This window comes from Symsagittifera roscoffensis, chromosome 7 (assembly GCF_963678635.1).
Source record: "Symsagittifera roscoffensis chromosome 7, txSymRosc1.1, whole genome shotgun sequence".
In the NCBI taxonomy this organism is placed as follows: domain Eukaryota; kingdom Metazoa; phylum Xenacoelomorpha; order Acoela; family Convolutidae; genus Symsagittifera; species Symsagittifera roscoffensis.
This window is the reverse complement of record NC_087068.1, coordinates 60,265,097-60,337,185: the sequence shown is the minus strand read 5'-3', so window position 1 is coordinate 60,337,185 and position 72,089 is coordinate 60,265,097.

The window sequence follows — 72,089 nt, the reverse complement described above, 5'->3', positions numbered from 1 at the left end:
AATTTTTTCATCATTTTTTGATGACCAGAAAGCTTCAAAAGAGGCAAATAGACCAAAAACGTTCCTTAAAATATTTGAAAACAGTTTTTAAGTTTTGTTTGAGTATTTTATGAAAAGCAATTTTTCAATGTATGATTCTGCATTTTTCTTCTACGGATATCAACCCGGGTACACTGATGTATTCTTTAATACACTTAGATCTACAGAGTTGATGCATATGATTCAGAAAAAAATTCATCAAAATTCAAGTTTACGGAGCGTTTTTCTCAAATTGAGATGTCGGAGATGCACAAAAAATGAAAACAAAACTTGCTTAGAATTTCAGCAAAATTAAAATAGTGCAACTGAGCAACTTGGTTTGAGAAGCTTGGGCCGAAACTTTTGCTCCGAAAACAGATCGTTTTTGTTTTTTTTTTATTCAATCAAAAGTTACACCAAGACTGAAATATTGACCATTGACATAACTAAATCAACATTGACCAGTTGAATAGCCCTACAAATTTAAGGAAAATGTACAAAATTATAAATAACGTTTTTATGTTAGAAAACAGGTTTTCCAAATAATGCACATTGCATTCCAAAAGTGAAATTTCGAAATTATATCACGAATCCGCAATTTGTTTTTGGATTACCTTTTGATATGTTTATATGTAGTAGCGTTTCAAATTGAATTTGTTAATTACTTGGTGAAAAAATGGAAGCCAGACTTGCTTAGCAAAAAATCAATTGAGCAAATAGCTATACAAAACGTGGGCCGAATCTTTTGCTCCAAAAATAGTTAAAAACTTGTTGCAACTGAAGTTCCAAATTTCTATGAGTGGAATCCGCATTTTGTTTGTGAATTTCTTTTACAGACATGTACATAAGTAGTCGTGTTTTAAATTATCTCTTTTTTTACCAGGTATTCGCCAGCAAATTCCATTTCAATTACTAGGTTGATCCGTTACCAGTTGAAATACCTCACAATCGACCTCAGTTTTTGCCCTTGGTTTCGATCTGATTTTCTGTCAAACACCCATGTTCAATTTCAATTCCTGTCACACACCCAACTTCCATCTCAGTTCCTGCCACCTGAACAAATTGATTTAATTATTGTTTTAATTTAGCCTTTTTGTTTTAATTTAGCCTTTTTCAAGTTTTTGCTCTTTTTGTTCAAGTTTCGCTAATTTTAGGTGTGTCTTTCTGAGTTTTGTTAATTTTCATCCTCAAGAAAATTCACTGTGGCAGTAATAGTTTATCTTAAATTCATCCGAGCTGCCCCGCTGTTTAACTATTCCCTTTGAACAGTTTGTGCGGGCAGACATAAATTTAAGACTATAACAAAACTCAAACAACGGGAAAAAGAAACACGCAAATTACAATGCGGCTAAGTTAGAAGGCTAAAGAAAAACAATAATATCAACTAACAGAAAAACAGTTCAAGTTGTTACTTCCCAGTCATACGAAACTCCTGGGTTGACTCGGCCACAATATGTGCAAAAACCTCTCGGAAATATTCAGGAGCAAATTTTTAGATAACTGTCTGATCAAGTTCACTATTTGTTCACGAAAAATTTCAGTTTGTAATCAATGAGGAATTATTGATTTAGTAGCACATACTCAATTTCTTTAGTTTTCACAAGCACTACTATATTCAAAAATTTTCGAAGTTTGTTATCCAAAATTGTTTGACCTCTAAAACCCCGTTGAAAATAAAGAGAAAGAGAAGTTTCTGGAGTTCAGGTTTTAGTTTTAGATCCAAACTAAATATGGGTATCAATGTTTCATCACATGATTTTAAATTTTACTAATGGATTTCGACAAAAGAAAACACTTTTCCCGTCTTTAATAGAGCTCTACAGTAAATTTGAAACTTTGATACTAAAAAAATAGGTAAAAGAAAAGATCTTCATCGAAAAGGGTTCTCCAAAAAATCTAATTCGTTCGAAACAAACGTCCAAAATTTATGAAACCAGTAAGAACTTACGTCCGTTTCATCAATGAGAAAATTTGTTGGAATGTTTTCTTTTTTTTTGAAGTAGCTCGAAAAAACTCATCGTTCAATCATATCCAATTTCCAAATAATGTTTCACATTTTCAAAGTCATGAATAACTTCACATATAGAAACTGTTGTATTCTGATTGGTTGATCTAGAAAAAAGATTGAAACTGAAAAAAAAAACTCGATAATGATTGGTTGAGTTTTCTGAAAGAACAGCAAAATAAATATATTTCTTTCTGAATTTCCATTACATAAAGAGCGATAGCTTTTACTTTGTATAATTGATTGAAATTGTTTACAATTTTTCTGAACACTTCTTTTTACGTTGGAAAACTCCTCTATACTATGTTTTGGGACATCTTAATTCTCCCATTTGCATAGGAACCAAGTATTATTAACCTCAGTTTGTTAGATGCTGAACATCCTTTTTTCAGATACCGTCATTGGACTGGAAAAAAATGAAATTAGAGGACTGCAGAATTATGTTCGTCAAACTGCTGCTCGGCTTGACATCGAAAAAGTTGTGTAAGGGGACTTATCTCTTGTCCAGAATGTAATTTCTTTACTTACAATCCGTAGGAAACACATTTTGATACAAGTAACAAGAGTCTACATCAAAGTCAAGAGAAAGAAATTACAGGCTCTTATTCACTGCAACAACATCGCAAAAAAGATTGCGGACTGGAAGCGAGGAAAACGAATGATTGTGTTTTTAATTTGGAAAAAGCAAGCCTGTCAGCGAGATGAGTTGCAAGCTTGTGAACAATTCTTATCGGATACCGAGATGGAAAGAAGGACGCAACGAGATATGCAAACTTCATCTTACAAAACAATATCCTAATCTGTTTAATGAAAAACTGGATCAAATCTGTGAAAAACATGATTGCGCAGAAACAAAACCATCATTACCTCGCAAATTGTTACACTAACTATTGAAATCGTTGAAAACGTTTCTCCTTCGCAGAAGAAAATAATACACTCTTTGATAATTCCATATACAAAGAATAACTACCTTTGATAACTACGCTCGCAGCTATGCAAAATTGATCGAAATTTATCAAGATAAGAAGATCAAAGTGCTAAACATCCGATGAACACTGTCGAATCTAGCGACGACTTGTCCATACATGTCAATCGACTATAAATTTTTAACAGTTCCTCTCGAGTGATAGTGAATTGTTTGATGGAAATAAGGGAAGCTATGAGCGATGTCCTTAAAAATGTTTTCATGTGAAAATTGAACAAGTTGTGAAATTCAATCTCTGCAACTTATACTAATCAGCACTATCGTTCTTCTTGTGTCATGACATGTCCAGAGATTTGAATCTAAGATAGGACTACAATAACGAAGAAAAGCGAACATTCAAGGCACTGAAAATTTGAGATCATAAATATGACTTTTTGGTCATGTCATTAGTTTTAAAACAATCAGACCCCACTACCAAAAAGAGCGCTGCTACAAGACAGAAACTGAAAAAAAAGATGGCTTCAAGGTTGATGGTTCATGCAATTTTTGTAGGACTGTTTGCGAAGCAAGATGGGACATATTTTCAGAGTAAAAGACGACGCATAAGTGAAAAATCAGGTTATAAATCAGGTTTTTTTGTGCAGTTTTTGTTGATGCTAAGAGAGCCGGTAATAAGAATCTCTTATCTAGTCTGGTAGTCGAGCAACGAAATTGCCAGGAAAAACTTCCTTTAGCTATCAAGTAAGAAACAAATCAAGTCGGCTCCAAAGATAGTGATTTGCTTCTAAAAAAAGACATGACTGGTGGCTTTGCAATTGTTTTCCATAGGAACTTGTGTAAGTCAGTCATTGGGTTTGATGCCAGCCAACTCTAATGTTTGTCGTTGTGTCAAGAAACCCTAAACTTTCAAAATAAGATGGGATTACAATGAAGGAAAGAACAAGTTCAAGGCGAGTCAAAATCGATTTCATACGTTTGAACTTTTGATCATGGCCTCAGCAATCTGACCCGAACGCATTATTGAAAGCTATTACAGGACAGGAACTCCGGATAATTTTATTTCTTATATCTTGATGGTTATTGAAGTTTTCGCAAAAGTCTTTCTAAAGCAATGGATTGCTATTGTCTTTAATTTCCTTCTCAAGAAGCTAGACATAAACGTTTTGATGAAAATATTAAAAAGAACCCAAAAAATCGAAAACGACAAGACTTATCCAGCATTGTTCAAAGAGCAGTTCAAATGTACCAAAATGTTGTGCCTTTGTAGTAAAACTTATTGCTGCTACGATGGTCGAAGTCAAATATATATAAATTTAACAGTAAAAGATTGAACAAATGTGTTTTTAGAAGAATCTGGAGTTGACCCGACGGCGAATTATCGACAAGTATTGGATGAGGCAGCAGTGAAGTTAAAGTCAACTAGCAGAGGATTTGAACCGATTAGCTATGCAGTTCTAATTCAAGAACAAACTAACAAAAGAGTGCGCTACTTTTACTTTAAACTTCGCTAACTCTAACCTTTAAACTAATGAAGGTTAAATTGGTACATTTTCTATGTATTTGTATTTGAACTTTTTACTCAAAAAGTGGTTCTTTTTAAGCGCTGCAATTGGTTATTAACACTATTGCTTCCGGTAATCCAACAAATGTTAGATTTCAGAACATCACTGTATTGGCAAAATCGGGCGTCAAAAAATGAAACTGACCAACTTAAACTTGCAATCTGAAACACTGAAACCTATAACCTATCTTAAAACAATAGCAAATATTTTCCCTCTGTTAAATTATAAGGTGAAGATTGGTTATTCTATCTCTATAGCCTATCTTAAAACACGAGTGTCTGCAAAGCACCCTCCCCCTCCTCGGCTGATAACTACTCAAAATATACTACTTTCGACGTTTTTTGCACTACAGCCCACCTGTGTTTCCATGCCTTCTAAATACATTTCGAAATGAGTCGATGTTTGTTTTATTATGCCCCACTTGTGTTTTCACTACCCTGAAAATGACTGTGCTCAAGGCAATACTCAACTATGTTTGATTTAACTACCTACTACCCTCAAACTATATTCCGACTCTGTCCGATGTTTATTTCCATCATTTTGATTCCTTGTCTCTAAGCCTATGAAATACATACCGACTTTGGTCGATGCAAAACTCCGCTATGATCTAAATAAATTTTCATTGTCCTCAAACTGCAATCCGACTCTGTATGATGTATATATTCAGTCGGGCTAACATCTGGTGATGCAAACTTGTGATCTTTTTCTCAGAATTTTTTTTTGCTTACGCCTAGTAACTCGCTTAAATAAACATACATAAAACCTGTTTTTTTCTAATTCCGTACTTCAGCGTTCTCAATCGTCGCGGAGGAGAGTATCTGTTATTGCATACTTGACATAATTATCAAAAAATTTGTCGCGCGCTAATTGTCCCAAACTGGTCATATAAGAACCCCGTTGAAACCCCGTTGAAAACCCCGTTGAAAATAAAGAGAAAGAGAAGTTTCTGGAGTTCAGGTTTTAGTTTTAGATCCAAACTAAATATGGGTATCAATGTTTCATCATTATGATTTTATATTTTACTAATGGATTTCGACAAAAAAAAACACTTTTCCCGTCTTTAATAGAGCTCTACAGCAAATTTGAAACTTTGATATTAAAAAAATAGGTAAAAGAAAAGATCTTCATCGAAAAGGGTTCTCCAAAAATCTAATTCGTTCGAAAAAAACGTCCAAAATTTATGAAACCAGTAAGAACTTACGTCCGTTTCATCAATGAGAAAATTTGTTGGAATGTTTTCTTTTTTTTTGAAGTAGCTCGAAAAAACTCATCGTTCAATCATATCCAATTTCCAAATAATGTTTCACATTTTCAAAGTCATGAATAACTTCACATATAGAAACTGTTGTATTCTGATTGGTTGATCTAGAAAAAAGATTGAAACTGAAAAAAAAACTCGATAATGATTGGTTGAGTTTTCTGAAAGAACAGCAAAATAAATATATTTCTTTCTGAATTTCCATTACATAAAGAGCGATAGCTTTTACTTTGTATAATTGATTGAAATTGTTTACAATTTTTCTGAACACTTCTTTTTACGTTGGAAAACTCCTCTATACTATGTTTTGGGACATCTTAATTCTCCCATTTGCATAGGAACCAAGTATTATTAACCTCAGTTTGTTAGATGCTGAACATACTTTTTTCAGATACCGTCATTGGACTGGAAAAAAATGAAATTAGAGGACTGCAGAATTATGTTCGTCAAACTGCTGCTCGGCTTGACATCGAAAAAGTTGTGTAAGGGGACTTATCTCTTGTCCAGAATGTAATTTCTTTACTTACAATCCGTAGGAAACACATTTTGATACAAGTAACAAGAGTCTACATCAAAGTCAAGAGAAAGAAATTACAGGCTCTTATTCACTGCAACAACATCGCAAAAAAGATTGCGGACTGGAAGCGAGGAAAACGAATGATGTTGTTTTTAATTTGGAAAAAGCAAGCCTGTCAGCGAGATGAGTTGCAAGCTTGTGAACAATTCTTATCGGATACCGAGATGGAAAGAAGGACGCAACGAGATATGCAAACTTCATCTTACAAAACAATATCCTAATCTGTTTAATGAAAAACTGGATCAAATCTGTGAAAAACATGATTGCGCAGAAACAAAACCATCATTACCTCGCAAATTGTTACACTAACTATTGAAATCGTTGAAAACGTTTCTCCTTCGCAGAAGAAAATAATACACTCTTTGATAATTCCATATACAAAGAATAACTACCTTTGATAACTACGCTCGCAGCTATGCAAAATTGATCGAAATTTATCAAGATAAGAAGATCAAAGTGCTAAACATCCGATGAACACTGTCGAATCTAGCGACGACTTGTCCATACATGTCAATCGACTATAAATTTTTAACAGTTCCTCTCGAGTGATAGTGAATTGTTTGATGGAAATAAGGGAAGCTATGAGCGATGTCCTTAAAAATGTTTTCATGTGAAAATTGAACAAGTTGTGAAATTCAATCTCTGCAACTTATACTAATCAGCACTATCGTTCTTCTTGTGTCATGACATGTCCAGAGATTTGAATCTAAGAAAGGATTACAATAACGAAGAAAAGCGAAAATTCAAGGCACTGAAAATTTGAGATCATAAATATGACTTTTTGGTCATGTCATTAGTTTTAAAACAATCAGACCCCACTACCTAAAAGAGCACTGCTACAAGACAGAAATTGAAGAAAAAAGATGGCTTCAAGGTTGATGGTTCATGCTATTTTTGTAGGACTGTTTGCGAAGCAAGATGGGACATATTTTCAGAGTAAAAGACGACGCATAAGTGAAAAATCAGGTTATAAATCAGGTTTTTTTGTGCAGTTTTTGTTGATGCTAAGAGAGCCGGTAATAAGAATCTATTATCTAGTCTGGTAGTCGAGCAACGAAATTGCCAGGAAAAATTTCCTTTAGCTATCAAGTAAGAAACAAATCAAGTCGGCTCCAAAGATAGTGATTTGCTTCTAAAAAAAGACATGACTGGTGGCTTTGCAATTGTTTTCCATAGGAACTTGTGTAAGTCAGTCATTGGATTTGATGCCAGCCAACTCTAATGTTTGTCGTTGTGTCAAGAAACCCTAAACTTTCAAAATAAGATGGGATTACAATGAAGGAAAGATAAAGTTCAAGGCGAGTCAAAATCGATTTCATACGTTTGAACATTTGATCATGGCCTCAGCAATCTGACCCGAACGCATTATTGAAAGCTATTACAGGACAGGAACTCCGGATAATTTTATTTCTTATATCTTGATGGTTATTGAAGTTTTCGCAAAAGTCTTTCTAAAGCAATGGATTGCTATTGTCTTTAATTTCCTTCTCAAGAAGCTAGACATAAACGTTTTGATGAAAATATTAAAAAGAACCCAAAAAATCGAAAACGACAAGACTTATCCAGCATTGTTCAAAGAGCAGTTCAAATGTACCAAAATGTTGTGCCTTTGTAGTAAAACTTATTGCTGCTACGATGGTCGAAGTCAAATATATATAAATTTAACAGTAAAAGATTGAACAAATGTGTTTTTAGAAAAATCTGGAGTTGATACGACGGCGAATTATCGACAAGTATTGGATGAGGCAGCAGTGAAGTTAAAGTCAACTAGCAGAGGATTTGAACCGATTAGCTATGCAGTTCTAATTCAAGAACAAACTAACAAAAGAGTGCGCTACTTTTACTTTAAACTTCGCTAACTCTAACCTTTAAACTAATGAAGGTTAAATTGGTACATTTTCTATGTATTTGTATTTGAACTTTTTACTCAAAAAGTGGTTCTTTTTAAGCGCTGCAATTGGTTATTAACACTATTGCTTCCGGTAATCCAACAAATGTTAGATTTCAGAACATCACTGTATTGGCAAAATCGGGCGCCAAAAAATGAAACTGACCAACTTAAACTTGCAATCTGAAACACTGAAACCTATAACCTATCTTAAAACAATAGCAAATCTTTTCCCTCTGTTAAATTATAAGGTGAAGATTGGTTATTCTATCTCTATAGCCTATCTTAAAACACGAGTGTCTGCAAAGCACCCTCCCCCTCCTCGGCTGATAACTACTCGAAATATACTACTTTCGACGTTTTTTGCACTACAGCCCACCTGTGTTTCCATGCCTTCTAAATACATTTCGAAAGGAGTCGATGTTTGTTTTATTATGCCCCACTTGTGTTTTCACTACCCTGAAAATGACTGTGCTCAAGGCAATACTCAACTATGTTTGATTTAACTACCTACCACCCTCAAACTATATTCCGACTCTGTCCGATGTTTATTTCCATCATTTTGATTCCTTGTCTCTAAGCCTATGAAATACATACCGACTTTGGTCGATGCAAAACTCCGCTATGATCTAAATAAATTTTCATTGTCCTCAAACTGCAATCCGACTCTGTATGATGTATATATTCAGTCGGGCTAACATCTGGTGATGCAAACTTGTGATCTTTTTCTCAGAATTTTTTTTTTACTTACGCCTAGTAACTCGCTTAAATAAACATACACAAATTCTGTTTTTTTAATTCCATACTTCAGCGTTCTCAATCGTCGCGGGGGAGAGTATCTGTTATTGCATACTTGACATAATTATCAAAAAATTTGTCGCGCGCTAATTGTCCCAAACTGGTCATATAAGAAATCTTTAAAATCCCATAAATTAAAAAAAAAATTGGCAGGTAAAAGTTTTTAATTTCAGTTCAAAAAACAGAAATTTTGAAACAAAACTTCTGTCAAAAACGGCTAGTTCAAACGTCGAAAGCTGTCTGGAGAAAAAAAACATCGTCGAGCAAAAAAATATTTGCTAATTGTCTTCAAAAAATGTTAAAACAAAGTTACCAAGCAGATCAGTTTTAACATTTTAAAAAGAATTGAAAAGATAATCTTTTTTTAGGAAGTTAAAACTGATCTGCTTCGAATTAAAAAGATAAAAAAGAAATATTATTTGATACGTGCATCAGGTTTGTTCACGCATAGACGGCAGTTTCCACGCTTAGTTATTTAACAGGTAATTGGAACGCAGGTAATATTATCTGACAAAAAGCATATAAAAAGGATTATAATTTAGCTGTTCTGCATGAAAACACAGTAAAACTAAAATTAATTTAAGTTTAAGCCATAAGCAGGGGCGGATCTAGGATTTTCTCGAGGGGAGCGGATTTTCTAAAAAAAAATGTTGCCTACATTTTTAGCTTGACTAAATTAATTCCAAGATCTCCTTAGGCATTGAGAAGACCCTGTGTTGTGTCACTTTTTCCGCGCTGCAAGCAAAATTTTGAGAAAATAGGCCAAGAAAAGCATTTTATACCCGAAATAGTGTAAAAAGGGGGCTTGAGGGGGAAAAGGCGTTCATTTTTTTATTGATTATTATCAATTCGTTTGAAGTTTATGGAGACTGACAATAAAAAGGTATTATATTTTATAGTTTTCATAAACCATCATAACTTTACGAAATTAAATCACAGGTGAAATATCGTTTCAAAACTAAGCTCAGGACAACAATACCTTTCGGATGATATTAAAAAAAAATCTGTCAAAAACGGCTAACTAAAAAGTCGAGATTCATCTGAAGAAAAAAACCACCACGAGTACAAAAATTTTGTTACTTTTGTTATGAAAGTCGAAACAATAAATCAGCAAACTATTAGCGGTTAGCTCTGCTTCTTTCAAAAGTCGTTTCCGCCATGTAATTAACTAGTATTGTATCGTGTCCCGGATCCTAAGGGGGGGTTTCCTTCCTAAGAGAGGGGGTCCTCACCTAAAGCAAAATCCTAGGAAAATGGTCCTTAATTTTTTTGAGTACCTTCATCCTAGGATTTTGTAAACGAAAGAAATTTTCCACTCCAAAAGCAGAAGACCCCCTACTTAGGATCTTGCTATGTTTAGCATAACAACAAGGGACTCGATAAAAACTCTTTCTAATTCCAATTTTTGGGGTCCTTATTATTGCTCCTGGTTAATTATATGAATCATATTATTTGTTATATTTGTTTCGGGCAAGTGAACTTTCGACCTAGTTGAAATTTGTTAGTGAACGGGAATTGACTTGTTAGTGAAACGGGGAGTAGTAAACTAATTGCTTAACTTGATCTATATTTTATGTTGAAGAAGCAGTAAATTGAAAGTACTCTCCAAAAGCGGCGGCCGCTTCTGGGCAAAATATACCAAACGATTAATTTGTCAAATTTTGAAATAAGAAAAATGAAATTACAAGGAGCTTGGCGCACTGAAGATATTGATAATAAACATTTTCAATTAAGAATGTTTTCAACCACAGAAAAGTATTCATTTTTCAAATTTTGTAATGAACGCTACGCCGTCTTCCTCGAAAGGGCAAAAGAAATTCCAAAGAAATATTACGAATTAATTTTTGAAGAACAATTTTATTTGATTGAGCTTCATCAAATCTCTTAGTGCATTTCTACAAAACAAAAGTATGGTAATGTGATCGATTTGAATATTGCTGATTATGAAAACGTATTCCACTACTCATTTGACTTTAACTCAATATGGGTTGACAACGACTTGGAGAGAAAAATCCGTCTATGTTTCAACAAGTTATCAAAATACAAAAAAAAATCAGGTGGTTTAATTAATTATTTACCACCGTTATCTTAATGAGTCTAAGTGGTATCTGCAAGGTCACTTATTTCCACTGGCGTGAAATTCAGCAGGTTGGAGATATGTTGGAAAAATAAACAATGAAATTGCAAAAAAGCAGAGTATTTCCTATTGATTTGAAAATAAATCACGACAATTATACGGCTTTCAAACAAACTTATCCTGATAATTATAGCTGAAAGTTCTCTGTTTTTTGTGCCAGTCGGTCATATTTGGAAGTTTGACCTTGAGAAACACGAGTTACGTGGTTTTGGAGTGGACTTTTTTTCAAAAATTCGAATGGAGCCTGTCATGCTCAGTTTTCTCGCGACAACTGAAAACATAATAAAATAAGATCAGAACGAGCGAATTTACAATTGCGGGAAAGTACCTAAAAAAGCAGCGTGAAACTGCTATTCGCAATTTCCAGAAACAAAATAGAACGCGAGTAGAGCCGTCTTTTCCTGAACTAGGAGAAGAGACAATTGCGAGAGAAGAGTACAATTATTGAGTACAGAGTGAAGTTTCAGTGGAAAGGTGGACAGCTGGGGTGTCCCAATGGTTCAGACTAAAACTTCAATTCTAGAGTCAAAACTTGTTTCCCTTATTAAAACTGATTAGCTTTGAACTCCTCAAGTTATCATATTTAATTCTCGAGTTGCTGATCAATTTAATTACCCCTAATTCTCGAGTGTGCCGACATGTGAGTTCTCAATTTAGTTTTCTTGAGTTTGTTTTATGGTTGTTATGTTGAGATAAGGCGAGTTTTAAGTTGATCCATCTGAAATGGATCAAAGTTTCAGTGTCCAACAAAAATTAACTTAATGGATTGTTCCGACCCGGTTTTTAACGGCGTTCCTGTATTTTGGTAATGTTGAGACCTAAATATGGGGACGTTCTTATTTCTAGAGTGGGGGATATTTTAGTAGTGGCCTTTCAAGCTGTAACGGGTTGTAGTCTCATGTCGCAAGGTAACCGAATTGGCTCCGACCGTTTTTGAGGTAGAAAAACACAAGAGATAGTGTCCCTGACTCTTGAGCCAATGGTTATAGGGCCTATTTTTCTTAAGCCTCATATGTGACCGAAGTAGACGAATGTTACATAGTGTTTTTATGGCGCTCCTGGGTGTTTTTACGACATCAAGACTACGTAGTCGAACCCACTTGACACAGCCCCGGCTGCATGCCCATTCTAGAGTACCGGTAGTACGGTTCGGCGGGAACATGCAAACCTTCCGGTTGTACCGCGATAGCTTTTTAAGAAAACTCGAGAAAACTTTCTGGTACGCTCTCCGAACAAGGCTTAGCTAACCGAGTGAAGGGGGGGGGGGCAACTAGGGGAACAAAAACACGAGCAAAAAAGACAAAAAGCGAAACAAAAACCAAAAAAGAACAGAAAAAGGAACAAAAAACCATAAAACGAAAAAAGACAGTGACTTTGACACCAGATTAGTTGGATTAAACCTTTTGTATGATTTAAATAGTATACCCATACTGTTTTATAAGTTCGACCGTTTCGATCGATCTAGCAATTTAATCCAGCAACCTCAATAAAGTGCCCGAGGGCGTTGTTAAGGGTTTTCAGATTGCTTGCAACTTAGCTGGACAACTAGGAGACTTGACTGGAAGAGGTGAGCAGCCGAGTGGGAAAGTGGTTCAGGAGGATTTGGGCTGAACCACTAGTAGACTTGACTGAAAGAGGTGACCAGCCGAGTGGGAAAGTGGTCCGGGAGGATTTGGCCGAACCACTAGGAGACTTGACTGGAAGAGGTGATCAGCCGAGTGGGAAAGTGGTCCCGGAGGATTTGGCTGTTCTCGAGTTCTCAAGTTAGTCAAAACGGGTGTCGTTAAAATCCACATTACATTATAGGAGATAAGTGTAAAATTGGATAAGCGAAATCCCCCGGTTTTGAGGAACGTTTTTGCACAAGCAGGCCTGGAGACAGTTCTACGGTTTTCTCTCAAGAGGTTTAGCACCCGGCGCTTAAGGTAATTTTCGGCTTGAGAGGGGGGCTAAAGAGTGGGGAGGTTAAAAGAGGGGCTGGTTAGGTTAGAAGTTGGCGGTAGTAAATTGTAAAAAGGGAGGAAATTAGAGTAACTAATTAATCGACATCGTTGATTTAGTTAGATTAGAATCCTAAACGCGTCAATCATAGGAAGCGGATATCCAAAAGTAAGATCGAATCAAGGTAGGTACCCCTGTCGGATCGGGTGGGGGGGGGGATTGGCACGGAACCCAACCCGGATAGAAAATACCCCCATAAGATCGTTAGCAGGGGGGAGGAAAACGCGTGGCAATCAGGTACCAGACATTTTTTCGATAGAAGGTTGACATATGTCACCTTTGAATTTTAGGTGGATACATCTCTCTGTTTTTTATTAATTTTTCTGTTTAAATTTTTACGTTTTGGTGAAGATTCGTTATTGGTTTTTGAACGAACAGGTGATCACAAGATACCTGCGAACAATTTTTGGTTTAAAATTGCTTGAAACATCGGAAAGGAGATAAATACAGGAGCGTCAGTATTTGAAGCCTTTGGCCATTAAGAGAGGGTTTTTGAATTTTTTTTTACTAGAGATCAAGTGGTGGTACAAGTTGCAGTGATTCAAGAAGTCCCTACAACGAAAAAGAAGAAATCCTACTGTCCAGACACTTGGTGACAAGTCTTGGGACAGTACCAAAGAAGTCTTGGGACAGTGCAGTCTGGGGACGGTCTTGGAACGGTGCAGTCTTGGGACAGTATAGTCTTGGGACAGTGCAGTCTGGGGACGGTCTTGGAACGGTGCAGTCTTGGGACAGTATAGTCTTGGGACAGTCTTGGGACAGTCTTGGGACGATGCAGTCTTGGGACAGTCTTGGGCCAGAGCAGTCTTGGTACAGACTTGGGACAGTGCAGCCTTGGGACGGTACGGTCTTGGGACAGTATAGTCTTGGGACTGTATAGTCTTGGGACAGTGGTCTTGGGACAGTGGTCTTGGGACACTAGTCTTGGGACAGTGGTCTAGGGACAGTGGTCTTGGGACAGTGTCCTTGGGACAGTGGTCATGGGACAGTGGTCTTGGGACAGTAGTCTTGGGACAGTGGTCTTGAGATAGTAGTCTTGGGACACTAGTCTTGGGACACTAGTCTTGGGATAGTAGTCTTGGGACAGTAGTCTTGGGACAGTAGTCTTGGGACAGCAGTCTTGGGACAGTAGTCTTGGGACAGTAGTCTTGGGACAGTAGTCTTGGGAACTAGTCTTGGGACAGTAGTCTTGGGACAGTAGTCTGGGGACAAAGGTCTTGGGACACTAGTCTTGGGACACTAGTCTTGGAACAGGGGTCTTGGGACAGGGGTCTTGGCACAGTACCGAGCAGTCTTGGGACAGTAGAGAGAAAGCTTGGGACAGTTCAAAGAACAGTACGGACAGTAACAGGAAGACTTGGAACAGTATAAAAAAGTGGGGTGACGGTACTATAAGAGTACTAAGACAGATTGAATTAACTAATCGCAAAATTAAATACAATAGGACTAGTCGGAACCCGGTACGGTTGTGATCACAAATAAAGAGGTTTTTTTGTTAGACTTGAAAGGGAACTAAAAGCGTTGTTTTTATTACATTGTAAATTTCATTTTACTAAAAGTTTTTTTTTCACAAAAGATTTTTTCTTAGAAAAGAATTGTGTATATAGTAATACTGTAAATAGGAACAATTGTAAATAAAAATGATGACACGGAGCAGGGTACCGGTGGCTGAAAAAAGATCAACTGAATCAAAGACAAAGTATAACTCGTCGCTACGTAAAACGACATCAGTGGGCCCAAAGATAACAAAGAGGATTTTTTCAGTTCGCATGGTCAACACGAAGAGTAATGCAGAAAACAAGACGAAAGACGGTGTTAAAGAGAAACAAACGGAGCCTGCCATTGAGATCGATCTAGAGACACCAGACCAGAGTGTGGATGAGGTGGTGAAGAAAACGACGGAGTCAACACCGATGCCGAAAGCGGAAGAACCAAATCCAAAGCCCATAGAGTTCTCGCCGATAGACGCTGTGGAAGAAACAACAGACAACACGCCGGAAACGTTGAAGGACGACTCTCAAGCAAAAAGAACGTTTTTTACGGAAAGAATGGCGATAGTAGTAGATGTTGGAGGTTAAGTGGGGGGGAGGTGGCGGACCCCCATGTATTAAGATAGGGAATAGAGCATCCGGCCCGCCAGCTATGTATTAAGATAGGTTATAGAGTCTACAATGTATAAGGATAGGGAAAGCCAATGGTAAGGTTTCAGTGTGATGGTAAGAGAAAGAAAAACCTAATTTTTTTGGTTTTTGTCTAATTTTTTCACAAAAATCTGGGCGCGCGTTACCTAATTGGGAACAATTAATTGTTAATTACGTGTGGATTGTAGAATAAAGGTTATGTATTTAGTTTTTTGGTGGATGGTAAGTCAATGGTAAGAGTTTTTGTGCAAAAACTTGGAATTTTTATGAAAATTTTTTCGAAAAAGTTCAAAACACGAAAACATTTTGTTTAATTTGATCTAATAAAAAATTATTAGATAATTTTACTTTCTATCTAGTTGAAACAATGCTGAAACCTACAGAGACTTCGAAAAAAGTCAAGTTTTTTGAGAAAAAAGTTTAAATTACAAAGAAAGTATATAAATCACTGCATTGTATAACAAGTTTACCGCAACATTTTACATTTTAATATCATAAACCCAATATAATACAACATAATGAATAAATCTACTTGACCAGATCAGTTCTTATAAGTTCAGTGGTTTTTTATGAATTCCATCATCTCGTACTTGTCTTTTTGGATAAAAATAGCTTAGTCCTTTCTTTGTCTGTTCATATGTGGCCACCATATGATTTATAGTTCTGAATCCTCTGTTAGTAGATGTAAGATTAATTGCTTCATCAAGCACTCTCCTATACTTTGCTAAAGGTCCATCTCCAGAGTCTTCTAGAACCCGCTTATTCAATCCTTTGCTCCCGCTTATCATGTTTTTTATGGATACTACAACAGGTTCGAGGAAAGAAATTGGATTTTGCATCCGCCTTGAAGGAATCTCTGCAATCACTCTCCCTCATTTTTTCCCAAGCAGCTCTCTTATCTGGTTGGATGCAATCGTACAAATTTTCTTCTGCAAGTGCCAAGTAAAGTGAGTCTGTGTCCATCTCCAACTCTTCAAATTTATTTACATCACAGAACTTGTCAAAAAAGATGTAGTAGAGTTCCAACATTCTCAACTTTGCATACTGAAGTATGAAAAAACCAACGATGATGGGTTCTCTGTGCTCAATGGTTGACTTCAATAACTCCACCTCATATAAGTTCTTCTCAAATGTGTTAAGTCTCTTAAACAGTGGTTCATTGATTGCCTTGTGAGTTTTTTCATCGTTCAGATACTTCGTGATTGTATGCCTGGATCTATCCATGATCTGATATCCATAGGAGGAATTGCCCAAGAGCTTCATTGTTTCTGCTACAACTCCTGATAGAGGGTTTTCATCTCCTTCTCTTCTTGCATCAACCACTGACTGAACGAAATTATTAAAGCATTTCCGAGGAGAATATTCAACAAAACGATAAATTTTGGTGCATTGCAAACCAAGTTCCAAATAAAAGTTGAAGAGAGGAGTTATAACTGTTCCATTTTCTAGCTTGAAGCTAGATATAAGCATTCTCTGTGGATGTTTCAACATTTCATTTTCAATAGCATAATTCTTCATATATTCACCAATATCGTTTCTTCCAACCTCAGTGTTTTTGAAAATTGGAGGAAATTTCGCAAATTTCGATTTCAGTTCATCTGGAACAACTAAGTCGCACTGAACGTAGCCAAAAAGAGATCCATCTTTTATTTTTGCTAGAAGTGAGTCTGTAGAAAGAGGTCTTTTATAAGGAAAGTGGGTTCTGACGTGATTTTTGATCTTTTCATCGGTTTTGAAACTTTCCCACCAGTCACACTTCCACATTTCTTCAACTTTGTATCCTTTCTCTTGAATGTAATCTCGTCGCATATCGTCCATTTCTCTCTTCTTGTTTCCTCGCTCAATATCCTGTTCTGTTAAGGAGGGACGAGTTTCTTGACAAGAACAAAAGTGATAGTAGCATCCCATTGCCTCGAATACTGTTTTACAGTGATCACAATAACCGTCCACATTAAAACAGTCAATTTTCTTCTGTTTTCCAGATGTAAAAAGCTCTCAATTTTACATTCTGGTCTTGATTCTTGAAAGAAAGACATGACCATATTCTCAAAGTTGCGAGTTCGATTATGTCTAGCCTTGAATTTCTGCATATCAGTGTCAAACTCCCATCTCGTATACAGTCCTGTTGGCATATCTTGACACATTGAATAGGGGTAAAGCTGGCTCGCATCAATTCCAACGATTGACTTACAAATATTTGATGAATCTCTGATAAAGGTTTCGTCTACAACAGCTTTTCGAGTGAACACAATCGAAGGCCCACCGGTCATGTCTTCTCGTATTTTTTCACACAAGTCTTTATCACTTTCGCAAAATGGATAAAACTTGTAATTTGTAGATTTGTGTAGACAAATGTTTGCTAGATTTGGAAGTGTACATCCAAGTTTCAACACATCTATCCCCTTGTTATGATAAAACTGAATCATTTTTTGCATTGCCTCCAGGGTTGGAACTACATCCTTGTTGTTGTACCACTTCAAAAAGTCTTTGAACACTGTCATTCCATTTTTCTTCCAATTCTCTTGTAAGTAATTGTAATTATCCAAACCAGATGAAGGAACAGTCTTGATTTGAAGTTTTGTCAGTGCTTCCTGTTCATCAAGTCCACTCTTCCTCAGTTTTTCATAATCAGTAAAGTCTTTGTCTAGAGGATTGTTGTTTCTAAGTTTACTGAAAAATGCGTCATATGGGGGCAGTCCTGGAAAATCAAGTTTGTCAGGGTTGTCAAACCACTCATAAGGAAAGAATCCTTTTGTTTCACTAGCTTTATAAGCTTTGAGAAATGAGTCCAGAGTTGTTGCTCCACCCAGAAATTTCATAATGTCAAGAAATTGTACATCTCCAAACTTGAAAGATATAAAATCATTTGCTTTTTTGATGACGGATGTTTCTTGTTCTTTATCGCGAATCAAATAGGGGATTAGGTAGGACTTGATCAAATTTAAATCATATCTACCGCTGTTAAATCCAAAAACAGGTAAAGTATTTATATATCTCTCCAGATGTTGTTTCAAATCGATGAGTTGATTTTTCTGAATTCGCAAAAATTGTGTTGACATATCTGCTTCTTCCGAATCTTCAATACATTCATCTTCGTACTCAAACTTGTTATTTGAAAAATTCTGGCCTCGCTCATTCAATTGATCAAAGATTTTTTTCATTCTTTCATTGACAGCTACTTCAATATCTTGAAATTTTTTTCTCATTCCTAGCTTACTTTGTTCAGCCAACAGCTCGAGGTTGGATACAAAATCAATTATCAAGTTCTGTGGATTCTTGTTGTACAAGAAGATGGGTTCATCAATCAGATTCGATGATATAGAGACTGAAATTGGAACGTGTTTCCCAATCCAGGTAGTAGTTTGTGTTTCTTTTAGTTCTTCTGTAGGAACACATATCGACTCAAAATCGAAAATTGCTAGATTACTGAAAAGTTTGTTGTCTTCAGAAACTGGAAGATTGAATCCTTCTAGCTTTTCAAACAAGGTTTTGCGAAGCTCATATACGTTCTTTGGGTAAATATGTTTCACACGATCCTTACATCTCAGAAGATGTTTGTTGAGAAACTCGGATCTTTTGAAGAAACTATCACAACTAGGGCAACGGAAACACTTAAAGAAGCTATCTATATCATTTGTATGAATGATATGATTGTTGAATCGCAGTAATTTGACTGTTTTATCAAATCTACCAAAACTTCTTCGTGCTAGTTCTCCCACATATTCTCCCTCTTGAATATCAAAATCGTAAATAAAGATGTTGCGTTCAATTATTTCCTCGACAACAGGTAAGTCTTCAACGGAAACTCCACGAAAATTTTTTGGATCATAACCAGATTTTGTTATGAATTCTGTAAAATATCTGGAGGTGTGAGTGTCGAGATCATTGTGTCCGTTCATGTACATGGCCAATGCGCGGAAAAGACACAAATGATCTTTGTAAGGTTCCTTGTCTTTGTTAGATAAAAGACAATTCACTTGCGTATGTCGTAATAAAGGTTCGGGTAAGACAGAGTCTGGACATACCATTGGGATGTTTTTCAGCAAAGCAGCAAAAATTGTAACGTTAGTAATCAACTTGAATCGCCACTTTGTGTTCTGGCGTTCTTGGGTACATTGCTCCACAATATCAAATTTTTCTACTTTTCCTTGGATTGTTATCAAATCCGCTTTCGTACAAAGTAAGTGGGATTTTTCAAACAGAGTATTGTTTTCATGGGCGTAGAAATATCGATATTCACCAGTCTCAATATTTCGAAGAACAAAACCTAGAGCAATATTGATTTTTGCGGCAGAGTCGAGCTTGTTGAAGACTTCTTCAAGTTTCTCGTTAATGATTTTAGTATCTAACTTGGACATTTGGAAGTTAAATACCTTGTGTCTCCCATTTTCCATCTCCGTATCCACCAGAAAATGTTGACATGCACCAAGTTCCTCCTTCAATTTTTCACCATCTTCCCCCTCATCCTCCACAATTTTGTTCAAGTCGGCTACCGTATCACTAGGCTTCCGTTGTTTCACTCCATGTTCTTTTCTCCGATGTTGCTGGAGAGAGTAGTAACTCGGGAACTCTTGCTCACAAGAAGAACACACCGTTGATTGCTTGGAACTTGCTGGAGCATGTTTCTTAGCAACATGATAGTTCATTTCTTGTTGATTGTAAGTGGAATACTTACATTCAACACAAGAAACAACTCCTTTAGCACATCTTTTTTGATGCCTCGCAGCATCAGCTCTCCTGTTTTCCTGACCACATTCCTCACATTTGACTTTCTCGTTTCGGTTAAGGGCAGGCATTATCTAAAAAAAAATGGGACTTTAGAAATGTTCCAAATTTAAAAACTTAAAGTACCAATTGAATGAAAATAATTACTTTTCGTGAAGTTACGAAATGTAAAATTTGAAGTAAAATTCAATTGACTGTTTCTGATTGGCAAACAAAATGAATGATTTAACCCAATAAAATAAGTGTATTTATACTATCAAAGACGCCTACGCAATAATCCTTTTACGGTAATGACGTCGTTCTTTGAATAGAAGTGACGTCACCGCCTACGCAATTTTCCTTTTATGGTAATGACGTCATTCTATATTTAGAAGTGACGTCACCACCCACGCAATGTTCCTTTTATGATAATGACGTTATTCTAGAAGTAGAAATGACGTCAACACCCACGCATTTTTCCTATTATGGTAATGACGTCATTCCTTTGAAAGTTCTAGAATTTTCCAGAAAAATTTTCAACCAATCAGAACAAAGCAGTTTCTAGTCATAACTTTGGATCCAAAATATTCATTTTTGAAGAATGTCAATCAAAAAGCATTTGAACTTCCTCGAATTACTCTACAAGAAAAAAGAAATTATTCCGTGTGATTTCCTTATTGATGAAATAGATGTAGATTCTTACTTTTTTCACAATTTTTTGGACGTTTATGTTGTCCAAAATAGAGTTCTCCGACTAAGTAAGGTTCTCTTTAGAGAAACTTACTCAATCAAAGAGTTTACTTTTGATTCACATATTGCTTATCAAAGCTATAAACTTACAGCTGAGTTACACTTGACTAGAAAAGAAATTTTATTTATTTTAGAAAATTTGAAGTTGATAAAAAAATCGTATGATAATATTTCAAAGACTCTTTTTATTCCATATCCAACTCCCAAATTTGTTAAAACTCCCCAGCAAAGTGCTTTATTCCTCCAATTTTTAAGGACTTTCAAAGTTCAAAATCTTGCATGATCAGGTTTGGTATCAGATTTCCAGAGATTTGCTTTGAAAAATTCATCAACTTTGAGTTATCATCTCAAATCTACATCAAAATTAAAGAACTTGAATATTTGCTGAAAAATCAGCAATTTCTCATCGATTATATACACAAAATTCAGTTAACTTGATGAGAAGACTAGGAGAGATGCTACTTTTATTAATTTTTCTTCTTTTGTTACTTATATCGGCAAAATTTCTTATTTTTACAGCAGACAACTTTTGGTCATTTATTTTTGCGATTGCTTTTGTGTATATTTTTACTTATTTGGAAGACTTAAGTCCTTGAAAGGTTCCTCTGATTGGATACAACAACTTAAACAAAAATGAACATTTTTGTGATTGGAAACGACAATATGTAAAATGGAGCTTTGTTTCCAATTGGACACGAGTTTTCTATAAGAATTCCATAAAAGGAAACTAAAATCTAATTGGACACGACTACAATCCAATTAAGGAAAATTCATTCTCATTGGTTAAACCCACACATTCCAGTTGAAGGTACCCCTCTCTCTTAACTAAAAATCATTTTATTTCCAACCTAACTACCGTCAACTACCTCCTCTCTCAGCTCTAAATACAATAATTTCAACATAACTACCGGCAAATTTCTCCCTCTCAACTGTAAATCTTGCTTTTAATCATTTACTCAACTTATTACTCAAAATGATCATCTCAGTACAAAACAACAACCTTATGTTCTCGGTGGAATTTTCGGCTGATTTAGTACAAATCCAAGTGCGAGAAACAGTTTGTGGAGTTTTTCTGGCACGAATGGACATCCCAATCCAAGTCTGGCATATGGTGGAAGTGGTGCGAAGGGATTTCAACGAACATCATATAACGCAAGTACCTCCTACAGAGAATCAACTTGGAGAAATGCAAATGATGGAGGAAGTGGCCGAGCATGTGGGAATGAACTACCCCGAAATTCCTGACTCTAGATATGTGGCTCAACCATTCGACGATTTCCTCTTTCCTTGGGAAGAGGGATCTGTGGACAACCCAATTACCATCGAAGAGGATGAGGGGTTCTCTGAGCCAAGAACTCCAGTCAGCGAACCACCAAGACAGCCACCAGTGATGGAGGCAAGACCAGCTTTGCGCTCCATTGAGAACTTGCAAAATTTTGAGAACTCAGCTGCTCGACAGCTCTTTGATTTGTAAATAAATTGGTTACTGTCTTGTGCTTTGTAATTTAATTTATCTAGTAAATTTTTTTTTCAAGAGATAGAAACAAGGAGATCATAGAAAAGTTTATTAAGAAATTTCAATGGTAAAAATTTGTTAAAAATGAAACTTATTATGCATCTGGTTAATACTTTTATAGAATTTTGTTAGAAAGATGGTAAAAAAATTAAACCAATTTTTGCAAGCATGTTAAAAACTTTGCATTAATTTTTGCACCATGCAAAACTTTTCATAATTTTTTTTGCACACTTGTTAAAAAAAATCAAAGAAAATCTCGCAAATTAAGAAAAATTTCATTAAATATTTTCGCATTTTAAAGAAAACTGAAAGAAGATTTTCTTACACATTTAATAATTAAAGAAAATGAAAATCTTTGTTTTAATTTTGATCATTAAAAAAATCTCTTTTGTAGATTGATCAAAAAAATTGGAAAAACAATGTATTAAGATAGGGAATAGTACTCAAAGTCAGCAACTACGAAAAATTTTTAGCATTAATTTAACAAGTTTTTTACAATGAATAAGAAAAATTAAGTTTGATTTTTGCATTTGTTTTCAAAAAAAGCACGAAAAAGATTGCATCTAACACAAAATTTTGTTGAAAAATTTTGCACACTTGTTGAAAAAATCAAAACAATTTTTGCATCTTGTAAAAAAGTTTAATTAAATTTTTGCAAACGTGTTGAAAAAATCAAACCAAAAATTGCATCTTGCGAAAAAACTCTTGATTTAAATATAAACAATTTTGACAAGATTTTTATTAACAAATATTCAATTATTAATAGAAAAATTGATACGCTCACTATTTACAGTACCAAAACAATCAATAAAACAATCAACAATTTTCAACAAGTCAGTCACATACTTTGAGTTTTGAACTTTTCGAATCCTTTCCAAAAAAGTAGATTCAAGAGTCTGAGTGGACGCAAGTTCCTGATCAGAAATGAAAAAATTGCAGAGATGCTACTTTGATTAATTTTCCTTCTTTTATTACTTATATCGGCAATATTTCTTATTTTTACAGCAAACAACTTTTGGTCATTTGTTTTTGCGATTGCTTTTGTGTATATTTTTACTTATTTGGAAGACTTAAGTCCTTGAAAGGTTCCTCTGATTGGATACAACAACTTGAATAAAAATGAACGTTTTTGTGATTGGAAACGACAATAATCAAAATGGAGCTTTGTATCCAATTGGGCACGAGTTTTCTATAAGAATTCCATAAAAGCAAACTGAAACGTGATCGGACACAGCTACAATCCAAATAAGGAAAATCCATTTTGATAGGTTGAACCTACACACTCTGGTGAAGATACCCCTCTCTTAACTAAAAATCATTTTATTTTCAACTTAACTACCGTCCACTACCTCCTCTCTCAGCTCTAAACATCCTAATTTCAATTTAATTTTTGTAAGGTTCCCCCTCTTCTCAGTTCTTTTTTGTTTTTTTGCTCTTTTAGTCATCTTATTGCTCAAAATGATCTTCTCAGTGCAAAACAACAACCTTATGTACTCTGTAGAATTTTCGCCTGATCTAGTACAAATTCAAGTGCGAGAAACAGTCTCTGGAGTTTTTCTAGCACAAATGGACATCCCGATCCAAGTCTGGCACATGGTGGAAGTGATGCGAAGGGATTTCAGCGAGCACCATATGATGCAAGTTCCCATCACAGAAAACCAACTTGGAACAATGCAAATGATGGGGGAAGTTTCTGATCATGTGGGAATGAACTATCCCGAGATTCCGGACTCAAGATTTGTGGCTCAACCAGTCGACGACTTCCTCTTTCCCTGGGAGGAGGAACGATCAGTCGAAAACCCCATCACAATAGATGAAGATGAGGGTTTCTCAGAAACAATGACACCTCCAGTTCCACAACAACCAATACAACCTCGTCCAGATCTGCGTTCTAGAGAGAACCTCCAGAAATCTTCTGCTGCTCGACAGCTCTTTGATTAAATGTTTTTGTAAATAAAGGTTGTTTGGTTTTGATTTCGTTTTCTGTAATTAATTTCTTCAATTTCACTTTAATTATGAGAATAAATGAGAGGTTCAAGGTAAACCATTGAAAAACAATTAGAACTTAGCTCCGAACTCGCACACATTTTAAAAAATTTGAATAATTTTTGTACAAAAACTCGGAAAAACACTGGAAAAACTGTACGCAAGTAAAAAGTTACCAAATCGATATTGCATCTTGTACACACTTTTAGCTTTTTGTAGAAAAAATTGAAACACTTTTCGCATTTTGTCGAAAAAAGTAAAACACTTTTCGCATTTTGTCGAAAAAAGTGAAACACTTTTCGCATTTGTAGTGAAAAAGTGAAACATTTTTTACATCTTGTTAAAAAAAGTAAAACACTTTTCGCATCTTCTCATAAAAGTTGAAACATTTTTCGCATTATGTCAAAAAAAATTGAAACACTTTTTACAACTTGTTAAAAAATTGAAATGATTTTTTGCAACTTTTGAAAATCAAAAGAAATATTACATCTTTCTTACATGATTGAAAAAATTTTTGCAAATGTTTTTGACAACGGTGATTTTTGTTTCGGTAATTAATGGTAACTTTGTAAACATATGAGAGAAAATAGATGGAATATCAGAAGTTTTTTATTGAAAAATTGACATGATCACTATTTACAAATCCATAACCATCAATAAAACAGTCAATTATTTTTAACAAATCATGTTCATATTTTGAGTTTTGTACTTTACGAATTCTGTCTAAAAATGCTGATCCAAGAGTTTGCGTAGAGGCAAATTTTTGAATAGAACTTAGATAATGTTTTTTGAACTTTTTGCGAACAAGTCGTTTCCTTGATACGCTTGGTGTTTTTTCTGCTCCTTTCCATCGTAAATTATGCTGCACTCCACAACTAAGCTGATTGAAGACTTCCCCACTTGATGTGACAATACTCGAAAAGATTCTGTGCTTGTACAAAGTGTAAAGACAATCAATTTCTTGATATATGTATTGATATTTGTCTAGTCTCTGAAGAATTTGGCTAAGGGAAGTTCCAATTAAAATTATATGAAATTTGCAATTTCCCAAGGAACAGAAAGAATCGTGAGTAGAGATGCAATAATCTTGGGTTACTATGTATTTTTCGTAAAAATCGTTGGAAACAGAAATAAACAATGATTTACTATTATAATCTGAATAAAAGCTGGGAAGAGCTTGACACATAGCAGCTGCCATTGGGAAAAATGAATTTTGCAGAAAATGGTGGAGTTATATAGTAGTAGTAACGCCTACGCAGCTTCCATATAGGGAAATCCTTCCATATTTGGAACTACTTCCATATATGGAAATGGCGATGACTCAAACTGCTTACTTTCATTTTCATTTAAACTCAAAGTCATTTCTCTCATTTCTCCTCATCTGATCAGTTTATTCTTCAAAATGTACTCGAGAAAAGTTGATAGTTCCAACTATATTGAATTTTCAAAAAATCAAAAAAGAATTGGGAGATTTGTTTGGTTCCAAAAATCCTACAAGGGAAAAATATGCTTGGAACCGTGCTTTCAACTATTAAAAATAAATGATTTGGGACAATTTGAAAAGTCTCAACAAGTCTATCTTAGTGAAAAAGAAGGCGAAGCAATATCCGCAATACGGGATACTATTATTCACGATGCTGAAAATCTTGGACTCGTACCTATATATGAAGCCAAATCTGGCAGAGAATCAACGATGGATCAGAAGCTCGACATCTGTAATAGAGTATATGAAATATCAATGTACAACATGAGGAGGGTGTGTGTCACAATCAAGAAGTACAACGTGAGCAAGCCACCCTACCTTCAGATTCGACTCTTCACTGCAAAGGAAAATGAAGACTTGAAGCAAGTTGCGTATGTCAACTATACTTTGAATGAATTCAAAGAACTGTCCCAAATATTGGGAGACTTTATGTTTGTTGATAATTGTAAACCTCAGTAAAGCTTTGTGATGTTTTGCATGTTTGGTAATTGAAATATTATTGGTTCAAAACTATTTTTTCTCACTAAAGTGTATATTTAGAGCTATAATATCTAGGAAAAGTCAGACAAAACATGCAATTTAATCGAAATTGACATAAAACACCAACCAATTATGAAATGATTTTCCAGTATTTGTTTATGAAAATACTGATAAATTTATTTACTAACTGTTTTCATCACAATTTAGCTTAATTTTGCCTCAATTTAAAAAAATTGCAAACAAGAATGTATATATAATTGAAAACATTATCATTATTTTTTTAGATTTTTTGAATTTCATTGGTTGTTTTCAATTTTTTTTTCTGCCCTAATTTGAAGTTTTTATTGGCTACATGAATTTCCTTGAAACTAATTAGACTCTAAAAAATTTTAAAATATTTACGGTGAATTTTACTACAAAATACTTTAAAAATGATAAAACAATTCGAGTTTTTTAAGTTTCTTCATATATTTCAGTAAGAAAAATGTTTCCATCAAAAGCGTTTTCAATGTCTGAATTGAACATTTATCCGATTTTAAAAATGAACTACTACAAAAAAATACAAGAGTGGTGGACAGATGAAGTTGATGGAGATTGTATTAGTTTTAATTTGTATAGAAACACAGAAAATTCAATAGTTTTGTTAAAAAGATGGAGACGAGATTACAAAAAAGAAGAGTACTGTCAGTTTTATCAACAATATTCTTATTTAGAAGAGTTAACTCAGATTGGGTGGTCGATCAGTAAAAAAACAAAACAATGGAAGAGCCTATGAAACAGAAATTGGAGATAAGGAACATCAATTCGATTACTGTTTTGAATTTGATACAAATACAAAATCCAGATTTGTCAGAATATCTTTTGATCGTTTATCCAAATTTAATAGACTTCCGGTTGTTTATACTACAATATACCAAAAAGAAAACGATAAAAACGTATATTTTGGTAATTTCGTTTTTCACTGGTTAGAAATAGAACAAATCGGAAAAATTTTGATCGAAATTTCAAAATTTGAATTGAAAATCGAAAAAACAATATAAACTAGACAAGAAATCTCATTTATCCTACTAGGGTATCAAACTTCAAATCTTAGTTATGTTGGAAAAATTCAATAAAATTTATTGATTAAGAAATTTCATAAACATAGTCTGGTTCTGATCTACAAAGTGTTTAAAATCTGTGATTACTTCATTCTGATTGGTTATTAACACAAATAATGTCTGTGAAAGTATCCTCAAAATCTACAAAAGTTAACGAAATTGTTGAAAAATTCATGAGAAGAAGAGCTCAACTCTGATTGGTTGACTTTAAATTTCTTGAAAATTTCATGACCTTTGAAGCTCAATTCTGACAGATTGACATTGAATTTGTTGAAAATTACATGACTATTGAAGCTCAATTCTGATTGGTTGATATCAGAAAAGATAAAAGTTTTCTTGTAATTAATGCTCGCTTCTGATTGGTTGATACTTTTAAAAACTCCATGGTTAGATTGGATGATTTTTATTTCAGCTAGGCTAAATAGCATATCCATTCTGATTTTCTGTCTCGTTAAAAACAATTGGTTAATAAGTTTGCTGTTTTTATTTTTTTTTATTCATTTTTTGTGGCTATTCAACTCACCTTATCTAAAAATTTGGTACATTTTAAATCTCCCATTTAATTTTTCATTACTATTGAGATGCCTTCACTCAATAGAAACGAAAGAGTTGCATGTCTTGAATGTGGCAGGGATTACACTCACAAAGATGCATCAAGACATCGTAGAACATGTGGTGTTTTGAAGTGTTCTAATTGTAATTTTTATACTTATAGCAGCGAGGAACTCGCTAATCATTTCAAGAAGAAGCATTCTCAGCATAATAATAAATTATGTGCTCAGCAGACTCCAAACACACTTCAGGAAAAGGTAAAACTTTTAAGTTTTTTATGAAAAACTTAGAAATTACTATGATTATTTCTTTTTACTGAATCTGGAAAGTCTCAGCAATTGTAACAAATCTAGTTAGTAATTATACAGTGTTTTCATTACATTACCTGAACTGTCATTTATTTTTTTTATTCAAAGGTTTTGATTGATGTTAAAGACAGCAAAAGTCGAGTTTAAATCGTCGTGAAGCTTTCCATGGAACTCGATCCGAAAACTTTTAATCAACAGTAAAAACTCCCTTGGTTGCAAGCTTGCGGAGATTTGTGATAATTTTGTAGTAAAGTGTATAACATATGCTAATGAGTATTTAAGTATTCGCCTAAAAATTGTAAAACTTGGATATTTGGAATACATCAACTAATTGAAAGGTTTTTTGTAGTTGCTATTTTAAAGTTTTCCTTGTTTAGTGCTTGTAAACGTGTTCATAGAGCAGAGCTTTTTAAGCAGATAATGTGATTTAACTTATTAAGAATAATGTTTTCTATTGATTTTTTGATGATTTCAGAAAAGAAATTGATAAATGACGTGGAAAAAATGTATATTTTGCTAAACTTTGAAAGTTTCAAGATAATGATATACATCATTCCAACTAAAAATTTAGTCTAAAAAAGAAATTCAGATTTAAAACAGCATTATACAGTTATGAGCTTGAGAAATTCCTTTAAAGCTTTTTAGTAAAGGGTTTATGGTATTAATTCAGCTTCGGATTATTGATCGTTCGTTGAAACGATACATTTTTCCATCTAAAATTCAATTTTCAAGTAAAAATTTGCTCAAATTGGATTCATTTGGTGGAAAGTAGATGAAGCAGAAACTGAGAAAATGCTAAAATGAGATAGAAACTCAATTTAATCCTTAAGAGATTTGAGATACTTTTACTAAAATTTAGCTTATAAAGTATATCTTGAGAAAAAATCCGACATAAAAATTCTCAAAGTCTTATATTTATCCGTAATTCATTAGAAAAAATTGTTATCATTTGATATATTTGGTACTTTATATGAAAAATCAAATGTTTTGAAGATAATTTTTGAAAAGCAAACCCAATTCGACATCTTTTGGCAGAAGATACATAAAGCATAAATCGAAAACTTGCTTTCAAGTTCTACTTTTCCTTGCTACACAATACTACATAGAATATACAACACTATATACAATAGATTACTACATTTTTACTACATAGAGTTTTTTCTTAATAAAAATCGGAAAATTACACAATTGTTCCAGTTTTCACCTTGATTCGCTTTGCTAAGTCAATTTTTTGTGACTCGCTCTTTCAGAAGTTTTTGTATTGTAGATGTTAGGAACTAGGTTCTCTTGCGTATTTCCGGAGATTTTCAGATTATAACTAATAGAGCTGCTCCTAATTTGTTCTTAGATCGTAAAAATACACCTTCATATTCTCATTGTGTACATATATTTTTGAATGCTTTAACTAGCACCAATTCTTTCTCACTTGGATATTTTTGAGAAAATTTCCGTCATAAATTAAGAAAAAAAGCGAGTTAATAACTATTTTGCAAGAAAAGTGATAGTTAATGATTCCAAAAGGTGTATTTTTGCTTAAATAATTTACCATAGCAACTGAACAGGGGAACCTCGAAGATTTTAACATTTTTTTTTGTAATAATCATACGGTATCAGTTCTATTTTCATCTCTGCTAGCAAATGGTTCGTTCAATTGATACTATTTTCCTCCTAAATTCTCCAGTTTTGACTAAATTTTCTTGTAAAGTGTGTTCAATAGCGAAAACATGTTTTAAACAGAAAGCAAGAATAACTTTAAAACATGGAAAAACTCTACGGAAAATCTTGAAAGTTATGTTGCAGAAGCAACAGAGATAATCATCAGTTATGAAGAAGTGTTTGTTGAATTTGAGCCAATATCGAATAAACTTTTCAGAAACATTTATCCCATTTTAAACAATTTTAGCAATAAACTGTTCATTTTTTATCAATAATCAGAAATTTCTAATTTTTAACATGAAAAATTTGCCACAAGTTGTAATTTTTGTACAAATTTGGGTAATTCAATGAGAAAAAAATGAGGAGGAGTTGAATCATGGAGTTTGATAGTTTGAAATTTCATAGGATATTGCCCTTAATGTTCATTTGAATTGAGATTACTAAAAAAAATCCCTGAACTGGACAAAAAAAAAACAGTTAAAAACCAAAATAAAAGGTTCGAAATGGAAATTTTCATAAATTTGATTAATTTTTATTTTACCTTCTCGAAAATTACGACTAATTTCACTGTTTTCCGGAAGTTTCAATATTGATTCTGCTACTATGAACCTTCTTTTCAGTGTTTAGAGAATTTTATAACCAAATATTTAGCTCAAATTAAGGTAAACTTCATCGTATTTCAATATTTTGAGAAAAAATTGTTGAAAAAGTCATTTTTTTATTCAAAATTTTGTATCATTGTCTCAACATAATGCCAATTAACATATAGTCTTAGCTTATTTTTAAAATCAATAAGTAAAAGTATGTTTAAAATTAGATCAAAAGCAACAATACATTAGCCAAAATTATGAGATTTCTGCAATTTTTTCCAAATACTTGAAATTTTTGCAATTTTTTCCAAATACTTGAAATTTTGCAATTTTTTCCAAATACTTGAAATTTTTGCAATTTTGTCTCAAAAAATTTGAATTTTTCCAAGTTTCTGCAGGTTTCAGCATTGTTTCAATTAGATAGAAAGTAAGATTATTGATTCACTTAGATAGAAAGTAGGATTATCTAATAAATTTGGTCAAATAATAGGTAATCTTATCGTGTTTTGAATTTTTTCGAAAAAATTTTTTTGATAAAAATTCCAAGTTTTTGCACAAAAACTCTTACCATTGACTTACCATCCACCAAAAAACTAAATACATAACCTTTATTCTACAATCCACAGCAATCCACTCGTAATTAACAATTAATTGTTCCCAATTAGGTAACGCGCGCCCAGATTTTTGTGAAAAAAATTAGACAAAAACCAAAAAAATTAGGTTTTTCTTTCTTTTACCATCACACTGAAACCTTACCATTGGTTTTCCCTATCCTTATACATTGTAGACTCTATACCCTATCTTAATACATAGCTGGCGGACCGGATGCTCTATTCCCTATCTTAATACATGGGGGTCCGCCACCTCCCCCCCCCCCCCCCCCCACTTAACCTCCAACATCTACTACTGGCGATGATGGACGGAATGAAGTCGAGAGACGCAGCAGCGGAAGAACCGAAAGCCGGGAGAGGCAAAACATTTGGGACAGTTCTCACGAAAACGACAGACACCGACCAAAGCGAAGACCAGATCAGACCGGGAGCAGCAGCCAACAACAGGGCAACAGCTGACCATGAAATAACTTATCTTGAGCTGGTTGATTTGATGGCGAATTTAGATCAGATCGACAAGAAACTTAAGCACAGCGAGGAGGATAGAGAGGTAATAAAGAAAGAATTAAGATACAACAAACACGAGTACCTGGACAGCTATTTCAACCTGGTCAGGGCAACAGAGGAAAAACTTCAGCAGATGTCAGACAAGGTAGATGCCACTGACGTGGAACGAGAAAAAAAAACATCAAAAAATACTTACAAGAGATGAAACAAAGATATGATGATGTCAACAGCCAGTTAGGAAGTCTTGAAACGAGAATGGACACAATGAGTAGGGATCAGGCTGAGAATTCATGCGCGATACAAGCAAAACTAGACGCAATCTTGAGAAAATCTAAGTTAACAAAACAGGCCGGCAGCGGATCGCACGCAAGGCAACAGGGTTGACTTCGTGGAACCACAACAGAACAAACGCCAATCGACACCGTTACTTTTAACCCGGGATGCGGTGAGCACAGCACCGGTGGCTGCCAAAACAATTATGAAAAGTGGAACAGCAAATATAACGAGTGGTCCAGGAAACTCCACGACTCACAGCAACGTAGGGCCAGAAACTATGACGTGGGCAAGCACCTGGGAAATGATGAACAGGACACTAGAAGCCTTCGCTACGAGGAACACTGACTCGAGTGATAGAGGAGGGCGCAAATCCAGGAAAACTTTCAAAAAACCGAAAGAATTCAAGGATGATTCGGATGGTTGTATTGACACTTGGGTAGAAGTTATGAGATTACCATTTTTCAACAAGACAACTTGAATGATGAGAGACAAGCCTGCACAGCGATACTCAGCAATTTAGAAGGCACGGCGATGAAATGCGTGGTTGCAAAGAAAGAAGAAAAACGCGACACAGCGGATAAAATCTTCGAGATATTGTTGAATCGATTTGGATCGGGTATGAAGCGTCACCAAGCGATGATGCGATTTGAGAAGAGAAGGCAAAGGTACGATGAATCAATTGATCGATTCCTGGATGACCTTGAGAGCTTGAGACGAAGGAGTGACACTGAAGAATCGACAAACAGAAGAAATTTTAGCATCGCCTCGAAGTTCATTGATGGGGTGAAGAGTGATGACTTAATAACAATGTTAGCAACATACTACACATTGTCGAAAGATAGTGCACCGACTCCAGAAGAGATGAGACTGAAGTCGAGAGAGTACATGCTAATGAAACCCAAGAAATACTCGTATTCAGATAACAGGAATACGCAAGGGGGAAGCCAATCGCAAATGTCGTCATAGTACAAGCCTAGAGATGACATGGACAAACGTAGATCATGCGCGAACTGCGGGTCAGCTGATCATCACGTGGCGGATTGCACAACATACAAACAGGGCATGAAGAGTCTGGGCTACGCACCAGATGAGGAAGACATGAGCCAGATGGAAGAACACGAGTACTATAGTGGCTTAATCATCAAGATAGGTGCAAGATGCTTCTTCTGCAGTCAGGAAGGGCACTTCAAGATCGATTTTCCTTTATTTTGAGAGGCGGTCAAGGATCAGAGTCACCCCAAACATAAATTGGCATTAGCGGCGGTGCAGAATCAGCGAAATAGACAAACCGAACTTGAACCAAAAAACTTAGGAGCACCGAGCACGGAACTGCCAACGAAAACGGTGAAAGCTTTAACGCAAGTTAATAGTGCAATAGAAGCCACAGCCAGGAACGCTCTAGATATAAATTTTGAGAAAGCGACGGCGGAAGCTATGAATAAGGTGAAACAGGACCTGGCGGTGAAAGAAATAGAACAACGACTAAAGCAAGAGATCGATAGACAGAAATTGAATGAGGCATTAGCTTGCTCGCAGTCAATACCAGAGGCTGTAGCGGGGTCGACCAAGAGTGGAAATTTCAACACTGTAAAAATGGTGACGGGAAAGCCATTTGGAATAACGAAGATCGGAGCAAGAATATTGTCAATAATCACCGTGGGCGGCCATGAGGTGACGAGAAACTTGAGCGAACCCAGCGACCAGACAAAAATGCCTATTGATGTGTACGCAGATTACTTGAGGGGTATAAGCCCACAAACGACTTCCAGGGCACTGAGGGCACTACTCACAAGAGGGGGTAGCAAGTCAGTCCGAGTTGACAACAGGTACACAGAAGCTTATGGTCCGCATGAGGTGATGCTAAATATAGATGGGATCAACATCTAAACGAAAACAATGATAACGTAATGTGATGAAGATCTAGTAGGGCAGATCTACGTAGGAAAAGAAGAACTAAAGGTGAGATCGCTTGGAGACTCTGCCATGCTGGAGGAAGATGCAATGCACATTGGGACCTTTAGGCAGACGTATCAGCACAGGTGCTTGACATAAGTGGCAAGAAGACTCACTTGCGTGGGTTACTCGGTACTGGTGCGGTCTTGAGTGTAATACCAATCGAAACTTGGGAGCGAATGGGTTTCAACAAAGATGACTTGATAGACTCGAGAATACGGTTGTCAGCAGCCAACAAAGGGGCGCTGCGGGTGCTACTCAGGACACCAATAATAGCCCTAAATCTGGGGGAACGCAACCTGTGGATGTGCTTTCTTGTAGTAGAAAACCTGGACGAGTCTGACCAATTCATTTTAGGCAGGGACTTCATCAGGAACTTCGACGTAACGATTGATTTAATGTTCAGGATGTTCAACGATGTTCAGGATAAGAAACCAGGATAGGAGGTACGCAATAAAACCGGTCAATTTAATAATAGCTAAAATAAAGCACCGGTCTTCTTGACTAGAAGGGTGAGGCTAAAGGCGAACGAAGCAGTAATCGTAAGCTTGCCAATGAAAAATTACGATGAACTAAGTGACAACTAGCAAGTATGCATATTCTCGAATCCAAATAGTCAAAGTGCTGCTGTTTTAGGAAGATCCTTTTCGATAACGAAAAGCGGCCTCTGCGTCAGTGTCTCTTTGAATACTCTTGATATACCCGTCACGATGCAGAGGGGGAGAAAGCTGGGATATGCTTTACCCGTTAAAACTCGATATGAAATTCTCGAGAAACTCGAGAATTCAAAACAAAATGAAGTTGTTGATTGTCCTAATCATAGGGACAAAATTTGTATCTTGAGACGATTGAAGAAAATAAAAGGTTCATCAGGTCTTGTTAAATCACTTAAGTCAGAGACGGTCGATGGGCTATCGAGCTGTTCGAACTTTCCGGAACGGCCCACATTAGATGAAATGCAAAGTGATAAACCGGTCCTGTCGGAGATTGAGCACTTGAGGGACAAAATAAGGGACGAACAACTCGAAGCCATCAAGGACTTATTAGAGCGGAACGAGGAAGTTTTTTCGAGACACAAGGCAGACATTGGGTGTTGTAATTTTGTCGAGCATGAAATAGAACTTGAGGAGAATGCGGTACCGCACAGGGAGGGGGCGAGGCGCATGACCCCACACAAATCGGATGCGTGTAGAAAAGAGATCGAAATGTGTATGATATGATAGAACCATTCAAATCTCCGTGGGCGTGTGGAGTAGTGATGGCCAAGAAGAAAAGTGACCAATTGAGGTTTTGTTGTGACTTTCGAAAACTGAACTCCGTCACGGTGAAGGATGCCTATCCCATACCTAGGATTGATGAGAGCCTCTCGAAGTTAGGTGATGCAAAGTTTTTTACGACTCTTGATTTAGGTTCGGCCTTCTGGCTGGTACCGCTGAGGAAGCAGGACAGGGACAAAACAGGGTTCGCCTGCGAGTTGGGTCTATTTCAATGGAAACGGATGCCGTTTGGTCTTTGCAATGCCACCGCCACATTTCAGCGATTGATGGCACACGCACTAATAGGTGTGACGAAGAAGTACTGCAATCTGGTAATGTGCTACGTGGATGGCGTGGTAATAGCGACGCCCACACTAGAAGACCACTTTGAGAGACTTGACGAGGTGTTTGCATGTATGAAGAGGTCGGGGCTGAAGTGTAAACCATCAAAGTGCGAGATACTCAAGGATTCGATAAAATACTTGGGCAAGGGTGGACAGGCACGGCATCAGACCTGATACAGATGCGGTAGAAGCAGTTCTAACTTGGAAATCGCCGAAAACGGAACAACAGTTGATGAGCTTCCTGGGTTTTGCGAATTACTACAGAAAATTCATCAAAGGCTATGCAGACAATGTATACCCGATGCAACAGTTAATGAGACACAAGGGCAAGAATTTTACGTGGAACAACGCAGCAGAAGAGTCCAGAGAATAAAGAAAGAGCTGTGTGAGGCACCAGTACTAGGTATGTCAACTGAGAAAGGGATGTACGTGCTGGACACGGATGCGTCGGTAGTAGCGATTTCTGGAATTCTCCATCAAGAACAAGAATGGAACGGCAAAACAGTCTTCAGACCAAAAGTGTACGGAAGCAAAGTCTTAAGTGACACGGAAATTAAGTGCGGGGCACCAAAAGCAGAGATATTCGCGGTGGTTACCTTTTGTCGAGAAGTATAGAGCATACCTAGGCAGCGAGCCATTCAAGCTGCGAGTCGACAACAGGGCACTAAGCTGGCTGAAGACGTACTCAATGGACCAAAGTTACATTGGGAGGTGGATAGTTCGCCTGGATGGGTACAACATGATAATTGAGCATAGAACACGAGACAAACATCAAAACGCTGACAGCTTGAGTAAGATGACGGAGTTCTACGAGAGACAAGAACAGAGGGAGGCGGATAGACCTGAAATCAAAGATGGCTTCTCCTTCATGGATAAGGAAACGTACGACAGTCTTCCACTCACGAGATGGCTGGATAAATCAGGCAAACCGATAGAAGATCACTCCGAATTACCAAAAGAACCTCAGGAGAAGACATTCTTGAAGAAGAAACGAGGGATGCCGATAGGGATAATACTCAAGTCTAAGATTGTGAGAGAGACGCTCAAGGCAAAAGGCTATGATCCTAACCAGGTAGAAACGGGAGATGCATAGATAGATGATGACTTAATGAGGTTACTCGAGAAACTAGCAGAGGATCCAAGAAAGGGTAAGGAGGAACCGGAAGTCACGATACTGCGAAGGAGTGAAACAGTGGGCAATGCAGACTCTTCAAGAGGAAGTGTTACTGATGGCAAAGATGTTGTGCGGTCACTGAATGACAAGATCCCTGAAAGCATTCTTGAGCAGACTCAGGTTAGGAAGAAGAAAGTGGCGTTCAAAGAAGAAGCTGAACACCTGGGACTAGGTCAAGAGTCTGGGGAGTGGTCCATGTCCACGGAAGAAGAAGAAACCGGACAAGAAAAATTGTCCGGGGAGTGTGAAGAATGGGATGAGGACTCAGACGAGAACAGCGACAAGCAGGATAGTCTATGCATGATATTGGCGGAAGAGAAGATTAGACACCGCGACAGGGAATTACAAACAGATCCATCCTCAGAAACGTACAATTTGGACGCACAAGAAGTACGAGGTGGTGAAGAACTTGAAAGAATTGCGGTTTCGAGGAAACCATTCAGGGAACTATCATGCAACTCAAATTTCAGAACAAATCTGGTGCCAGAAGATGATATGAAGATCGTGAAGAGCATAATATGCGTGAAGCTGAACGATGACATCCACAACCCTGGGGAAATGAATGGACAGATCATGGCACTAAAGCAACATGTCAAGGCGAAATATAGGCTGTCGGACCTGATAAGAGCCCAAAAGAATGACAAGTAACCTCTCCAAATGGATCCGGACGGGGTCCAAGGAGAAAGGGGAACTCGAAGAAGACAGCTACAGGATCTTGAGCCAGTTCTACAAGGAAAAGAAAGATTTACTCTATCACACAGCTGACGGGGTGGTAGCGTGCAAGAGAAAAGATGAGGAGAAGATATTACACAAGCACAACCTCATCATATTACCACAGTTGTATCAGAAAGAGGTGCTATTCAGATCGCACGATCAGATGGGGCACCAGGGGATAGACAAAGTGCAACAAAGAATACTTCACAGGTTTGATTGGCCAGGATTGAGGAAAGCTTGCGAGAGATGGGTGCATGCCTGCCTGGAATGCCTCCAAGTAAAAGATCCAATGAAGATGAAGTTCCCACTTAAGTCCGTTGAGAGCTCGGAGTTCAACGAGAGGGTGCAGATAGACCATCAAAAGATCTGCATGACGGAGTCGGGATATAACCAGATACTGGTTATAATAGATCACTTCACAAAATTGGCAGAAGCGGTTCCGTGTCAGACAGCCTCAGCCGAGGAGACATGTGACCACCTGATAACGCATTGGATATCACGGTATAGTTGTCCAATTTACTTTTCAGTCGGACAACGGCAAAGCTTTTGTGGGGGACTTGACAAAAAAAATTGATGAAGAGATCGCACATTGCTCAAGCACACTCGACAACCTACCATCCCCAGACCAATGGGCTGGTAGAGAGACAGAACAGAACGTCGGTTAATATGTTGAGGGTATACTGCTCAAGATACATGACGGATTGGGATAAATATCTGCCGCAAGTCGTGGGGGCCTACAACAGTATGCAACACTCAACAACGGGCATCAGTCCATATATGATGTTGACGGGCAGGGAGAGAGCAATGCCCCTGACATTCTTTTACCCGTAATACGAAGGGAAAAGGACGTCGCCTCAAGCATACGTGAAAGAAGCGATCAGGATGCAGCAGGAACTAAACAAGCTATGCAGGAGGAACACTGCGCAAGCGAAAATGAGACAGCGCAAGAAATATGATGAAAAGATATTACAAGCAAAGCCATATGAGGTGGACCAGTACGTGTGGGTCTTTCAAAATGTCATACCGCCCAAAGGGACAAAGAAACTACTCAAGAAATGGAGAGAACCATTCATGATAACGGAAGTACATCAACAAGGACGGTTCTACCGCTTGAGTACTGGGCGAGCAGCACATTATGAAAATCTGAAGCCTCACGTCCCGTCCCCAGAGGACTGGTGTATACCAAAGGACATGGAGGGTCTTGAGTACCTAGTGGTAGAGCCAGCGTGTGAAGTAAACGAAAAAGGCACCAGAGAGAAAAATGATGGCAACGAGAACTTGAGTTTGGACGACAATGAAAAGATAGAGGCAGACTCTGAAGCAGGATCGTTTGTAGAGGAGGACTGGAACGATCCGGAGCAAAACGAAGTGCCAAATTGGATGGAGCCAGATCGACCAACAACACCGGGGACCAGGACTGGTTATAGTAAACGGACAGGCATGAGGTACAACAGGTACGGGGATGACTTCTTGGTTGATAAGATACAGCCAGACAAATTAGGCGAAGAACTACTGAGTGCGGGCGAACTAGAAGCCGAAGATGAATGGCAAGTTATTGATGATGGTGGCATTAGCCGCAGGAAGACTACTCGACACCAGAACTAGAGACGGATCTGGAATAGAGCGAGATAGAGAGGAGGGGAATACAAACTTGAAGTTACTAGAATCGATGCGCGATGTCAAGAACGAAAACTGCAAAGGGCAGAGCATCCAAAAAGTCGACGTGTCAGCGAAAAAACACAAGAAAACAGAGGATACCCTCTTCGGCTGGACGGCAACAGATAGGCCGCACGACATTCCGCCAGATAATTCAGACCCAGCATCATCGACGGGGACGTCGATAAATATTTTTGTCCGGGGAGTGGCGTAGGACTTAACCACACCGAAAATTTGATGATAAAGAAACTCAGGGAAGTGAGAGAAACGAGCGAATTGGAACTGGATGAAGAAGAGCCAGAGCCTACCATAGGTCGGAATTTCAAAACGAAATTTGAAATACCCAATGAGTACTCGGAAAACATAATGATAACGGATAGCGACTTCATCCTGTCAAACAGGACTAGCGCGATCTGTATCACGGCGGACATGAATTTCAAGTCAAGACTGGAGGCCGACTTCCAGAGAGAATACCAGAACGTGGAGTTTCTATTCAGACAGAGACCGGGGCTGGGAGGAATGGCGGCGCTTCCCCCATCAGTAGCGCAAGTCCCAGGCAAGTACCTGTGCTTCCTGGTGACGAGGGTCAATGACAGGAACACGATCGACCCTGAACACGTGATGTTGGCACTAACAAGACTACGAGACTTCATGATTGAAAGAAGGATAACGGAGGTCTCAATGCCGGTCTTTGTCCCAAACAGGGGCAAGTTGAGCCCAAGGGAACTATATGCTATCCTGCACGTGTTCTTCGCAGAAACAGAGATAATAGTACATCTGCACAAGAAATACTACTTGAGCATCGCCTGAGTCGGGTACATGGGTGTCTCGAGTTGGGTATGAAGGGGTCACAAGTTGGGTATTGGGGCACGGCACAGGTAAAAGGATCTTAAAACGCGATTGGCATGACAATAGAATTTTAGAAAATTGACGGTGCTAAAACATAAAATGAATCTGCATGCTCATAGAAGTTTCCCAATTGAATTACTTTAGTAGAATGAAAAGGATAAGTTGACAATTCAACCACACTCAAGTGAAAGAGAAAAAAGAAGGTCTTGAACAAACTCGTGATCATCAACGCTTGCAAAAGATATTTGCAAAAAGATATTTCTCAAGTACTCTAGTTGGTTCGGTACGGTAAAATTCAAGTCGGTACGGTAATACTCAAGTCGGTACGGTAATACTCAAGTCGATACGGTACGGTAATTCACAAATTGATTAATACTCAAGATCATCTATAAATCATAGAAATGATGGCAGAACGGTTCTGGAAGTCCATGCCCGCAGCCCTGAAGAGGCCCACGCTTGATCAACTATACAGACGCCTGAGGGATCTTGATTACACCCAAGTGAAGGAGAGACTGGCGGTGATGCTGAACGCCATCCTCCAGCTAGAAGAACAGGGTGAATGCAGGGAGTCTGCGACAGAAGCTCTCTTGATGGTCGGCTACACCAATGAGGGAATATCCAACCAAGAGCAAACCAGATGGCTGTCCTGGAACGTGTATGGAGGAATAAGGGGATTCGACTTGGCAAGGAACCCTGGCTTGGGCAATGACACCGAGTATGGCGCAGGGGAGTTCCCACTACCGATCAGACCATCAGCAAGATCAGCGGGCCAGAGCACGAGCAATACACCATCTATGACACGAGCGCAGCAAACGGAAGAGGCGTATCCGGACCTCAGTGCTCTGAAGAAAGAACTTGAGAGGATACAGAGGGAGAGGAACAAGGCGAACGTCGGCCGGGATCAAGCGAAGTTCGATAGAGATCAGGCTAACCTGGAGAGGGACCAGGCGGTCATCGAAAGGGACCAAGCGCAGAGAACACTTGAGATGCTGAAGGCCGAGCACCAGCAAGAACAAAGGGTGCGAGAGAATGCCGCGAATTGTGAACAGCTGAAATCAGAACTTGAGAGGATCCAGCAGCGACAGCGCGAGCTCGGTATGCAAAAGGAAGCCAGGCCCAAAGAGCGAATAGTTACAGGCTCAAGGCCAGAGTCACGTAAGGAGGTGGACGAAGCCCCCAAATCAAGGAGACGACTTAACCTGGACCGCGTGGCTCGAGAACACATGAGTGAGGGGTTGGAGGTATGGATACCGACCGAGTCAACGTCATCCCTGCGTGGCCTAGAGACACAATTGATACATCCATTAATGGACGTCGCACTGCCTACGTATACCTCGAGTTCAACCCGAGCGGCAGTCAGGTGAGCGGCAGCTCGTCACGTCTGAAGGAATTAAACGAGAGACTACAACTAAGAAGTCGTGAGAGTCCAGTAAGAGTGGAGCTACCCTCGACGTGGAGTAAGCAACATGTCAGGAGCGTGGTGATTGCAAGTTATAAGAAAAACACCGAAGGCAGGTATCACAGGCACAATCGCATGCAATGGAGTGCGGCACAAAGAGTCAGGAGGGATTGTTTCCATGACGCGGCCTGGGTGGAATACCATACACAGCCACGTGTGCCGGAGGGCACAGTGGACCTCATTATAGGGGACAGCCTGCTGCGGGTGAAGACCCGGATTCAATTACATTGGCAGACTGGGATCCTGAGTTTCTCTGGAGCCGCGACACCACAGATATTGGCATCACTCGAGATGCTAGGGATGACAAGAGTATCTACGGTGACCTTGATGGTTGGAACTAATGACCTGTCCAGGGGTGAAGCAAGGAAGGTCATGAGATTACATGATAAGTTGAGCTGTATCCTCGAGGAGCTACGGATTCAAATGGATCCCGCTGTACTGACAGTTTGCACTGTCCCTTATAATATGAAGTTCGACCAACACGCACTGGAGATGAATACAAAGGTGCGGAACCTGAACGAGGTAATCCGGCAAATACACCAGAATAGTGTCCTTCCCATCAAGCTATTGGATGTAGCAGAGCAAATGGAGCGGTCCTTCCCCAACGATGCATCTTCAGATGGAATACATTTCGATAGGCCTAAGGGAGTGGAATGGCTGAACGATGTTTTCCAAAGGCACATAAGTGCATTGGAGGCAGATTTGCTCGAGACGGCCCAATTCACAATCGGTCCACCCCAAACCCTCCTTTTCTTGCCTCAAGAGATCTGTTCAGTCGCCTTGGGGCCAGAATCGATTCTAGATACAGCTCGAGGAGTAGTCATACTAGGCTACCAGGTTCTGTACCAATGGAGGCTGATGAGGCGATGTCGCCAACGCCTCAAAGTTCAGCAGTGTCCTCGGTGGTGGTAGTGGAAGGCAAGAGGGCGGAGAGGCCGGCGGAAACAAGCCGGATGAGATAATTAGAGAAGGTGACAGCGCTGGTTTTGGAGGATCTGGAGTGTAAGCAAGAGTTGGCGGAGGTTCTGGGTCTCGAGGAGGTGTCACACGAGAATTTGGGCAGGCTCCAGTGTGTGGACTGGTTGAAGGCTCACGAGACGCATTTCTCAAGAGCAAGAATGATGGAAACGGCGGATCTGACTGGGATTCCCACAAGATCAATCATGGGACCCATTAATTACAGACCTCTCAAGTTGCTGGGGAGTACGGGACTCATTGTGGAGCCCCCTAAGCACCGAACCAGTATTGCCAGAATCAAGCTGGCAACCCCCGCGCAGCTGAGGGTAGTAGACAAGCTACTGGATCCGAAAGAGATGGAACTGCCGGATGCTGCTTACGAAAGTGCGGGGTTGGTAGACGACCCAAGATACGGGAAACCCTACGGGAGTGCCCAGTTGGCCAAGACACTGGCGATTTACGACAGGGCGGATCCAGCTGCCGCGAGGGTGATTATTGTGGCAGGGTCGGACTTCGAGGGAACGTCACCCAAGTTATTCTGCCTGGAAACCCTGGTATATTCGCTGCCGGATGCTGAATTGAACCAAATGTTGACCTTGGTGGTTGCAATAAAGTCAGAGATGCCTTGTGAGCCAGAGTTGTTGCTGTTTGCAGGGATGAATGATCACCTGCATGCGACAGGACTTCTTGAGCAGCTCAAAGGTTATGAGCCGGCGCCAAAGAAAATCTGGGAGTCTATCCAGAACTTATTTGCCGCAATGAGCGAGGTACAAGAGAATATCAGTTCCCGATTTGGGTCCAAGACGAGAGTGGTCTTCACGCCATCCCCCGGATACGCGAGCATGCCTCCCGCTCTGCAATTCGTGTACGCAGTTCTGATCTTAATAGCCGAGGGGAATGAGTGGCGGATCCTGATGGCAGCTCCCAATCGAGAGCTGGAACCGACGAACTTGAGGCTTCGCAAGTCGGAACTGGCGGAGGCATGGGCGGACGTGTCCCACGCGTTGAGGGCCTTTATGAATTAGCAGATATCCTCATTGTGTTGGACGAGGTCCTCTGGATAGAGATATCGAACTTCGCCAGACAGCTCAAGTTCAGTCCGGTCATCGGAGACGACCATCCGTTAATAAGTCACTTGACGGCCAGCTTGTGGTTTCGGAGCATGGATTTGACAATCTCGAGTTCCGATAGTAGGACCAGAGGGCCGAGCAATGAAAGAAAGAACGTGGCTGCAACGGAGAAGCAACTGGAGTCGATGGTGTATCGACTAACGCAAGAGAGAGGCTGGTGGCCGTTCCTGACACCAAGGCTGGAGAACGCTACGGATAAGACAAAGGAGAATGCCCCACCTCTCGTGAAGCAAATCTAGAGTTTTCTTGAGAAGCAGTTGGAAGTGGCCGAGGATAGGGAAATTACAGTGACCAGGTTCGTCACAGCTGCAAACGAGGTCACAATTGGAGGATTCTGGAGGGAGCACGCGAAGGGCGAGCTGAGGACGAGAAGGGATCACAATATTCTCAAGTTCCTGAGTCCTTTTTGGGGGAAAGAGTTCATGGCTGGAGTGTTTTGTGCAAAGGAGACCATTTTTGGGGCCTTTGTACAAGAGATACTGAGCGTGCCCATAGGCCTGCTGTTGGCACTATACCTGGTTTACCCGAGGTACTTATTTAACATGGCTCCAGCCTATATGTTCAGTCGGGGCGTGGAAACACTCCGGATTGACGGATATCTAGCACTGGTACTCCTGACCCATGGTGAACTAGTGTCATTTCATCGATTAATGAAATATGGCGAGCCCCTGTCGATGAGGAAAACCCACTCGAGCATCGACACTTATTCATAGAGGAGTGCAGCAGGGCTGAACACGCTGCTAGTAGAGTAACTTTTGATGCAGAATCGATACATGACTGGTGAAGAGAAGAATCCGAAGACGAGAGAGGAATGGAGGAAAGTGAATGGTGGCATGCCTCTGTTGACCGACCTGTGCCTGGCGATGAGATCGGACCCAATGGGGATAATCCGGTGTACTCTTCGGAAAAGTGAAGGATCCGGAGCTGATGGTGGACAGTTTCCGAGGACAACTACAGTGTAGGATGGGAGGCAAACGCGAAGGCCCCATCGAGACTTATCCCAAGTTCTGGATAATGGACAGGAGATCTTGAGGATTCCCGCGTGAAAGAAAAGCTTCGAGTTGGTGAAAAGGGAGCTAGAGACAATACTGGAAAAAGAGATCTTGCCAACAACCGTCCCGAGTTCCCAACGGTCAGGAGAACGACCCTAGGAATGAACAGTCTCCTGGTGGTCCCCTCCCCATTCGCGAGAGCAGCGGCGGAAGAGCAGCAAAAAGGGTTCACTAATGGCTGGGATCCCCAGTTCATTGGCTACACTGCAGCAGTTTGTTTTCACACTAGTGAGATAAAAATAAACTCATGGACGACTCAAGCGAAGAAGATGAGAGGCTCGATGCCCCCGAATTTCGAGGTCCGAGAAGTCTTGAGAACGCTTGAGCAGGCGGGATTGGAGAACATGTTGCCTGTGTGGGACGATGGCAGGATTATCGTTGAAGAAGGACACAATGCATTGAAAGATGAAATGAAGTTTGCAACAAGAAAATACCGGGCACCTTACGGGCTCGAGCAGGTGGAGATGAGACAGGAGGGGAAGGAGCTGGACGCAGCAGGCCCGTTGTACTTGGCCCTGACAGAATACAGGAAAACATATCCAACGACACCATCACCCCTGTCGGTGGGCACCGCTGGAGACAAAAGGAGCGGCCCTGTAGAAGATCGATTCAAAAGAATACTTGAGAGAAGGAAGGCAGAGTCAGAAGAGGAAAGCATGGATGAGACTCTCAGTGAGGCAGGCGAAGAAATGGAAGTAGGAAACACGCCTGAGCCAAAACCAGCCGAGGAGGACTTCACCGCTCAAGAACTGCTTAATGACCTGAGCGGAGACGATTGGGCACATACTGCCACACCACCTCTGAACTCGTCTACCCACAAGAATTTAGATTTGCCACTGATGAGCGAGACTTCCAACATGGGAATGATACTCTTGAGTACGGAAGAGAGCGAAAGGAACACCTTCGAAGAAAACAAGACCATGTTCCTAGAGACTCTGGATGAGGACGCTTGGCGAGAGTTCTTGAGAGAGTTCAATCGAGAAGTAAATGGCGAGACTACATTAGACAACTTCAAAGAAGAGCTGTTGAATACGGTGGTGAAGTTTGGAGAACCTGTCCTGATGGCCACCGGGCTGGACGAGATAGCAAGGAAAGAACTACTATGCAAGATGGTCGAATTGAGAAAGGCGCAACCGGCGACCAAAGATGATGAATGTGAAGACAGCTCTACTCTGAAAACAAAAACTGTCAATAAAACAGTTGAAGGTGTGAAAGGGGATAAGGTTGTGACTAGTAATATGATTGAAAGTACTAATATCCTTAACGCTCGAGTAGGGGGAGGCAAGAGTTGGAAGTGTTGGATGGAAACAAGTAAGTCGAATCAGTGATGATAACGGCAACGCCCCCAAGTAAAGACGTGAAGTCTCGCAAGAGAAAGAGAGAGGTAGAGGGATTGGGTAGTCCCTCGGCGGATGCGGTCTCCGAGAAAAACCTGAGGGAGACGGCGCCCATGGCGCGGTGCAAGACTGCGGCCTACAAGAGTAGCTCCGAGCCCAGGAAACCACTCGAAATGGAAAAGGAAATTGAGGTTTCCACCAACTCGACATCTGAAGAAGATTTCAGGCCCCAGAAGACGAACATGAAAAGAGGTTCAACGAGCGGACAGACACGGGAAGCGGATGTTGGCAAAGAGTGGTTCTCAAAGGAGCACCAGGCCACTGGGAAGCAAGTAAGGAGTGATCCTCTTGAGAGGAATAGAACGAGAAACACCTCCCGGCCGTGGTGGGTGGCCCTCGAGACACTGAAAGAACTGGAAGACTGCCTAAAGAAGCTCGACAGTGGAGTGGCTCGACAGTGGATCATTTTGAAGAAGCGATGAGGATATCCTCATCGGCATCGCCGTTGATGGCGAATTCCTTCATTAGAACCGCAGGACAACTGATGTTCGCGTGGAGCCCGGTGGGAATAGAGTTAGAGACACTGACCTCGTACGACAAGTTGAAATTGGGAGGCAAGAATCTAGAGGTGTATCAAATACTGATGCAACACGTTGCCAGGGATAATTCAGGCTTGAGTCTGGCAAGGAGGAAAGATGCTACCTGTTTCTTGGGGTGGATAATGTCAATGATGACTGATAGTACCATCCCAGCATGTCACCAAAGAGCAACCGGAAGTAAGACAGTGGAAACGAGAGTCTCAACAGTCATCTTGATCGTATACCAGAGTACTGGGATAGAAAAGGAGGATGTTTCCAGACAATCTCTGGAGAGCCACAGAAAGCTAGACGAGATACGGAGATTTTACAACAAGAAGTTCGAGGAGGAACACGACGTACACCGTAACTTGGCCTCGTCAGGGGAGTACTCGACACCCAATAAGAAAGGAGAATATCAGTGCGTGTCTGGAGTAATGGGGATGGCCTTCAATCCCTTCTTGGACTCAGAGGCCGGAGGCGCTCACAGAAACCACGAGGTAGCGGAGCTACTGAAGTTTTGGACAGGTAAAATAGTGGAAATAGACGCAGTGGAGAGAGAGAGAGAGACCGAGTTTGGGATTGATTCTCGAGAAAACACCAGATGTGATAAGCGTACCGCGCTCAAGTAAAAGAGTTGAACTGAAGTTGGGTAATGGCAATGGCATGTTAATCACGAATCTGGGAGTGGTGTGGAAGTTGCTAAGGCCCTTTTGGTGTCCACATCCCCACGCGAGCCTGATCGAAGAAATCATGGAGCGAGTGAGGTTAGCACCGACGGAAGGTGAAGATCTAGCAACATTGAGTGTAATGCACAAACTGATCTTACCTCAGGTGAAGGAGTCAGGGGAAAAGACGAATGAGCTAGGGTCGGCAAGGAATATGGAGCCGGGTAGTTGTCTGGATTCGACGTGTGGGAGTCGAGAGCACACCTGTGATGGACGATCATGTGTTAGGATACAATCCTTTCAAAAACAACATCTAGTCACTTGGTTTAAAGACATCACGGAGAGGGAGAAGAATGAGGTACAAATAGTGGCGGAGTGTTACGCGAGTACCACGGTGAACATAGCAACAGCTCTGGGATTCTTCTCAAGGATGTGCAGTCTGCAGTCACTGGAGAGGCTAGAGTCTGAACACCATTTGGTGACTGCGTTGAGCGTGGAGTCATGGCCTGGGGTGTTGCAGGTGACTCAAAAACACATCAGGAGCTGGAACGTTGATCTCAAGGCGGAAATGGGATTTCCCATGAGCGAAGCCTATGGTCTGCCCTTAAATGCGAATTACCTAGCACGGTCAGTGATGGCCAACCTGTGCGGCAGACACTACCCACTGCACATGGCGATGGTGGAGGTATCCAGCAAAAGAGTATTGATAGACAAAGCCATCTCGGTGCCCAAGTGCGTAAGGTTGGCTCGGATGTCGCATCACTCACACAGGTTGTTGAGAAAAATCCGAGGAACAGTGCCGAGAGAGCTGAGAGATGAGTTGAGTGAAATCTGGGGGAAGAGCTTTTGAGCTTGGAAAATGAGAACACAAGTGACCACGAGAGACAAAACGTGATCGGTGGGTGGTGCTCCAAACATGGAGAAGAACGATACGATACACGAGAAGATGATGGAGCTCGAGCCTCTCCTGGAAGCCTCGGGAGAGCGCAACCTTAGGAGCATTGAAATCACACATGGGGAATGCCCATGCCACTGTCTGGCACGAACGGTGTGGTATCCGGATCAAGCAAACCTCTGCCTGGTATGGGATGTGGGAAAAGTCCGGTCGATAAGACTACCGGATCACAGGCAAAAGGTGACGCTCTTGGTGGTGAGCACGATGCTGGCTCTAAGATGGAGTGAAGAAAATGTAACGAAATATCGGGAAACGAAGACGCCAACGGCGGAGTCGATATACGCAATAGATTACAGCAGGAGACTTGAGTTGTTTGAGACTGCATTCAAGGTATTTGCCATACCAATGGAGTTCAGACGACACGTATGGAGCCGCTTGAGGTTCTTTCCTAGGTTTCGAGCGACGTTGACATCTTGGTTATACATAGTAACGAAAGATCACATGAGGAAATATCAAAAGGAGTATCGACAGTTCCAGGCCGAGATAGGACCGGAGGTCTTCAAGAGACCTCTGCTAATCCATCGAAATGCGATCACGACGGGGTGGAAAAGATTTGGTAGAGTGTCCAGAAATAACACCAATGCGAGAGAGTCGATACTAGAGGAAGACTTGGCGAAGAACATGAGCCTGAGTCTTCACAATTCCTTTTGTTTGAACCGAGAGTCGAGGGTGAAGAGTTTGTCCAATCAAGCGAAGAGATTGCAGGAGCAGAGGGAATGGATGCAATCCTACGAACAGCTGAAGGCTTGGGAGGAGATTGTGATTAGCTCCGATGATGAAGAAGCACTGTTGAAACAGTTTGCGGTGTCAAATACGTCGGGGTCTGGTACGTCAAGGGCGAAAAACGCGAGATGAGCAGGTGGCTCAAAGGAAAATTCTAGAGTCTTGAGTCTTGAGAGGGAAAGGGGCTCGAGGGTGAACTCGGATGGAATCTGGGTTCACGAAAAAGAAATTTTAACAAATCAGATATTGTTATTATTACGCTATATCTAAAAATCAAAATGCTGCATGACAATTTCATGATTGAATGGGAAAAAAGAAATTTTAAATCACTAGCTTATTAAGCGAGAATTCAAAGGTGCAGGTGTATGCAGATTTTGATTGCTGTTTAGCGATAGTATGAAATTTTTACATGGTAGTGAATTTTGGGGTGTAGATAAACTTAAGTCTGCTGCAAACTTCTGTAAATGACCACTGGCATTGTACCTTGAGCTACACTCGGTTTTCTGGGATTCACTGACAGACGACAGCACGCGATAAGGACATCGATCTTGAGTCCGAGAAGTATGTGCCAGTCGGTCGTATTTGGAAATTTGCACTTGAGGAACACGAGATACGTGGTTTTGGAGTGGAATTTAATTTTTCAAAAATTCGAATGGATCCTGTCATGCTCAGTTTTCTCGCGAAAACTGAAAGCATAATATAATAAGATCAGAACGACCGAACTTACAATTGCGGGAAAGTACTTAAGAAAGCAGCGGTAAAGTGCTATTCGCAATTTCCAGATACAAAATAGAACGCGAGTAGAGCCGTCTTTTCCTGAAATAGGAGAAGAGACAATTGCGAGAGAAGAGTACAATTATTCGAGCTGAACCAGAGTGAACCTTCAGTGGAAAGGTGGACAGCTGGGGTGTCCCAATGGTTCAGACTATAACTTCAATTCTAGAGTCAAAACTTGTTTCCCTTATTAAACTGATTAGCTTTGAACTCCTCAAGTTATCATATTTAATTCTCGAGTTGCTCATCAATTTAATATCCCCTAATTCTCGAGTGTGCCGACATGTGACTTCTCAATTTAGTTATCTTGAGTGTGTTTTATGATTGTTATGTTGAGATAAGGCGAGTTTTAGGTTGATCCATCTGAAATGGATCAAAGTTTCACTGTCTAACAAAAAGTAACTTAATGGATTGATCCGACCCGGTTTTTAACGGCGTTCGTGTATTTTGGGTATAATGAGACCTAAATCTGGGGTTTTCTTATTTCTAGAGTGGGGGGATTTTTTGGTAGTGGCCTTTAAGCTGTAACGGGTTGTAGTCTCATGTCGCAAGTGAACCAAATTGGCTGCGACCGTTTTTGAGCTAGAAAAACACAAGACATAGTGTCCCTGACTCTTGAGCCAATGGTTATAGGGCCTATTTTTCTTAAGCCTCATATGTGACCGAAGTAGACGAATGTTACAGAGTGTTTTTAGAACGGCCGAATTTACAATTGCGGGAAAATACTTAAGAAAGCAGCGGGAAATTGCTATTCGCAATTTCCAGATACAAAATAAAACGCGAGTAGAGCCGTCTTTTCCTGAAATAGGAGAAGAGACAATTGCAAGAGAAGAGTACAATTATTCGAGCTGAACCAGAGTGAACCTTCAGTGGAAAGGTGGACAGCTGGGGTGTCCCAATGGTTCAGACTAAAACTTCAATTCTAGAGTCAAAACTTGTTTCCCTTATTAAAACTGATTAGCTTTGAACTCCTCAAGTTATCATATTTAATTCTCGAGTTGCTCATCAATTTAATCTCCCCTAATTCTCGAGTGTGCCGACATGTGAGTTCTTAATTTAGTTATCTTGAGTGTGTTTTATGATTGTTATGTTGAGATAAGGCGAGTAATAGGTTGATCCATCTGAAATGGATCAACGTTTCACTGTCTAACAAAAATTAACTTAATGGATTGTTCCGACCCGGTTTTTGACGGCGTTCGTGTATTTTGGGTATGTTGAGACCTAAATCTGGGGACGTTCTTATTTCTAGAGTGGGGGGGGGGGGATATTTTGGTAGTGGCCTTTAAGCTGTAACTGGTTGTAGTCTCATGTCGCAAGTGAACCGAATCGGCTGCGACCGTTTTTGAGGTAGAAAAACACAAGAGATAGTGTCCCCGACTCTTAGCCAATGGTCATAGGGCCTATTTTTTAAAGCCTCACATGTGACCGAAGTAGACGAAAGTTACATAGTGTTTTTTAGAACGACCGAATTTACAATTGCGGGAAAGTACTTCAGAAAGCAGCGGGAAATTGCTATTCGCAATTTCCACATACAAAATAGAACGCGAGTAGAGCCGTCTTTTCCTGAACTAGGAGAAGAGACAATTGCGAGAGAAGAGTACAATTATTCGAGCTGAACCAGAGTGAACCTTCAGTGGAAAGGTTGACAGCTGGGGTGTCCCAATGGTTCAAACTAAAACTTCAATTCTAGAGTCAAAACTTGTTACCCTTATTAAAACTGATTAGCTTTGAACTCCTCAAGTTTTCATATTTTTTTCTCGAATTGCTCATCAATTTAAATAACCCTAATTCTCGAGTGTGCCGACATGTGAGTTCTTAATTTAGTTATCTTGACTGTGTGTTATGATTGTTATGTTGAGATAAGGCGAGTAATAGGTTGATCCATCTGAAATGGATCAAAGTTTCACTGTCTAACAAAAATTAACTTAATGGATTGTTCCGACCCGGTTTTTGACGGCGTTCGTGTATTTTGGGTATGTTGAGACCTAAATCTGGGGACGTTCTTATTTCTAGAGTGGGGGGGATATTTTGGTAGTGGCCTTTAAGCTGTAACTGGTTGTAGTCTGATGTCGCAAGTGAACCGAATTGGCTGCGACCGTTTTTGAGGTAGAAAAACACAAGAGATAGTGTCCCCGACTCTTAGCCAATGGTCATAGGGCCTATTTTTTTTAAGCCTCACATGTGACCGAAGTAGACGAAAGTTACATAGTGTTTTTTAGAACGACCGAACTTACAATTGCGGGAAAGTACTTAAGAAAGCAGCGGTAAAGTGCTATTCGCAATTTCCAGATACAAAATAGAACGCGAGTAGAGCCATCTTTTCCTGAAATAGGAGAAGAGACAATTGCGAGAGAAGAGTACAATTATTCGAGCTGAACCAGAGTGAACCTTCAGTGGAAAGGTGGACAGCTGGGGTGTCCCAATGGTTCAGACTATAGAATTCAATTCTAGAGTCAAAACTTGTTTCCCTTATTAAACTGATTAGCTTTGAACTCCTCAAGTTATCATATTTAATTCTCGAGTTGCTCATCAATTTAATATCCCCTAATTCTCGAGTGTGCCGACATGTGACTTCTCAATTTAGTTATCTTGAGTGTGTTTTATGATTGTTATGTTGAGATAAAGCGAGTTTTAGGTTGATCCATCTGAAATGGATCAAAATTTCACTGTCTAACAAAAAGTAACTTAATAGATTGTTCCGACCCGGTTGTCAACGGCTTTCGTGTATTTTGGGTATTTTTAGACCTAAATATGGGGACGTTCTTATTTCTAGGGTGGGGGGATATTTTGGTAGTGGCCTTTAGGCTGTAACGGGTTGTAGTCTCATGTCGCAAGTGAACGGAATTGGCTCCATCCGTTTTGAGGTAGAAAAACACAAGAGATAGTGTCCCTGACTCTTGAGCCAATGGTTATAGGGCCTATTTTTCTTAAGCCTCATATGTGACCGAAGTAGACGAATGTTACTTAGTGTTTATAGAGTACAAGGTTGACCGAAGTAGATGAATGTTACATTTGTTAGTTCTGATAACCTTAACTACGACTTTTTAATTAAGTTGAGACCTTATGGTCGCTTGATTGGTATTGATAACTCTTCCTGGGACAAGTTTTTAAAAAATTCCAAAATTATACAATTGCACGCTATTTTGCACGATGAGGCCGAATTTACACACGAAATTTATCAACCGGGTCCCACGTACTGTTACGTGTCGCCCTGGAACTGTAACAACGGCTTATTGGACATTTGAGTGGAATAGCGTTCTGCCTTTTCATTAAGTTGAAAAAACCAGAAGTTTATTATTTTATTTGGAATGCTAGGCCAGAGATCAGTTGTGCTTGACGTGGAAGGCTTTTGTTTTATGAAAAACGCCTTAGTGGTTAAAAAATTTGCAATAACAACATCGGATTGCAGCGACAGACTCATTTTTTTAACCTCCAGTGACTTTCAATATACTACCAAAACTCGACCAAAAGTTTACAGATGGTTTAAAAAAATTTTACACAATCTCCATTGGAAAACACTGATTACCTTTACATGAATTTGAATCAAATACTTCAGAGTTTTGTGTTGAGAAATCCCAGTGCCGTTTTTTACGCTAAAAGAGAAGAAAGACAGATTTTTCGGCCGAGTACTTGGACCGAAAGGTTGAAAACCTAGATGGTTTGGGCTGTCCTCGGGTTGAAAACTTATTTTTCAAAAATTATCGAAGTTGCAATAGACATAAACCTAATTACAACTCCAGGATTCCTTGTGCCCTGAAGAAAAGCAAGGTTTTTTATGATTGGTTGAAAAATGAACAACAGCGAAAGATCAGCGAAAGTGGAGACAAACCTATCACCAAATTCAATGCTTTGTGCGTGGATGATTCCAGAGAGTGATATTAAAATTTCACTAGTAAGAGCAGAGCGTTTTGATTGCAGCGGCCAGATTGTTCAGAGAAAGGAGCAAATAATAATTTCCGAAGAAGAGTTGTCTACCTTAAAGAGTTTTTTTCCAGTTATTGATCAATTTGTATACTTCCAGAGATTCAAGTTAACAGAAAATTTACCCAGCAAGCGAGGAGTATATCTTCCCGAACAAGTCTTAGTACCCAAACGTCAAACAGGAGTTCAGATGGATCTAAACAGCAGTGAATTGCCAGATGAGATTAAGAGAATAGTCTGTAGAATAAATCAGATCTCAAATGTCAGAAACAGCAGCAGCAGCAGTAGATGAACCTAACGCAACATTAGTAACAGAGTTTGCTTATAGCGAGACAAACAGTGAAAAAAAATCATGGAAATTGTGTAACAATGTAACTTTGCCGATGTCTGAAGTAATATGTGTTGCGCAAACGGTAGTAATTCTAAATTTACTAATTTTCTGCATTCTCAAACTTTCTGTCACTAAATTGAGTTGCGAAGAAACTTCAGTTTGGTTTTCATCTTTATCCGGCTTGGTTTTATTACGTATTACCAAACCCGAGGATATGAATAAAGTGATTGATACTTCGACAAGCGTTTTCAAGACGATAGTGGGACCCTCAGTATCCGAGAAAACTGAGTTAATTTTCAAAACTTTGATGAGAAATACTTTTCACCTTAAATTTGGAACCGTTCTATACCTTCACAAAGAGATACAACCTGATTTCTCAGAAAAAAAATTTCTTCTCACGAAGTAAATGTGAAGTTCATGAAATTCATCGGAATCGAATCTTAAGGTACTTTAGAAAATGTTCTTCCAGTTTTCGATGATTCATGTGAAGACATCTACAATGACAAGGAATTTGTTAGGTTAGCGACAGCAGGTACTCTTAGAGGGATAGATGTAATATATGTTAAGCATGACTACTTTCAACAAAGTCGATGGTCGCGTACGATTGATTTGAACACTTCACACATCACTCTGCTCAAATCGCCTCGTGAAGTTCAGCAACTAGATCTTTTAGGAAGACAATTGAATGTATCAAGTTTTTTGAGAAGCTGTTACGAATTAGCTACCCGAGACTCTTTTGGACATCTTCTAATCGACTTGGACCCCTGGACATCAAATTGTTTTAGATATTGTTCAAATATCATACGGCCTGGGCCAACAAAATTTTGATTACCTTTATCTAAAGCAGAAATTTCTCCAATCACAAATAAAAACGAAAAACATATCTATTTTGCGGCATATGGTACAGCTGACACCTGACCAAGTAAAACGATTAATTGGAAAAACTTCAAATCGCGAGATAATAGCACTGATTTGTGAATGTTTGCTCAATGTAGTCAATGGAAACGTACCCGTTAAAATCGCAAATATCAATCAATTCGAGACAGCATACAAATATTTCACCACTCCAAAAAACAGTGTTGTGAAAAAACGTGCAATTGTTTTGAGTAGAGACGGTTTTCATTTAGTGCGGCAAAAACTTAATTTTTGTTACAAGTACCTCACAACTTAATTATGACTTCTGAACAATTCATTCTAATTCCGAAACACTTATATGTTAAAGAGCAGCCACATGCTGCACGTGTTCTTCACGATAATACTATTAAACATAAAAACGCTCAACTATCCTACCTTAACCGGCTTAGACCCAAATTACCTCCTCAAAGTAGTAAGACTACTGCAACGAAGGAAACATTTACGGAAAATGCTGCTGAGCCCCAACAAGAACAGCTTGAACTGTTAGCGGACGATGAAGAAGTAAAGGTCGAACATGATAAAGATGAAATGTTTGAAGAGAAAAACGATAGTGAGACCTAAAGTATTTTGAGACTGTTCGGGTTTTAGAGGGCAAAACATTATTAGGGCAAAAACCATACTTGAAATCCTAAAAAATTCAGAAGGAGTAACTATAAACCATGACAATGAGGTGATATATGTGGATAAATTACCAACAAGACTTAAAGCTGCAGTATTTTTATACGGCATACAACAACCAACAAAAAAAAATACACAATCCGGCCTTCATTATCGTTTTAACTGCTCTCAACTTGAATGAAAAGCTGGTATTAAATCGAAATATCAAACACGCGGTTCAGTCAGCGTCTTTTAACGCTCAAGAGAAACGAGAAGCCGGACCCGCAAGAACACGCGCAACATCCCCCGCTTGGCAGAAAATTAGTAATGCAAACCTTCAACGAAAAAAAGACAAAAAAGAAAAAGCCTCTGCGACAATAGAAAGAACCCGAAACCAAAAACGTGAAAAAGAGTGAGAAGAAGGCTCTGACTCGTACGGAACGCCCTATAACGTTTCAGGTTCTCCAACGTCAGAAAAGTCGAAGGCGCAAACAAAACAATGGGAAAATTACCAAGATTGAAGAAAAATTATTGAAAACTAAATACAGTGACAAAGGTCCCGCGTTATTTGGTAGTGAGAACAACTTGACAAAAGCAACCAATTTGTCGCCAAAGAAAATTAGTTTTTCTTCATACTGTACCTGCTTACACGAATTATCGAACTGTCATCTGAAAAACGCCGCGAATCGAGGTCATAGCTTACGATATCGACGAAATCTAGTCGCTAGATCTGGCCTTTTTTGTTAAACTTGCCCAGTACAACCATGATGTTAGAGACCTGCTAGTTGCAGTTGACTGCATGACCCGCTATCTCTGAGTGCAACCCTTAAAATCAAAGAATGCTAGTACAACAGCAGAATCGTTCAAAATAATGATACCGACAAAACAACCGAAAAAAGTAAGGTTGGACAAGGGCACAGAGTTTAAAGGGTCCTTCGAAGCATTATGTAAAAGAAAGACATAAAACATATAGCACAGAGAGCGAGAAAAGGTCTGCATTCGCTGAGAGAAATATCCGTTCCTTGAAAAATCTTATTTTTAAGTACCTGGAGTATAACTTTACTGACTCATACATTGACAAATTGAAAGATTTTGTCAATGCGATCATTTCGAGAACAAATCGTTTCACAAAATTTGCATCAAACAAACTAACTAAAAAAGATGCTTCTCGGCTGATTTCATTAAGAGCAGAACAGTCATTAAATTTAGTTCGACGTCCAAAGCTCTATGTTGGTGATTATGTTAGACTCGCCAAAGCAGACATACCTTTTCGCAAGGGTTACAAACAATGGTTCACCGATGAATAGTTTGAAATTTTTGACATACCAAGACGAAATCCCTCAACATACAATTTGATTAATTTTAACAGAAAACCGATTGAGGGAAAAGTTTACGAGTCTGAACTAACTCGCGTTCTGGAGCAGGAGATATCGTAAGCAATCTTGACTGAGGGAACTTCCAGCTTTTTCAACCATAACGTTCCCCCTTCCTTCACAATTATCCTAGTTTCATCTACATCTATGAACGTTTTTAAGTCTGGCCAATTTTAAAAATCTCCTGAATGAAGAAATAAATTTGCAAGCTGAATGACGAGTAGCAATTACCTTCCCCACTCAGATAAACAACGTCGGTAACTGACAACAACATTGTGTACTACAAAAAAGATCGGGTTATAGCAAGCAAGAAAGTTGAGAAAGACAAGATCTCGAGGCCTTACCTTGGAGAAACAGCAAAACTAACAAAATGAGAGTATACGAGCATTGCACAAATACTGGATGAGATTCGTCGAAAGACATAATTAGAGAAATTGAATTATGTAATAGATCTAATAATCAAACATCTTTCTTTATGTCTGCTTTATTGGGAAGATATAACTTTTTCAAAACCGCAAATTCCTAGTCTACTTGGATTCAAAGGCGTCAGAGATGGAGCTGGTTTTCATATAGGTTACAATCAAGGAAGCTCGAAACATAGCACATTCACTACCCAAGATCTTGTTGCTGACTATCCCGTTGATGTATGTGCTGGCATTCAGCTAATGTTTTTTTACCTGGACATAAATCATTATCAAACAGTAGGAGACATAAAACTGCCCCTTTTTACGAGTCATTGATACAAATCGTCGAGAACGGTTACGCTTGTACAATTGACCCGAATCATCGTAAATTGTTTAGTAATTTGGATTTCAAAAAAAACTTTTGGTCGAAAAATTTTTAAAAATTTCTGTGAACTTGCGCACAGAAACTGGGGTACCTTTTCCTTTCGCTGGAGGAGGAAAGGTTGTTTTGAATTTGAAATTTCAAAAATTTAACAATTGATTAAAATGGATTCATATTACCACAACCAAGCAAACCTACCACATTTCTCGGGGCATTATAGACAACGAGGCATTGACTTCGGTGCATTAGCCTTAGGAATCCGTTGGCACTTCCGTTGGCTCATAAAATTGTGATACCAGCAGCAAAAAAGATCGGAAAAGAACTACTTCTTCAGGCAGCTCCAGAACTGATAGAGTTTGCAACAAAAAAAATAAACCCTAAGCAGGCACTCAAAAGCACGGTCTCAAAAACCGTCAAAAAGCAAGTAGGAGGAGGAAGTAGATCTCGAAAAGGTCACTCAAAAAAGAACAACGCTGGTGAAACGAAAAACAAGACACGTCATTCCCAGAAAAAGAACTCTGCACAGAGAATTCGCTCCGATTTCTTTACGAGGGTTAAAAATGATTTCTAATTTAATCCCGAGTGAAGCAACTCACAACTCGCTGGATTTAATTGAAAATCCACCTTTCTTTGTCAGTTTTGAAAACGCATTCACCCAAAAAATTGGACCTTCCTACTCTTCTGATTTTCCTATGCTCGAGTTTGAAGTACTCGGCGACAGAAATATTTTCATTGATCTTCAACTTACTCAATCGGAAATAGTTGCACGAAAGGTTCGAAACAATGAAATCGTGCTTCGAACACATGCTACAGAGGCGGCAAACAGAAATAATCATAAACAGCAAATTATGATTACATCGAAGTAGTACGAAAAACTTGTCTCGCAACTGCAGGAGTACAAAGCTGGCGACAGGACGACGTTTTTGCAAATCAACCTGTTCGAAGAATGATAGTAGCAACGAGCATAAACGAAGCAAATTTGGTTAGTAATAGGACAAACCCTTTTCAGTACCAGAAGTTTGAGTTGAAAGAGATCATTGTGTTCAGAAACGGCCTACCTTTTGACGGAACTCCCATCTCAACATCAGACAATGGAAGAATTTATTATAATACTCTTGAGGCTCTCGATTTTGTTTTGAAAACTAGTCATGGAATCAGTCTCGCTAATTATCATTATCATTATACTATGGCTTTTGATCTCATGTCTACTCAGGAGATTTTACACGACTTCATTCATCCTCAATTGATCAATTGCACTATTTCGGTCGAATTCAAAGTTGACGCAGGTCTCGCTAATAACGTCGAGTTATTTTTTGTGGGAGAGCGTGCAAAAAAATTTATGTGTGTTCAGATAGAAAAATTACCAAAAACACTCATGACATGACACTTATGACCTAAGCTACACATAGATAATCTTCAAATAATGGAATTTGTTAACCGTTGTAAACATTTGAAATATCGGTTTAGGGGTATTTTTCCGGCAGATTTTCCGTGCTCTTCAGTACTGAAAAACGATCATACTTCAGTACGTTCAAGATTTTGAATGCGTCACCATCGGATCAACCTGGAACCCACTGGTTGCTTTTTGCTCAAGCTGGAGGACATATATTCTTCGCAGATCCTCTAGATAAAAGATTAATTGGTTATCCTCTCGTTTACAAGAATTTGCGACGTACAATTCAAGGGGAAAATCAACTACTGATGAAAAAGCCATTACAATCAGCTGATTCAGTGTTATGCTGACTTTATTGTATTTTTGTTGCTCATGTTAAAATTACAAATAGATTTCCTATTAGATTTAGTCAAACTTAATGATCATGGTTTGATAAGATTTGCTAAACATATGATATTTTAAACTATTTTTTTGATGTTTTTGTAAAATTTATAAACTAGTTTTTTTTAAATTCTTTCTTATCAACAACAGATTCTCTTTTTCTACAAGTTTAAGTGAACCGCGAAAAATTTGATATCAATTCCTTCGAAATATTAAGTCCTGGCCATTTGGTTTTGCGGGCAATAGCTAAACCGGCGTTGCTCGCCGCTACGCTCGCCGGGAATGCCTCCCGCTTGTGTGCTAACATTTTTTTTGATATACAAGAGAGCGAAAGAAAACCAATATGTAAAACTTGAATTTCTTCTCCAAAGTGTTTGAATCAATTTCCGTGCAACCATACCAACTTCAAATTATGTCAGTTATTCTAGAAAACTTAGCAGCATTTTTTACCATTCAAAATATTAGTAAAGCGTTCAATTGTTTTGTCAGTAATTAGGTCAGTTTGAGGAGTTTGAACAGATTTAGACTGCGAGCCGAAGCAAACTTGAGGCAATCGTCTCCGAACTGGAACAGCACTATTATCAAGGTTGTTGATGGAGTTATAATTCACAGCTATTCTCAGTTTTTCCATCAGAGGGCCGGACAATTCATAGTTGGAGCAACTCAAATACAAATATTTGAGTGTAGAGAGAAGACCAGGGACAACGAAGGCTTTTGAAGTCATCTTGTTTAGTAACTCGGTAGACTCTTTTGTTAATTCGACCAGCACATGATAAAATTTTTCCTTGTTGATCTAATGATTGCAAAAATCTAATTTATTCGAAAGGGAGGATACTGCAAAAATTGATTTTGAAGCGAAGTCTGAGAAGTTGAGTTCATGATTCAGGATGAAAAATTTGTAATTTTTACGAAAGTGTTTGATATAATCAGGGGATTTCTCATACATTGCTTCAACCCCTGCTTTGAAGTTTCAGTAGAATAACGAATTAATCATGTTACACAGCACTACAGTTATCATCGTTTTCACGTTCGCATTCCTTTTCAGAGCATGAAGTTTTTTAGGATTTGCTTCTCTTTTTTCTAATTTTTTCAGTCAAATCGCAATTTTTTTCTTCCGTCAATCTTTTGATTTTTGTATAATTGTCCGTCAAGGACTCGAGTTCACTAGTTGACAAAGTTATTCATTGTCGATACTTGAAAGTTCGTTTTTTGTACAATTTTATAGTTAAATAAGTACCCGTTTGTGAGAATGTGTTTACACCGACTCTAAATAAACGTTTATCGTTCGAAGATATTTCCCTGAAATCATCGAAATAGTCAACATCCGTTTCAAGAGAAGCGTACATTATAAAAGAAAAACAATCAACTGGTTTTTAGTGTGGAACTTTGAAGAATGACTGATCACAGAATACAAGACAGATCATGCGCTCTCAAAGTAAAAATTTAGGTGAAAACTTTTAGGAGCGCCTTAAGCCATAATGAAAAAAATTAATAACCGATGATATAATATCTCTAACGATAAGCCACTTTTTATATGGCTATTTAGTTACTTTTTCCCCCGGATATACTCTAAAAACCTTCTAGTATTTTTATTGTGATGGTTAATTGAAAAACTGCTATGAACCATGGTAAGGAATCTTTAACAGCATGACAAAGATTGTCTGGCAAACTATCATGAAAACTTGAACTTGAGTGCTTTCGCCCGTAGCCACTATAATAAAGCTATCACATAAACTTAAAAAATCGGGTTTTCACTTTCGTTCTTAAGATGACCTCAGTCCTCATGCGTAAAAAATTAATAAAATTTGAAAGCCGCGTCTAAAAAGTTTTTAGCTTTGACCCAATTGAACCATTCCACCCCGTTCCTGATCTCATTCTCATTATTAAACTTTTAATACTTTTCAATCTCTCAATTTCATCTCGGTAGTTCAGTCATTTTAGTTTAACAAAACTTTAAGCATCTTGAAATCATGACTAGTACTTTACAAATAATATCAGTGTCTGATCGAGAAAGAACAATTATCTACCAAACATACACGAGAGAGTCGATTGCAGTCATCCATCAGCAGAAAGAGAGTCTCTCCGTCTACAGCAAGTCCGTTCAATGAAAAAAAAACGACGGGAATCAGAACGAGGAATGGACTACAAAAAATCCTATCATGCTACCGAACTACCTCCTTGATCACATCGATCTACTTCGACAGAATCGAAAACGAATGTACGAGAGTTGCACTATTCATGAGAGCTATCCGGCATTAGAAAAGACTGAGATAAACGACACAACCTCGCTCGAGCATTCTCCCAGAAAAAATCTCTTTGCATATGACTGCGAGTCAATGCCGTTGTATGAAAATCAAGAGGGATGTATTCGTGATTATGCAGAGCTCAAAGCGTACTGGGATATTCAGACAGCAATGTCTCCCGAGTCGTTTGTTAGGGTAGCAGTTTCAACTCCAGAACAATCAACTTCCTATTCGGATGCTCGGGTTTCATCGAGTGCCGAAACAATTGATCTAATGACCCCAGATCTCATGCAAGGCATCCCTCCAAATGCATTTTGCTATGCGCCAAAAAAGAGAAAACTAGAGTTTCGAGAGTTCTCATAACTTAAACAGAAAACTTTCCTTTGTTTCAAATATTATTCCAAGGTCTTATATATATTTTTTTGTTTGATCTGATTTTTAAGCTGTTTTAACGATACCGCGTGTATATTATTTGTCTCAGTTTTTATTTTACTCCATAGATCATTTAAATTTTGCCCTGTAAAGTTTTCAGCAAAATGTTAGAGAAAAACCTGAAAAACTAGAAAAAATCATGAATCGAAAATAATTTTTCGCTAAAATTGTTATTTGAGAAAGAATGAGAGAGAGAGAGAGATAAATACACTTGCTCAGTAGTGAACCCCGTTTGGAATATCCTTGTCAGGATATTGCTTTCCTTTCAAAACAAAGATAAGTATGGAAGGGTCCAACATTTTCTTGTTGCTAGTCCAAGCATGTTTATTTGTTTTTTTTCATCAAACACTCCCTGATCTCTCTCCCATTATACTTTATGCCCGGTGGGATTTGCCAGGTCTTACGCAAAGTAACAAAGAGAGTGTTTAAAGCCATAATTCTGCTTTCTATCACATTCATATACATGTTTTTGGGTGTAAAACTGTCAATTTTTTTTTTCTTTATTTTTTTTTCGAAAAATGAACATGACCCTTAACCCTGCTCAGAAATTTAAGGCAAACTGGTTGAGGATTGTTTCAATGGATTTGTAGGCAACAAATTTTTTCCAAATATTTTTATAAATATTTACACAAAAATCAGATTTTCTCAGAAAATCAAAAATTTTCAAGCGTCTACTCTCATTGATTGGGCTGTAATTGTTTTTTATTTTCTACGCTTGTCCTATTTAGGTATCAAAATTTTCAAACAATTTTAAACCACATCGTTAAAATGAGAACGAACAATTTAAACTGAAAATGAGTGAAAAAAGTTTAAAACTTATGTTTTTTAAGTTTCGAACACGACCAGTAGAACTGTGGTCGAGATCCTATAAAGCTTACTGGTTTTTTGTTGATAGATTTTAAAGACATTTCATTTAATTTGCTTCTCCTTTTTTCACAACATAATAAGTTTGAGAAAAGAAAGAAAAAAAAATTCTCACTTGAATTTACAGAACGGTAGCTGTTCCCGAGGAGCGTAGCGACGCGCAACGCCGGGTTAGCTATTGCTCCTTAAACCAAGCGGCCATACCTTAATGTTTCGAAGGACATGATATGAAATGTTTCACGGGACACTGAATCACTTGAAGGAAACTTTGAGTCCGTTATCTTTTACCCATCAAATGACAATCTATGCTTACCATGCATCGGCAACTATCAAGGTGTCTAATTTGCAAAGTTTTCATTTTTTAAGTTAACTTTTTTATTTCAGTTTAATTATATAGTTGAGGGCTTTATTTTCTGAACACTTTTTTCTCATATTTCTACTTTTTATTATACCTGATGAGGCAAACCAAGAAATGGGCTTGAAATTATTAGAAAATTACTGTTTCACAGTTAAAATTAGACAGAAAAGTTTTTTGGCTCAATCTGAATCTTTCTAAGCTTTAGTTTTTGTAATTTAGTGCTGGAATGTTTATTGAAAATCTAAACCAGTCCCCTAAAAGTCACCAAACTTTAAAAAAACTAAGCGTTATCCCTTAAAATTAACAGCAAATGTTTGAGGCTGTAACTGAATCAGTTTTTAGTATACTTGAGCCTTGCACTTGAACAGAGTGATGAGGCATTTAGAGCTTAAAGCTGTAATTAACCCTGTTTTCTGAAAAGAAAGTAATTTTTGTCAAGTTCACGGCGAAGTATAACTCTCATTAAAGGCTTCTAATTGCCCTTACCCGCAAAGTTTTTAGTCCTAGTCAATTCTCGCTTTTGCTTTTTCATAACCAGTTTTACTTCATTCTTGGAACTTTCTTAAACTACTTCGGTAACTTCAACAGATGATGCCGAACTCTACTTCTATCGCGATACCTGTAACAAGGGTTAGTAAAAACGATGGCTGTTAAATACTCAATTGACTGTATTCTAGTTCGCATAAATAAGAGAGTGAACTAGAGGTCAACACATAACAGCTAGACAGTGTTAAGTTGATTGACAGGCTGGTACCAGACTCACACTTAATTATAGTATGAGAAATCTCAGAGATAATAAATAAAGAATAGCAACTAGGATGATTGACAACTGAACATATTGTAGCCCCTGACATTTCCGTATGGATGTAAAATTTAAATACATAGTAATTTAAATTTAATATAATAACTACACCTTCAACCTGCCGCCTCAACTACGATACAACAAACTTGAGTTTTAACAAACTTGAGTTTTAGGCTTATTACCATCCCTCTCCCTGGGTTAATGAGTTTTTCATTGAGTGTAAAATAAGATTCATTTTCCTTCTCCCCCTGGATGTTTTCCTGTTTGTTCCACCCCCTGGATAGTATCGATCATGACTCCTCCCATTTTGTCTACTGGCTTTCTTCTTCTAGTACTCCTTCTGGTTCCCGAGCTTTCACTTTGACTGCCCGATTCAACGTCTTCTTCTTGACTACTAATTACAAGGCACTCTCGCGCCACTAACACTGGACGTTCCTGGCTTTCCTTCACTTGTTTTCTTTGGCCCCCTTTTTCTCGCTTCGCTCTTGTCACTCTGGATTTGGCTTTAGCTCCCGTTCCTCGTTCCACTACTGCCGTACTGCCGCTTGGGCCTTGTCCCGCCGCAGTTGCTTCGCGTCTCGCTAGCATTTCTACCGGTAGTCTTGCAGGGATGATATTCAATGGCTGATAGTCTTCAGTATCCGAACCGTCGGACTCGAAGGTGGCTACTTGTACCGTCTGCATGGCCTTTGCTCTTTTTGATTTCGGGCTCACGACCGCCCCTTTCCTTGCGCTCGCTAACATATCCTTGAGCGTAGCCGGCTTCCGTTTCTTGGGAAGGTTGGGTTTCGGTTTTGATGCCACTGCACTTTTCCTAAGAACGGATCCGTTTTTAAGTTTTAAAGTATGTTCGGATTCAGAGATTACATTGGATTTTAGTAATTTGTACCGATTTAGGGTCTTGCTGGTGGTACGCTGGTATAGGTTGTGTTCTCCTCCACTCCCCTGGATGTTAGGGCCAGTGTCTCTACTCCCTTGGATTTTTGGGGCAACTCCCGATACCTCTCCTGGACATGTGTCCATTTGCTGATCACCATCCAGCGTGATAGGAGCCCTTCGCAAAGCTGGAGCGTATGTTAAGTCAGACCTCTCCTCCCAATTCGAATGCTGAGGGAATGCAACTTTACTCATCTCAGGATCAGTTTCGTCTAAACACAAACATTTTGTTTTAAGACGTTCCTCCAATTCAAATTTTTCAAACTTGGTTTTTTCGTAAGGTTTCGTAAAACGGTGTTGGCCTCCCTGCCGTGGTGAGCTTCAAAAGGTGTTAATTTAGTAGTTGCATTTTTGGAGAATCGTAGGGCGACTAGCGCTTTATCGACCATAGATTCTAGAGACTTATGCTCTTTTTCTGTCGCATATCTTAAGACAAAATTCTTCAAAATCCTAATGTCCGTTCAACGGACCCGTGCCTCGATGATCAATCACTGGGGAGTACATTAGCTCGATGCCTTCTTTGTTACAGAAGCTTTTAAATTTATTAGATGTAAAACATGATCCCTGATCAACGTGGATCTTCCGAGGTACTCCATGATGCGTTATGTATTTATCAAGGAATTTTAAGACTTTATCTGACGTATTAGTGGTAGTAACCATTGCTGACGGCCACCTTGAGAATCGGTCTGTAGCAACCAAAACATATTTCTTGCTCTCATTTAAGTAATTTATTGGCCACCAGAAATCCAACTGTAAACATTCATTGGGTTCCCTTGGTTCAGGGACCTTACCCATGTCCCTCATGGGTAATAACGATTTTAGGTTCTTACCCGCTTCCGTGCACTGCTGACAGTACGTGGCCTTTGCTGCCAAACTGCGGTACATGTAGGGATACCAGACGTCACGCGCTGCTTCGTACATATTTCTTTTACCGTGATGGTAATAGTGTATCCGCGATTCAACTGCGACTTGTAAAGTCAAATGGATGACCAACCGTCCATCCAACCACACACAATCGTCCCGTAACGACAGATCGTTACCGTATTGAGCCCAGTACTTCCCAATCTTCGGGAGTTCTTCTTTCAAGTTAGTCTTCTTCTCCAATGCTTCTTTTACTCGTACTAAGTTCACATCCGCTGGTATGTTCGAGGCAACCAATTCTAAATTAAAAAATTCTGGTAACGCTTGGGACTTCTTGATAACCTTGCAATCACCGGGAGTGATAGATATAATTTGCTGATTCGGATTAACAGTAGTAAAAAGCTTGCCTGGAAATTTCGAAGGTATAGAAAGTACTGTTTTAATTTTTGAATCCCGTGTGTTTTTAGTAACTGCAACAATTTCTGGGTTAATGACAGTTATTTCATCGCTACTCAATAAATTTTCATCTAATCTAAGCGGAGAGTTGATCTGAGGTTGTAGTATATTCTGAGTGTTAGTTTGGGAATCAATTGTAACATTTTCAACATTTTCATTTTCAAATACTGGGAAAGAACAATTAGAGTCGCTATCCATTTTGTTTGAGTGTTTTGATGTAGGCAAATTTAACCGTCTTCCAAGGGAACAATATACAGAGCACACTGAATATCCCTTGGATTTCTTTGATTTACGCGTTATGCAAATTGGTCGTTTCCTATTGGTCGTTGTCTTCACGCATGACTTTCCGCCCTCAACCGTCGCTGGTTGTATGCATGTTATCCGTTCTCGCTTTTGATTGGATGAAAACCGTCTAGACTTTTTAGAACCAGTTTCTTCAATATCCTGATAATTTCGTTTACCAAGGGGTTTTAAATCATTTGTGAAACCAAGGGATTTTCTAATTGAAGCGATTTTTGCCACGGTGAACAAATTATCATATTGACTTATCGGTTTAGGGGGTTCGCTAGGATGCCTTGACAAATAATCTGCCAATCCGATCTTGGCGCCCGGTTTGTGTTCTATTACAAAGTCAAAAGGAATCAGTCTGTCTAGCCAACGTGTCAGTCTTGAAAAAAATGTTTTGTTTTTCTTGTTATTCCCGTTAAGTAATGAAATTAAAGCCTTATGATCCGTAATAACTGTAAAGGATCTTCCTAGGATGTAGTTTCTGAAATACTCGGCCCCCATACCACCGCCAGCATCTCAAGCTCGTTAGTGGAATATTTTTTCTCGGCTGCGTTTAAGAATCGTGATGCAAAAGATATAGGGCGCCACCCTTCTGTACCCAATTGCTCTAAAACCGCTCCAAGGCCATTGTGACTTGCATCGCAAACAACTCTAATGTCTTTATGAATATCAAAGTGTTTTAATTCAACTATGTTTGCTACCCCCAGTTTAAAGTTTTGGAAAGCATTTTCACATTCCGCGGTCCAGTTATATTCGGTTTTCTTGCTGAGGAGTGGCCTTAATGGAGCTGACATCTCCGCTATCGCTGGTAAATCTTTATGCAAGCTGTGGATTGAGCCCATAAATGATTTCAATTGCGTGACTGTTTTAGGAGCCTTTAATGAGTCTATCGGCGATGTTTTGCGTTTAAGAGGCGTAACCCCCGTTTCGGTTATACGATGACCAAGCCACTTGCATTCTCGTTTCGCAAACTCGCATTTTGGTAACTTCAAGGATATGTTTTCGTGGTTTAGTTTCCGGAGGATCTTTTCAACCAAGGAGATATGTTCTACTTCCGTTCCCTTGGTTGTAACCAAAATATCATCAATAAACGCGTTCGCTTGTGGGAGTTCGTTTAAAATTGAGTCCATTACTCGTTGGAACTCTGCCGGCATTGACGTTAACCCGTAAAACCCTGTTCAGAAACGGTAAGTTCCTGTCGACCGTCCGCCCACCAAAGAAAAGTTACAGTGCACGCTTGTTTCTTCACTAAGCGGTAATTGCCCATACGCGTACGTTAGGTCCATCGTAGTAAAGTACACCACCCCTTGTTTTTTCTCCGAAATAAGTTGTCCTATTGTATCTACAAGTTCTTCTATATTTGGCATTTGGTATTTGTTTTTATGAACCTGTTTATTAAGCTCTCGAGATTCCTATGATAATTTTACGGACCCGTCTTTTTTTACGGTGATGATGATCGGAGAAACAAAATATCGATCCGGACACTCTTTCAATTTTTCTATATGTCCCTGGGTTAAAAGCTTATCAATTTCTTTGTCCACTTTTTCTTGGAGCGTTACCGGCACTCTCCGTCCCTTCTGCTGCACTGGTACAAGATTTTTGAAAAATTCTGCTTGAACTTTGTAGTTCCTAATTTTTCCAACTCTAGTAAAAAGTTCTGGGAGTAGCTTACTGAAGTATAATTGCCATTGGTCCATCTGCTCATCCTCCGGTTCGTCGTGCCCCTCCTTGCATGAATTGTCCTCCGCCCCCTGGATATTCATGACTTCCCCCCTTGGATCTGCTTGCATCAACTGGAGTCCAAGTTTACCCATCGAATCACGTCCCACGATGGATGGTCTGGTCCCCCCAATGACTCGGACTTCTGCTGTCGTCTTCCAGCCGTTTGATGCTAACTCAAGTTCCATTCTGCCCAACATCTTGATCCGATTGTTACTGTAGTCTCGAAATTCGTCATCGCCAGTGTCATCCTGCTTTAAGTTGATTCCTGCTCTTCCCACTGTTCTTCTCAAATCTTCTAGTGTTAGAATGGATATCGGCGATCCACTGTCGATCCAAATGTTCATCGGTGCCCATTAATGAATATTTTGAGTTTAGGCCCAGCAACTTTCAATACCGTTTCCTTCTTCCGTCGAATTGCCATAACCATGTAATCGTCTGAACTTTCTGATGACCAGCTGTGGTGTTCTCGTTTGACAAAACCTACTGAATTAGTTGCAGCTTGGGGCTTCACGTCATCCGAGGGGGTATCTTCTTCCTCGAATAGCTCATCCCCTTGGATCAATACAACCGGTTGTCCCCCCCCCCCCCCCCGGATTATCGTTTTCCCCGGCAAGTCCTCTCAAAGTGCCCAACCTTTTTGCAGAAATTACATGTGACGGCTCTTGCTGGGCATCGTTGTCGGTGTTCTGGGGTGAAGTTCGGTTGATCGCAGTTGTAACATCTGCGCTCTTGCATTCGATCTTGTGTTCGACCTCCTCCACGATTTGGATATTGACCCCGTCCCCTTGGCATTCCTCGTCCCCTGGATCCACGAATATTGCTGACTGGTTCCGTTTTGATTTGCAGGGAACCCCCTGGCGATGGATGCACTGTTCCCGTGGATACTGCGCCCTTGTAGCTCCTTGCGTACTTGTCTCCTCTTTCATATGACATTGCGATTCGCAACGCTTCCTCCGGGGTTTTAGTTTCCATACACAGCTCGTTCTGCGCGTCCCTGTTCCTCATGTTGAAAATAAATATGTCTCTCACCATCTTCCGCTCCTGGGTGCCCAAATTGCATCTTGCCGCCATTCCGCTAAGTTCTGCATAGAACGATTCTAGACTCGAACCCTCCTTTTGTTTCCTCGACAACATCTGGTACATCTCGTACGTTTCGTTCCGCTCTTTTTGAAAAAGAGCTACACAGGTATCCAAAAAACGTGAGTATCGTATTGTTTCCATATCTAAATGTGGATGCTGGTTATGCAAGGCTCTCTGTCCCTCATGTCCCAGGCATAAGTACAGATTCGATATCAGTGTACGTTCACCTTCTGCCCGTGGTTTTCCACCAATGTCACCCAGGTCAGTAATCTGTGCTTCAGTTAATGTCGATGCAAAGTAGTATTCCGACAAGACTAGTCCATGTTTCGCCACCATCGCCCAATGAAATCGTTGTTTCCAGTGTTCCCATAAAAGTTGCGGTTCCGCCTGATTCGGAGGCCAGAAGGCCACAATTCCAAGGGGGTTTTTCCCCCACCATCCACTGACTGCGCCATAACAAGGGTTAGTAAAAACGATGGCTGTTAAATACTCAATTGACTGTATTCTAGTTCGCATAAATAAGAGAGTGAACTAGAGGTCAACACATAACAGCTAGACAGTGTTAAGTAGATTGACAGGCAGGCACCAGACTCACACTTAATTATAGTATGAGAAATCTCAGAGATAATAAATAAAGAATAGCAACTAGGATGATTGACAACTGAACATATTGTAGCCCCTGACACCTGTTCTTTGCGGAAAAATACTGAGCTCTAAAAGAAACTTGAGAAGACATGAGCAAAAAGTTCACAAGATCCTTCCTCCCCCTCCTCCTCAAACTGTTTGCGATGAGTGTCTCGAATCGCTCGAGAATTTGTCGGAAGCCCGAGAGCGCGTCGAGCTGGTACATGACATGACTTCCAATAGTCATTGTATCTATTGCCATACAATATTTCTCACTCGGAAAGCTATGGACAACATTTGCTGAAGAAGCACGCATTGCCAGTTTGGGACGGCATTGAGACGGTGTCTTCTGCTGTTCCAACGGAAAGCGCGTTCAGAGGAAAATTGCGTCGATACGATCTCAAATTTGGTGAAAAAAAAATGGATTTACTTCAAGTCATGATAAAGAACAAGGAGGAAATAGATGCTCTCATACTGGAAAGGGTCAAAGAGGGTCCGAACAAGGTGCAATTCTACATGGAAATGGTAATGATCAAAAGTCCCACTGTGCAAGACGGGGTCAGTGGAAACTTCGGAAGCACCATGCTGTTTCTGAACACTAAGATATTGACAGTGTACTTCGAGGGAATAGCTGGGGATCAATTCTTGGAACTGATTGAACATATGGTTAAGCAAGTCAATTCGTTATCTTCTCATGGTAGCGGATGGCTTATTGACAGAATTGAAAAATTTCAAATCAGTTTCGCGGCCTTCTCACCATTAAGAGCGGGATCCTACCTCGAGCTACCTGATGCACTCAGCGCAGCTTCTACTCTGCTCACAAATATGAACACTAAAGATGATGACCGTTGCTTTCTCTGCTGCTTTGTTGCCCATTATCACAATGTGGATGAGCCGGCCCTCTACTCTACATCTAGACGGTGGCTGGAGAAAAACAAAGTCTCAACCTACGATCTCAACAAAGAATGAATTGTGAAAATCAAAGGGGAATACGAAAAACCAATGGGTCTGATGGATATTCCAATTGCCTTCTAAAAATCTTAAAATTCCCTCAATAATGTTCTTCACCTATTAAACACCCTTTAAATTTCATTCCAAACCTAGGTATAAAAATTAATTTTTCTGTTCAGGTACAACGATGGCGAAATGTTGACCATGAGAGTATCGAGCATATTCACTACTAGCCTGATAGTGGATTTGTTGCTGCTGACAAATGGATCAAAACATCACTATGTGTTGATAAGTGATCTCCAGAAACTGGTCGAGTACGTGCCGCACAAAGTGCACCGATTTGAATCTGAGATTTGCTGCAAACGTTTGCACACATGCGCTTCATTCGAAACTCTGAGAAGACATAAAGAACTGTGCTACCAAGACGAAGTTGTCGTCATGACAAGGCCCAAGCTGGGAAAAGATGACCACAAGTTCAAAAACTTAACAGCTCTTTGGTACGTACCCAGAGTAATCTACTTTGATCTGGAGTCACTGCTCTTACCAGTATACGTACCGCAACCTCATCCAAAAAAATCTAGCACGCAAACAATTGAAATCCATCAACCGTGCGGCTACGCGTTAGCAGTAACGGAATTTGGGACTAAAGACCTGTTCAAGTTTGAGCTTAAAAGAGGACCGAATGTGATGGAAGAGCTAATTAGCTCCCTTGAATCGTTAGCGAGACAAATTTACGTAGAAAAAAAGACACATTTGATCATTGTCATTACACCAATGAGTTTCTGGGTTGGGCTTACAATGAGTGTAACATTGATAGAAAAACAACAAATTACATTCCAGTGGTAGCTCATAATTTGTCAAATTATGATTTACACTTTATAATCAAAGCGCTGGCAAAAAGCGACTCGTAAACCACTTTTTCCTTAATACCCGCGTCTGAAGAAAATTAAATATCCTTGACAATCTCAGTATAAATGAAAACGTACACGGACAAAAACGGATAAATCAAATAACTCTACAAAAATCTGATGATCAACGATTCGTATAGGTTCATGCTAGCGCCGTTGGCAAAACTTGTCGATAATTTCCCCAACGAAATGAGTTTTCTGCTGGAGAAATATTTTGAAAATCTCGGCCACTCACTTGAAAAAGTCCGTATGTTGAAACAGAAAGCTCATACTTCAACTCCTTCGAAAAATTCCGTGAAACTCGCCTTCTCCCAGGAGCAATGTGGAAAATTAGTCTAACAGGAGGGTATGTGAGTGTTTCAAAAAGCGAGTGCAATCATACCCTACAAGTTTTCACAGAACTGAAGTGTGGTTCACTTGGTGATTACCAAGACCTGTACTTGACTACAGATGTGCTTTTAC